Here is a 72,089-nt window from a genome sequence, read left to right as displayed (position 1 = left end):
AGTACAGCCACACTCAGCAGCACTGACACAGCACAGCCACACTCGGCCGCACTCACACAGTACAGCCACACTCGGACGCACTCACAGTACAGCCACACCCACACAGTACAGCCACACTCAGCCACACTCACACAGTACACCCACACTCGGCCGCACTCACACAGTACAGCCACATTCACACAGTGTACAGCCACACTCACCCTGCACTCACACAGTACAGCCACACTCAGCCACATTCACAGTGTACAGCCACACTCACCCTGCACTCACAGTACAGCCACACTCACCCTGCACTCACCCAGTACAGCCACACTCACCCTGCACTCACCCAGTACAGCCACACTCACCCCTGCACTCACTCAGTACAGCCACACTCACCCTGCACTCACATATTACAGCCACACTCACCCAGTATAGTTACTCACCCTGCACTCACACATTACAGCCACACTCACCCAGTAGTTACAACTCACCCTGCACTCACACAGTACAGCCACACTCACCCTTCACTCACACAGTACAGCCACACTCAGTTTACAGCCACACTCACCCTGCACTCACCCAGTATAGCTACACTCACCCTGCACTCACACAGTACAGCTGCACTGACACAGTACAGCCACACTCGGCCGCACTCACACCGTACAGCCACACTCACAGTACAGCCACTCGGCCGCACTCACACAGTACAGTCACACTCGGCCGCACTGACACAGCACGGCCACACTCGGCCGCACTGACACAGCACAGCCACACTCGGCCGCACTCACACAGTACAGCCACACTCGGCCGCACTCGCACAGTACAGCCACACTCGGCCGCACTCACACAGTACAGCCACACTCAGCCGCACTAACAGTACAGCCACACTCGGCCGCACTCACACAGTACAGTCACACTCGGCCGCACTGACACAGCACAGCCACACTCGGGCGCACTCACACAGTACAGCCACACTCGGCCGCACTCACACAGTACAGCCACACTTGGCCGTACTCGCACAGTACAGCCACACTCGGCCACACTCACACAGTACAGCCACACTCGGTCGCACTCACACAGTACCGCCGCACTCAGACAGTACAGTCATGCTCAGTATAGCCGCACTCAGGCAGTACAGCCACACTCAGTATAGCCACACTCAGATAGTACAGCCACGCTCAGTATAGCCGCACTCAGATAGTACAGTGTTGTGAATTCTGCTCTTGGGCTCCCTCCGGTGGTTATAAGTGGTAATGTTATGAGTTCTGCTCTTGGGCTCCCTCCGGTGGTTATAAGTGGTACTGCTGCCCCTTTGGATTTCAGCAGTCATCAGGTGCTTCCACTTATTACCAATTCTGACTGGGCTATTTAGTCTGGCCAGATCCTTTGGTTAGTGCCAGTTGTTCATTGTTCCTGGGTGGATTCACATCTCTTCCTGGATTCTCCTGCTTATCAGTTCAAATCATCAAAGATAAGTCCTGGCTTGGTTTTTGCAGTCCACATACTGTGGACTTTATTGTTCAGTGCATTTCTATGTTTTTCTTGTCCAGCTTTGTCAGTGTGGATTTATTCAGTCAAGCTGGAAGCTCTGGAGAAGTAGATTTTCCCTCCATGCCTTTAGTTAGGTGTGGAGATTTTTGTATTATCTGTGGTGGATTTTTCTAGTGTTTTTAATACTGACCGCATAGTACTCTGTCCTATTCTGTCTATTTAGCTACATTGGCCTCCTTTGCTAAATTCTGTTTTCAGTCTGCGTATGTTTTTTCCCTCTTCTCTCACAGTCAATACATGTGGGGGGCTGTCTATCCTTTGGGGATTTTCTCTGAGGCAAGATAGTTTCCCGTTTCTATCTATAGGGGTAATTAGTTCTCCGGCTGTGTCGAGGTGTCTAGGACTGGTAGGTACATCCCACGGCTACTGCTAGTTGCGGTGTTAAGTTCAGGGTCTGCGGTCAGTACAGGTACCACCTCCTCCAGAGCACGTCCGATGCTGCTCCTAAGCCACCAGATAATAACAGTACAGCTGCGCTCAGTATAGCCGCACTCAGACAGTACAGCCACGCTCAGTATAGCCGCACTCAGATAGTACAGCTGCGCTCAGTATAGCTGCACTGAGGCAGTACAGCTGCGCCTAGTATAGCCGCACTCAGGCAGTACAGCCGCACTCAGTATAGCCGCACTGAGGCAGTATAGCCGCACTCATACAGTACAGTCACGCTCAGTATAGCCGCATTCAGGCAGTACAGCCACGCTCAGCATAGCCACACTCATGCAGTACAGCCATTCTCAGTATAGCCGCATTTAGGCAGTACAGCCATGCTCAGTATAGCCGCACTCATGCAGTACAGCCATGCTCAGTATAGCCACATTCAGGCAGTACAGCCACGCTCAGTATAGCCGCACTCATGCAGTACAGCCACGCTCAGTATAGCCGCACTCATGCAGTACAGCCACGCTCAGTATAGCCGCACTCAGGCAGTTCAGCCGCCCTCAGTACAGCCGCTCTCAGGCAGTACAGCCGCACTCAGTACAGCCGCACTCAGGCAGTTCAGCCGCCCTCAGTACAGCCGCTCTCAGACAGTACAGCCGCACTCAGTACAGCCGCACTCAGGCAGTACAGCCGCACTCAGTACAGCCGCACTCAGGCTGTAGAGCCGCACTTAGGTAGTAGAGCCGGAGAGAGAGAGATTGGAGCAGTATATGACAGAATGGGGGCGCAGGATGGGAGCAGCACAATACAGAATGGTTGCGCCGGATGGGAGCAGCACATGACAGAATGGGGGCGCAGGATGGGTGCAGCATATGACTGGATGGGGGCGCAGGATGGGAGCAGTACATGACAGAATGGGGGCGCAGGATGTGAGCAGCACATGACAGGATGGGGGCGCAGGATGGGAGCAGCACATGACAGGATGGGGGCGCAAGATGGGAGCAGCACATGACAGAATGGGGGCGCAGGATGGGAGCAGCACATGACAGGATGGGGGCGCAAGATGGGAGCACATGACAGGATGGGGCGCAAGATGGGAGCACATGACAGGATGGCGACGCAGGATGGAGCAGCACATACCAGGATGGAGACCATATACCAATATAAAAGCTCGCCATACAGAGCTCCTGTGTATAATTTCACTGATGATCCCTGTATTACCTTTACACTATATACAGGGCTCCTGACACTATATACAGAGCTCCTGTGTATACTGTCACTGGTGATCATTGTATTACCTGTACACTATACACAGAGCTCCTGTGTATATCACTGATAATCACTGTATTACCTGTACACTATACACGGAGCTCATGTGTATAATGTTACTGGTGATCCATGTATTACCTGTACACTATATACATAGCACCTGTGTATAATGTCACTGGTGATCATTGTATTACCTGTACACTATATACAGAGGTCCTGTGTATAATGTCACTGGTGATCGCTGTATTACCTGTACACTGACACTATATAAAGAGCTACTGTGTATAATATCACTGGTGATCCCTGTATTACCTGTACACTGACACTATATACAGAGCTCCTGTGTATTATGTAACTGGTGTTCATTGTATTACCTGTCCACTATATGTAGAGCTATAAAATGCTAAATTTATTTTCATCTGAAAACAAAACCTTGGATCACTGAGAAACAGTCCAGTTCTTTTTCTCCTTGGCCCAGGTAAGAGGCTTCTGACGTTGTCTATTGGTCATGAGTGGCTTAACACAAGGAATGTGACACTTGTAGCCCATGTCTTGGATACGTGTGTGTGTGTGTGTGTGTGTGTGTGTGTGTGTGTGTGTGTGTGTGTGTGTGGTGGCTCTTGAAGCAATGACTCCAGCAGCAGTCCATTCTTTGTGAATCTCCCCCACATTTTAGAATGGCCTTTTCTTAACAATCCTTTCAAGGCTGCGGTTATCCCGGTTGCTTGTGCACCTTTTTCTACCACACTTTTTCCTTCCACTCAACTCTCCATTAATATGCTTGGATACAGCACTCTGTGAACAGCCAGCTTCTTCAGCAATGACCTTTTGTGGCTTACCCTCCTTGTGGGATGTGTCAGTGACTGCCTTCTTCCCCATGATTGTGGAGCTACTGAAACAGACTAAGGGACCTTTATAAACACTTAGGAAGCCTTTGTGGGTGTTTTTTCTTAATCTACTTTACTGAGATAATGACTTTTGGGTTTTCATTGGCTGTAAGCCATAATCATCAACATTAGCAGAGATAAACATGTGAAATAGATCACTCTGTAATGACTCTATATAACATATGAGTTGCACTTTTTGTGTTGAAGAACTGAAATCAATTTACTGTTTGATGATATTCTAATTTTGTGAGAAGCATCTGTACGTTTGCTCATGTGGATAGTGTGACCCCTGTGTAGGTTTATTTAGAGATCCTATCTAAAGTCACTACTGGCACAGTCCAGGAACACATGTCCCTGATGCGGGTTTCACCTGGATACTGGCTTTTTCTAATGACAGGGTCGCCCGCATTTTCCAGATATTTATGCACGCTGTCATGACTGACCGGCTGACCAATCAACACATAAGTAGTTCTGAGACGTATATTGTAAGGATTTGGATCTAAGATTAAGCTAAATATCATTATTATCAACAAAAAAAGCTGAATCAAACATTTTCACAAAATGTACTTGGGATTTTATTATCAGAATATACATAAATGTAATTTATGACAAAAAAATGAATGCGATACTGAAAAGATATGTTATGATGTAGGATATTGATCAGGGCATGTTTTATTAAGTAGATATTATAATATATTGCTAAAAAAAATAGAGGGAACACTTAAACAACACAATGTAACTCAAAGTCAATCACTTCTTTGAAATGAACCTGTCCAGTTATGATACAACACTGATTGTGAATCAGTTCCTCCTGCTGTTGTGCAAATGGGACAGACAACAGGTAGAAATGATCAGCAATTAGCAAGACTACCCTATAAAGGAGGATTCTGCATGGGGGTGACCACAGACCATTTCTCTGATCTCATCCTTCTTGGCTGTTGTTTTGGTCACTTTTGCATTTTGCCATTGCTCTCACCCCTAGTGGTACAGTACAATAGCATAAGGCAGTGTCTACAACCCACAGACGTTGCTCAGGTAGTGCAGCTCATCCAGGATGGCACATCAGTGCGAGCTGTGGCAAGAAAGGTAACTGTGTGTCAGCAGTGTCCAGAGCATGGAGCAGAAACCTGGAGACAGGCCAGTACACCAGGAGACGTGGAGGGGGCCATAGGAGGACAACAATCCAGCAGCAGGGCTGCCACATTCTCCTTTGTGCAAGGAAGAACAGGAGGAGCTGTGCCAGAGACCTGCAAAATGACCTCCAGCAGTCCACTAACATCCATGTGTCTGCTCAGACTGTCAGAAACAGACTCCATGAGGATGGTTTGAGGGCCCAATGTCCACGAGTGGGTGTTGGGCTTACAGCCCGACACTGTGCAGGGTGATTGACATTTGCCAGGGAACACCAATATTGGCAGATTCGACATTGACGCTCTGTGCTCTTCATGAATGAGAGCAGGTTCACACTGAGCACATGTTACAGATGTGAGTCTTGAGACACCGTGGAGAAAGTTTTGCTGCCTGCAACATCCTCCAGCATAACCGGTTTGGTAGTGGGCCAGTAATGGTGTGGGGAGGCATTTCTTTGGAGGGCCACACATCCCTTCATGTGCTAGCCAGAGGTAACCTGACTGCCATTAGGTACTGGGATGAGACCCTCAGAACCATTGTGAGACCATAGGCAGGTGCAGTGGGCCCTGGGTTCCTTCTGCTACATGACAATGCTAGGCCTCATGTGGCTGAAGTGTCAGCAGTTCCTGCATGATGAAGGCACTGATGCTATTGAATGACCCGCCTGTTCCCCAGACCTGAATCCACTCAAACACATCTGGGACTTTATGTCTCGTTCCATCCACCAGGTTGCACCACAGATTGTCCTGGAATTGACTGATACATTAATCCTGGTCTCGGAGGAGATCCCTGAGAACATCCGCCTCATCAGAAGAATGCCCAGGCATTGTAGGGAGGACATACAGGCATGTGGAGGCCACAGACACACCTGAACATTATTTCTTTGTCTAGAGGACTTTCCACTGAAGTTGGATCAGCCTGTAATTAGATTTCTCTCCTTGATTTTGAGTGTCATTCCAAATCCAGCTCTCCGTGGGATATTGCAATTTACATTGATCATTATGTTTTATTGTTATCAACTAGTGATGAGCGAACGTGCTCGCCACTACTCATTACTTGCCAGCGTATCACTGTACTCGGTGTATTCAGCGAGCACCAAGCATTTCCGGGATTACTCGGCGGTAACTCGGGTCTCCACCCTGCATTTTTGGTGCTCTTTAGAGACCCAATCAACATGCAGTGATTGTCTGCCAGGCCATGAAACACTGTAGCCATCTTTGTTCTGGTCTTGCAGTAATTGGCTGGCCGCACAGCATCATCAGGGGTATAAGAGACCGGAAGCCGCCCTGCTCGGCACATTCAGCTCCGGAATCAGACAGTGTAGGGAGAGTTGCCGCTGAGATAGGGTCAGATTTGGGGATTTCTTAGTCAGTGTGGGGTCTTCCATCCTAAACTACTCAAATCCAGCTAAACCAAGTCCTTCTAAGGACTAATTATGAAGTATATAGATTGCAGTGCTTGGTAGGCAGGGGAGTGTATGTCACGCTATACATATCAATGCAAGGCCTGCAGGCAATGTATGTGGGTATATAGATAACATTGCATACATCATGATGGTCCATTCCATTACTGTCTGCTGCTGCTACCTATAGCATATATTGATACCAGGGGTCTCAAACTGCATTCCTTGATGGCCTCAAACAATGTGTGTTTTCAATATTTCCTTAGCATTGCACAAGGTGCTGGAATCATTCTGCGCAGGTGATTAAATTACCACCTGTGCAATACAAGGAAATCTTGAAAACATGACCTGTTTGCAGCCCTCGAGGAATGCAGTTTGAGACATCTGGTATATACCTAGCCCCATGTATAACTGGTTAGGAATTTTTTTTTGCCCGGTTAATAGAGATTATTTTATTGTAAAGCAATCCAGAGCCCTTTTTTTTCTCCATTTGCTTTTCGACACTGCACAACACAGCCAGATCCTTTTCCTTACACAGCGTGAAAATCCAGCAATTTTAAAGGGGTCACAAAAATCACTTATGAGTATAACTTGTGGTACGGTAGAGTAGAATTTTTTTTGAGTGTCTTACACAATTTCTTGACACAATTTTTCTGAACCCCCCAAAAAAATACATACAGGCCATATATTTTAGTGTGGTATATCTGTGACAGGCCTCATACATCCGTGTGCTAAAAATTGGGGCATTTTAGGCCTAAATTCCATTTTTTTGCTGTCTGTTACTCTAGTTATATGCAGCACTGTTTTGCAGACCCCCCAAAAAATACAGGGCACATATTTGGCAGTGTGGTATTTCCGTGACAGGCCTCATATATCTGCGTGCTCCAAGTTTGGCCATTTTAGGGCGGTATTCCAGTGTTTTTCCTGTCTGTTTCCGGTCTTTAGTTATATACAGCACTATTTTGCATTTAAAAAAATAAAAAATACAGGCCACATATTTGGCAGTGTGATATCTCCTTGACAGGCCTCAAATCTGTGTGCTCCAAGTTTGGGCATTTTAGGCCGGTTTACCACTGTTTTTGCTGTCTGTTACTCTACGTACTGTATATACAGCAATATTTAGCAAACCTCAAAAAAAATACAGGCCACATATTTGGCAGTGTGGTATTTCTGTGACAGGCCTCATATCTGCATGCTCCAAGTTTGGGCATTTTAGGCTGGTATTCCAGTTTTTTTTCCGGTCTGTTACTATACTTTTATACAGCATTTAAAAAAATAAAAAATACAGGCCACATATTTGGCAGTGTGGTATCTCCCTGACAGGCCTCATATCTGCGTGCTCAAATTTTGGGTATTTTAGGGCAGTATTCCAGTGTTTTTCCTGTCTGTTACTCTACTTTTATACAGCACTATTTAGCAAACCTCAAAAAAAATACAGGCCACATATTTGGCAGTGTGGTATTTCCGTGACAGGCCTCATATATCTGCGTGCTCCAAGTTTCTGCATTTTAGGCTGGTATTCCATTTTTTTCCCTGTCTGTTATTCTACTTATAAACAGCACTATTTTGCATTTAAAAAAAATAAAAAATACAGGCCACATATTTGGCAGTGTGGTATTTCCGTGACAAGCCTCACATACTGTATCTGCATGCTCCAAGTTTGGGCATTTTAGGCCAGTATTCCAGTGTTTTTCCTGTCTGTTACTCTACTTATATACAACACTGTCACGATACTGTAACAATGTCATAATGTGAGATTAGTTTCAGAAGGAAGGCTTTCTACACACACTCACAATGCAGCTGCGACCCCCCTTGCTCTTCTTCTTCCCCCTCTGCATTCCTCCATCCACAGGAAAGCCTAGAGCAGAGACACTGTGTAACTTGAAGCTAGTGTGTGAGCAGGGTGTGGCTTTAAACTGACCGTGACCAATCCTGCAAAGCCACCTGTTGTCCCTCCCCTCTCACTCAGGAATTTCTTTGTCTCCAGACTCTAAAAGTGTAAATATCTCTGACCTCAGTGCATATAATTAACCAGCCCATTAGTGATGTCACAAGCTAAGAGGTATAGGTTCCTGCACTTAACCCCACTTTCATTCTTGCCTGGGACCTTTAATGCATGAAAACCCTTTGTCATGCATTGTGATGTCTGGATCCTCAACTAGCATGTTTAGCCCGCAATGACTTAAGCAAAATGTGAGTGTTATCTTTCTTTAATCCATGTTTATTTTATAATTGCTTTGTACATACATAATTTGTCTCATATTGTATCATCTTTATATACCTTTTATAAACACTGCCTGATCTTTTATGCAGTAAAATATATAAATTACTAGCTTCGTTCTCTTGCTCTAAAACGTACCCTAATCCTCTGAAGTGAATTGCGCGACTGATTTGGGTTGGCTTCGGACCCGTTTAATCGGAGCTGGTGGCAGCATACTTGTTCTGTGCATTTGGGAGTCGTTGTAGTGATGGCGGCGTTGATTAATATTGTTCCTGTCTGAGTGGGAGTAGTTATATCGCCCTCGCTGCAGCGTGCCCAATAGCCAGTACATAGCAGGCAGCCTTTCTGGTGACAAATTACCCTAGGTGCAGTACCTAATCTGACTTGAGGGTAAGGGGGGCGCCATAAAACTGAAAGTTCTCAAGCGGAACTGTAAAGCAGGATATACATAAATCCCTGCAGTTTGTGTTATATTGTAGCAGCAATGGGATAACTAAAATAAGCCCCCGCAGTAAATTGATAGGTCAATGTAATAATTATAAGGGATAACTCAGGAGACTCTTTGCATGGAACAAGACAACTACAGGACACAGTTTTATAAGTGGTAAAGTCTATATTATCACACGGTGATTCAAACAGGTGCAGAGAGAAACTCAAGTCCACAACACTTGGTGCAAATAATAAACGCAGCTTAGCAGTCTATAGGAAACTTCAGAGGAAAATGCAATCAAGCAGAAAGTCTATGAAGCACAGTTATTATTGAGGATACTTGACACGAATAAATCCTTGTCTTAGTCCAGGCACAGATAGATATGCTTATTAGGCAGTTCAAATCATATATTAGCTCAACCAGGGAGGCCTGGTTAATAGTCTCAGGTTATTGCAAAGCAGCAACAGCTTACATGTCCAGCAAATGCAGATGGAAGTAAACACGAACAGCAGATGAAGGAGGATTACTGGAAACTTGTGTATGCAGCAGGAACCCAGAGCAGAGTAGCAGGATCCCCACACAGGTTCACAGGAGCAGGTGTATAGCCAGGGAGTAATCAGAGGTCAGGAGCTGGATGCAAGGCAGAATACTCTAGCACAGACTGAAGGCTGGGGTGGAGTTTTATAGCAGGAAGACACAGTGCACATGAGACCAAAGACGCCATCTTGGAAAAGGGCAGTAATGCACAAAAGGTAAAAAATGTTCAGAGTCCTGACATTACTCCCTCCTCAGAAGCGGCATCAGGACGATCCTGGACCTGGTTTCTCAGGGAATCTCTGATGAAAATGAGAAATCTTCTGTTGGGCATTGATGTTTTCCACAGGTTTCCAAGAGTCTTCCTCAGGGGGATATCCCTGCCATCTTATCAGATATTGGAGCCGATTCAGGCAAATCCTGGAATCAATAATTTCCTCCACCACGAATTGTTCTTGCCCATCAATCAACACAGGCTGCGGAGGTGGCACAACACGTCCCTGGAAGGTATTAGGAGATATAGGCTTTAGTAAAGATACATGAAAAACTGGGTGTACCTTCATTGTCCTAGGCAGCTTCAGCCGGCAGGCCACAGAGCTCACAATACTGTTGATCTTGAAAGGGCCAATTAATTTCTGTCCAAGTTTTTGTGAAGGAACGTTTAACTTCAAATTCTTAGTTGCTAACCACACGGAATCTCCTACCTTGAACATGGTATCTATCAGCCGATCTCTTATAACGTTCTTGAGCTGTGGTCAGGGATTCCTTCAGAACCTCCAGATTCTGTCTCATCGCAGTCAGCTTTTCCTCCACTGCTGGAACCGGAGAATTAATTTTAGACCTAGGTAAAATACACAGATGATAACCCAGATTGGGAAAGAAAGGTGTAAATTTAGTGGAGGCGCTCTGAGAATTATTATATGAAAATTCGGCTAACGGCAACAACTCCAACCAATCATCCTGGAGATAGCTGACATAGCATCTTAGATATTGTTCCAGCATCTGGTTGGTACGCTCAGTCTGACCATTTGTCTGGGGATAGTAAGCAGAAGACAGACAGACATTAATATTGAGTGCAGAGCAAAACCCCTTCCAGAATCTTGAAGTGAACTGTACTCCACGGTCAGAGATGATCTCATCCGGAACCCCATGCAACCGAAAGACATTCTGTATAACCAAGTTCACTGTATTTTTAGCTGAGGGGAGGCTGGTGCACGGAACAAAATGAGCAGCTTTAGTCAAGCGATCAACTACTACCATGATTGTATTCATGCCCCCCGATGTAGGCAGCTCCACAATAAAGTCCATTGATATAGACCCCCAAGGGCGGGACGGAACAGGTAATGGCTGTAGAAGACCCGTAGGTGCCACATGAGGAGTCTTGTAACAGGCACATACCTCGCAAGAGAGAACATAGTCCTTGGTATCCTTCAGGCAAGTTGGCCACCAGAAGAATCGGCTCAGGAACTCTTGTGTCTTCTGTACCCCCGTGACCAGCCAACTTGGAGTCATGTACCAACTTGAGCATCTGCAGACGGATGACCTCAGGGACGTAGATACGTCGATCTCTGAACCACATGCCACCCTTAAAGACAAGATTAATATCCACAGTTGGGTTGACCAGAAATACATCACCTTCATAGGCCTCCCTGCACTCCTTCCACAAGTCCTGATCGTGGATAACTCCGATGAAATTGGCATCAGATAGAATGGTCTTGGACGGGGCTCCAGGTACGGAATCCGCAGCATGGATTCGGGATAAAGCATCAGCCTTCCCATTACGAGAACCTGGACGGTACGAGATAACAAAGTTAAATTGATTTAAAAATAAGTTCCAACGAGCCTGACGAGGAGAAAGACATCTAGCGGATCTAAGGAACTCTAGATTGCGATGGTCAGTTAGCACTATGATCTGTTGTGCAGCTCCTTGCAGATGATGCCTCCATTCTTTGAAAGTCGCAATAATAGCCAGCAATTCCTTGTCTCCCACGTCGTAATTCTTCTCTGCTGAGGTTAGTCTACGGGAAAAGAAATCACAAGGATGTAGCAAACCCTTCTCTCCAGTTCTTTGGGAGAGAATAGTCCCCAAAGCATTATCAGAAGCGTCCACCTCCACAATGAAAGGAAGTGTTGGATCTGGTGTATTAACAGCGGTGCTGATGTGAAACAGATCTTAAACCGATCAAAAGCTTCTTGAACCTGTGATGACCACTTAAAGGGCTTTTCCTTCTTTGTCAAGGAAGTAATGGGACGGACAATATCAAAAAAATTTCGAATGAAGCGTCTGTAGAAATTTGCAAAACCAATAAAACGTTGGACCTCCTTAACGTTCTTGGGTACCGGCCAGTCAAGGATAGCCTGAATCTTACCAGATTCCATGTTCAGCCCCTGGGGAGAGATGATATAACCTAAGAACTGTATCTCAGAACGATGGAACTTGCATTTCTCCGGCTTAATATACAGATGGTTCTCTTTCAGACGTCTTAAAACAGTTTTGACATGTTCTTCATGTTCATGTAGAGAGTCAGAAAAGATTAGTATATCGTCCAAATAGATCACTACAAACTGGTCCAACAAATCTCTGAAAATGTCATTAGCAAGGTGTTGAAATGTTGCAGGGGCATTACAAAGCCCGAAGGGCATCACCAGAGATTCAAAGTGGCCATACCGGCATCTGAATGCTGTCTTCCACTCATCCCCTGGACGAATACGCACCAAATTATAAGCCCCATGAAGATCCAGTTTAGAGAACACCTTAGCATGGCAGACTCTTTCCAGTAATTCGGGAATCAGAGGCAAAGGGTAACGGTTTCGTACGGTTACCTTATTGAGTTCTCGATAGTCAACACAGGGTCTCAGGGTCCCATCCTTCTTCTTTACAAAAAAGATAGGTGTCCCTGCTGGTGAGGAAGAAGAACGTATGAAGCCTTTGGCCAGATTTTCATCAATATACTCTTTTAAGGCTTGAAGCTCAGGTGCCGCCAAAGGGTATACGCTACCAAAAGGAATGGCTGCCCCGGGAAGCAGCTCAATGGGACAGTCATAATGCCTGTGTGGAGGAAGCTGATCTGCATTCTTCTTGTCACAGATGTCAGAGAACTCTTTATAAGCTGGAGGTAAAGAAAATACCTGTACATGTGGTTCCGTAGCTGTGGACTCAGGGACAGCTTCTGTTAACGCTGAGTTGCTCCTTGTTGGGAAGATAATCTCCTTGGTCTCCCAGTTGATAATTGGGTTCTGAGAACGCAACCAAGGAATGCCTAAAATCACAGGGAAATGAGGAGAAGAAATTAGCAATAAAGAAAGTTGCTCCTGATGATTAGGCTCCAACAAAATTTCAAGGGGTACGGTCTCCTGATCCACAGGCCCAGAGATTAAAGGTGATTCATCCACTGTTTCCATGGTAATTGGAGAGGCTCTTTGCTGAATTCTAATACCATGTTCCTTGGCAAATGCGATATCCATGTAATTGCTACCTGCACCAGAGTCAATCATAGCTGAACTGGAAATCCACTGTCCTGAACACAGGATCTTAATAGGGAGAGAGCAGTGAGAGTTCTTTTCCTTCAGCTCCTTGGGGGGTGAAGTCATAGAAAGTGAATGGAATACAGCATTTAAAGGCAGGCTACATTCAGAGATGTCAGATTCATCATCATAGTTGTCATACTCCCCTATTGCTGCTAGCACCTTGTTAGGCCGTCTAGGACACTTAGGACAATTGATCAAGAAGTGGTCAGACTGGCCGCAGTAGAAACATAGACTTTCACGAAGGCGATGCTCCCGGCGCTCATTGATCTCGCGCCTCTTAACGGAATCAATTTGCATGGGCACCTCCTCCACCTCCCGAGAGGTTTTACCTGCAGGCTCTTTGGAAGGAAGGGAAAAGTTAGAAACACGGTTATATGCAGCAAATTTCTCCTGCCTACGCTCAGTAAGGCGAATGTCTATGCGCACACAATGCTGTATAAATGTCTCTAGCTCTTGTGGTGACTCAGAGCGGGCTAATTCATCTTTTACAATACTAGACAGACCCCTTTTAAAAATAGGTAATTGTGCATAACTGTCCCAATTGGTATCTACCGCCAATCTCCTGAATTCAGTGGCATACTCAATAACAGAACGTTTAGCCTGGCGTAAAGACAACAAAGCAGATTCAGCGGTTGCACGGCGATTAGGGTCATCAAACATTAATGCCATAGCGGCCAAGAAATCATCCAAGTCATTTAACCATGGGTCACGAGACTCAATCATCGGATTCGCCCAGGCGAGCGCTCGTGAGGTCAGTAGAATTATTACACAAAATACTTTGGATCTATCAGTAGGAAAACGGTCAGCATGCACATCAAAATATAGCATACATTGATTCACAAAGCCACGAAATTTGTCGCGATCACCATTAAATCTGAATGGGGGCAACTTAGGTGGGCCAGCTGGCGGCGGTTGCCCAGAGGGTAAAGTCACTTGTGCAGCTATTTGTGTGCTTATGTCCTGAAAAGCCCGTCCATACTGGGACTCTATGCCAGCAAGTTTGTTTTCTTGGGCTGCCATGCGGTTGCTCAAGTCCTGCAAAGTTTGTACAAACACTTGTTGATTGTGTTCAAAGCTTCCAAACTTCTTTTGCAGACCTTCCACATCTTTCTGCAGTGATCTAATTATGGAAAACACCTGCTCTAATTTGCTTTCTGCAGTCATTGTTCCAGCAGTCTCCTTTTTTTTAGGCTAGAGTATCCTGTAATAATTATAGGGGATAACTCAGGAGACTCTTTGCGTGGAACAAGACAACTACAGGACACAGTTTTATAAGTGGTAAAGTCTATATTATCACACGGTGATTCAAACAGGTGCAGAGAGAAACTCAAGTCCACAACACTTGGTGCAAATAATAAATGCAGCTTAGCAGTCTATAGGAAACTTCAGAGGAAAATGCAATCAAGCAGAAAGTCTATGAAGCACAGTTATTCTTGAGGATACTTGACACAAATAAATCCTTGTCTTAGTCCAGGCACAGATAGATATGCTTATTAGGCAGTTCAAATCATATCTTAGCTCAACCAGGGAGGCCTGGTTAATAGTCTCAGGTTATTGCAAAGCAGCAACAGCTTACATGTCCAGCAAATGCAGATGGAAGTAAACACGAACAGCAGATGAAGGAGGATTACTGGAAACTTGTGTATGCAGCAGGAACTCAGAGCAAAGTAGCAGGATCACCACACAGGTTCACAGAAGAGGGTGTATAGCCAGGGAGTAATCAGAGGTCAGGAGCTGGATGCAAGGCAGAATACTCTAGCACAGACTGAAGGCTGGGGTGGAGTTTTATAGCAGGAAGACACAGTGCACATGAGACCAAAGATGCCATCTTGGAAAAGGGCAGTAATGCACAAAAGGTAAAAAATGTTCAGAGTCCTGACAGTCAATAGCCTTGTGTGTGTTTTCATCACATTGTAGCAGTGGAGGGATAACTAAGATAAGCCCCCCTGCACATGTGATAGCCGTGGGCTGGCCAAAGGTCACCCCGATCCATGACATATTGTTGACAGTCACGGTGTGAATCGTGACATTTTGGTGGCAGCACGGTGGGATCTGTGACATATTGTCGGCAGCACAGTGGGATCCATGACAAACACTATTTTGCATTTAAAATAATACAGGCCACATATTTGGTAGTGTAGTATTTCCGTGACAGGCCTCATATAACTGCGTACTCCAAGTTTGGGCATTTTAGGCTGTTATTCCAGTTTTTTCCAGTCTGTTACTCTACTTATATACAGCACTATTTTGCATTTAAAAAAATAAAAAATACAGGCCACATATTTGGCAGTGTGTTATTTTTGTGACAAGCCTCATATCTGTGTGCTCCAAGTTTGAGCATTTTAGGGTGGTATTCCAGTGTTTTTCCTGTCTGTTACTCTACTTATATACAGCGCCTTGCAAAAGTATTAAACATACAAAATGTAAATTTTTGGTGAAGAATCAACAACAAGTGGAACACAATTGTGAAGTTGAACGAAATTTATTGGTTATTTTAAATTTTTGTGGAAATTCAAAAACTGAATAGTGGGGGGTGCAATATTATTCTGCCCCTTTACTTTCAGTGCAGCAAACTCACTCCAAAAGTTCATTGTGGATCTCTGAATGATCCAATGTTGTCCTAAATGCTAAATGATGAAAAATATAATCCACCTGTGTGTAATCTGTAATCAACTCTCCGTATAAATGCACCTGCTCTGTGATAGTCTCAGGGTTCTGTTTGAAGCACATAGAGCATCATGAAGACCAAGGAACACAACAGGCAGGTCCGTGATACTGTTGTGGAGAAGTTTAAAGCCGGATTTGGATACAAAATGATTTCCAAAACTTTAAACATCTCAAGGAGCACTGTGCAAGCGATCATATTGAAATGGAAGGAGTATCATACCACTGCAAATCTACGAAGACCCGGCCGTCCCTCTAAACTTTCATCTCAAACAAGGAGAAGACTGATCAGAGATGGAGCCAAGAGGTCCATGATCACTCTGGATGAAATGCAGAGATCTACAGCTGAGGTGGGACAGTCTATCCATAGGACAACAATCAGTCGTACACTGCACAAATCTGGCCTTCATGGAAGAGTGGCAAGAAGAAAGCCATTTCTCCAAGATATCCATAAAAATTGCCGCTTAAAGTTTGCAACAAGCCACCTGGGAGACACACCAAACATGTGGAAGAAGGTGCTCTGGTCAGAAGAAACCAAAATCGAACTTTTTGGCAACATTGCCAAACGATATGTTTGGCGTAAAGGCAACACAGCTCATCACCCTGAAAACATCATCCCCACTGTCAAACATGGTAGTGGCAGCATCATGGTTTGGGCCTGCTTTTCTTTAGCAGGGACACGGAAGATGGTTAAAATTGATGGGAAGATAGATGTAGCCAAATACAAGACCATTCTTGAAGAAAACCTGTTGGAGTCTGCAAAAGACCTGAGACTGGGATGGAGATTTGTGTTCCAACAAGACAATGATCCCAAACATAAAGCAAAGAGTGTAGTTACTCACCAATAACGGTATTTCTCAGAGCCCATGACAGCACCACAGAGACAGGGGATCCGCCCTTCAGGGACAGGAAACCTACAGATAAAAGGGTGGTACCTCTCCCTCTCATCAGTTGGTTTACAGAGCATCGGAGGACCTCCAGGTTAATGACAACAAGAAAATTGTATGCACATCATATTTGTTTAACAGAATATACACCGTGTGTATGCAAAACACACACAACTCAAAAAATAGAAGGTGCTCACCACACACGTGACGGGAGGGAATAAGTTGGTGCTGTCATGGGTTCTGAGAAACACCGTTATCGGTGAGTAACAACGCTTTTCTCAGTCTCCCATGACAGCACCACGGAGAGAATTACAGAGATTGGAAGCTTAGGGAGGGACCACCGCCTAAAGGACCCTTCTCGCAAAGGTCAAGTCAGACACAGAGGCTAGATTTAATCTATAGTGTTAAAGAATGTTGAAGGTGATGACCAGGTAGCCGCCTTACAGATTTGTTCTAATGATACCTCTGACCTCTCAGCCCATGAGGTTACTATGGCCCTTGTGGAATGAGATTTTAAGCCATCTGGGACGGTATTCCCCGTGGATGAATATGCCAAGGCTATCGCATCCCTTATCCACCTCGCCAGGGTACCCTTGGATGCTTTGAATCCCTTCCTGGGTCCCTGGAAGCAGACAAACAGAGAGCCTTCCTTCCTACACTTCTGGGTAGATTCTAGGTATTGAACCAGACATCTTTTAACATCTAAGATGTGGAATTTCTTCTCTTTCCTATTTTTAGAATCTGGGCAAAAGGATGGAAGGGACACCTCTTGATATCTGTGGAATCTAGATGCCACCTTGGGTAAATAGGCCAGGTCAGGCTTAAGGATGACTCTATCATCTAAGATCTTTGTAAAGGGTGGGTTTACAGATAGGGCTTGAATTTCGCTTACTCTGTGTGCAGATGTTATAGCTGGATATAGGAGAATGGTCTTTAAGGATAAGATCTTAAGGGGAACTGTCTCTATGGGCTCAAATGGGGGACTTGATAGAGCGGATAAGACTAGATTTAGATCCCACGACGGTAGCTTTTGAGTGATTTAAGGTTTAGATCTTGTTGCAGCTTTAATAAACCGTGTTATCCATGGGTTGCCTGCAATGTCCTGATTGTAGAGTGCACCTAAAGCTGCCACCTGTACTTTTAAAGTACTGACTGCTAGGCCTTGTTCCAGACCTTTTTGTAGGAATTCGAGAATTTTAGTAATTGAAGCCCCATCCTGAACCTTTACTCTGGAGATACAGTAGATAGGAACTTTTTCCAGGTTTTCCCATAAGCCTTAGTAGTAACTGGTTTCCTACTTTTTAATAATTTCTACGTTATTAAAAAGTAGGAAACCAGTTACTACTAAGGCTTAAGTTCTCCGAAAAACCTCTTTCTCTCAGTAGCGCCCCTTCAAATTCCATGCTGTTAAATGGAGGTTCGCTGAATGAGGATGGAATACCGGTCCCTGATATAGAAGGGCCGGAAGATCCGGTAGGATCCAAGGGTCGAAGATCGATAGTATCCTTAGCCAGGAGAACCAGGTTCTTTTTGGCCAAAATGGGACTATTAGTATCACTTTCGCTTTGTCTTCTCTGACTTTCCGTATAACTGCCGGAATCAGGATAATCAGGGTAAAGGCATATGTTAAGTTGTGAGTTCACGGAATTAGAAAAGCATCTACTGCCTGAGGATTCCCCTTGGGGTTTTTGGGGCAGAATGCTCTTACTTTTTTGTTTTTGAAATCGGCTAATAAATCTATTTCCGGAGTCCCCCACATTTTTGTAATTTGGTTGAAAATGGACTGATTTAAAGTCCACTCGCCCTGTTTTAGTTGAGTACGGCTCAGATAATCTTCTTTCTGATTCTCGAATATGTAGTGCAGAGAGGGATAGTAGGTTTTCCTCTGCAAAGCTGAGGATCCCGGAGGAAGACTCCATCAGAATTCGAGACCTGGTTCCCCCCTGATGGTTTATATATGCCACAGTTACTTGGTTGCCTGAAAATATACGGACATGATGGCCGTGTATGTAAGGCAGAAAAAATGAAAGAGCTTGACCCACAGTCCAAAGCCTTTTCTGGTTTGAGGAGGCTGTTATTTCCTGACTTCACCAATTCCCCTGAGCAACCTTATTCCCCATGTAAGCTCCCAAGCCTGTGGGAATGCATCGGTTGTTATTATGTGGGACACTTTTGTCACCCAGGGGATCCCCCTGGATAGGTTGTTGTGTTCTCCCCACCACAGTAGGGAATTAGTAGAGGAGGAATTTAGAGTTATGTGGCCCTCTAGATGATCTCTTTTAGTATCGATTGCATTTCTAGTACATCCCAGTGAAGCTCTCGTGTGCAATTGTGCCCAGTGTACTGCTGGTAGACATGATGAAAGGGAGCCCAATAGTGACATCTCTATCCTTAGTGTCATGGAGGGATTGTGTCAGAGTCCTTGCTACCCTGCGCATAATGTTCTGTTTTTTTGCGAACTGGAAGGCAGCACTCCTGGTTGTGAGAGTCCAATATTAGTCGCAAAAATTCTTGGATTCAGCAGGGCTCCAACCTTGACTTTTTTAACCCCTTCTTTCATGACCCAGCCTATTTTGACCTTAATGACCTGGCCGTTTTTTGCAATTCTGACCAGTGTCCCTTTATGAGGTAATAACTCAGGAACGCTTCAACGGATCATAGCAGTTCTGAGATTGTTTTTTCATGACATATTGGGCTTCATGGTAGTGGTAAATTTATGTCGATAATTTTTGTGTTTATTTGTGAAAAAAATGGAAATTTGGCAAAAATTTTGAAAATTTTGCAATTTTCAAATTTTGAATTTTTATTCTGTTAAACGAGAGAGTTATGCGACACAAAATAGTTAATAAATAACATTTCCCACATGTCTACTTTACATCAGCACAATTTTGGAAACAATTTTTTTTGCTAGGAAGTTATCAGGGTTAAAATTTGACCAGCGAATTCTCATTTGTACAACGAAATTTACAAAACCATTTTTTTAGGGACCACCTCACATTTGAAGTCAGGTTGAGGGGTCTATATGGCTGAAAATACCCAAAAGTGACATCATTCTAAAAACTGCACCCCTTAAGGTGCTCAAAACCACATTCAAAACGTTTATTAACCCTTCAGGTGCTTCACAGCAGCAGAAGCAACATGGAAGGAAAAAATGAACATTTAACTTTTTAGTCACAAAAATGATCTTTTAGCAACAATTTTTTTATTTTCCCAAGGGTAAAAAGAGAAACTGGACACCAAATGTTATTGTACAATTTGTCCTGAGTACGCCGATACCCCATATGGGGGGGAACCACTGTTTGGGCGCACGACAGGGCTCGGAAGGGAAGGAGATTAACAAGATGCCATTTCTGGTTAAAACATTTCCTACATTCTGAACATAAAAAGGCTTCTCCCCTATGTGACGCCTCTGATGTTTATTAACAGTTGATTTCCAAGTAAAACATTTCCCACATTAAGAAAATGAAAAAGGCTTCTCCTCTCTGTGACTGCTCTGATGTTTAACAAGAAGCACTTTCCGGTTGAAACATTTCCCACATTCCGAACAGGAAACAGGCTTCTCCACTGTATGAGTTCTATGATGTCTAACAAGAAGCGCTTTCCATTTAAAACAATTCCCACATTCGGAGCAGGAAAAAGGCTTCTCCCCTGTGTGAGACCTCTGGTGACTAACCAAATATGATTTCTGGCTAAAACATTTCCCACATTCTAAACATGAAAAAGGCTTCTCTCCTGTGTGAGTTCTTTGGTGTGTAACAAGACTCCCTTTCTGGTTAAAACATTTCCCACATTCTGAACATGAAAAAGGCTTCTCTCCTGTGTGAGTTATTTGGTGTTTAACAAGATTCTCTTTGAGGGTAAAACATTTCCCACATTCTGAACAGGAAAAAGGCTTCTCCCCTGTGTGAGTTCTCTGGTGACTAACAAGATGCACTTTCCATTTAAAACATTTCCCACATTCTGAACATGAAAAAGGCTTCTCCCCTGTGTGAGTTCTATGGTGATTAACCAAATCTGATTTCCATATAAAACATTTCCCACATTCTGAACATGAAAAAGGCTTCTCTATTGTGTGAGATATTTGGTGTCTAACAAGATGCACTTTCTGGTTAAAACATTTCCCACATTCTAAGCATGAAAAAGGCTTCTCTCCTGTGTGAGATATTTGGTGTCTAACAAGATGCCCTTTGGAGGTAAAACATTTCCCACATTCTGAACATGAAAAAGGTTTCTCTCCTGTGTGAGTTATTTGGTGTGTAACAAGATGCCCTTTGGAAACAAAACATTTCCCACATTCTGAACATGAAAAAGGCTTCTCCCCTGTGTGAGTTCTATGGTGAATAACCAAATCTGATTTCCATATAAAACATTTCCCACATTCTGAACATGAAAAAGGCTTCTCTATTGAGTGAGATATTTGGTGTCTAACAAGATGCCCTTTCTGGTTAAAACATTTCCCACATTCTAAGCATGAAAAAGGCTTCTCTCCTGTGTGAGATATTTGGTGTCTAACAAGATGCCCTTTGGAGGTAAAACATTTCCCACATTCTGAACACGAAAAAGGCTTCTCTCCTGTGTGAGTTATTTGGTGTGTAGCGAGATGCCCTTTGGAAACAAAACATTTCCCACATTCTGAACATGAAAAAGGCTTCTCCCCTGTGTGAGTTCTGTGGTGAATAACCATATCTGATTTCTGGATAAAACATTTCCCACATTCTGAACAGGAAAAAGGCTTCTCCCCTGTGTGAGTTCTCTGGTGTGTAACAAAATGTGATTTGTTCTTAAAACATTTCCCACATTCTGAACATGAAAATGACTTCTTTGCTTTAGGAGCAGTTTGTTTTTTAATGCCTCTTTTGTGACTTTGATTTTCCTTAGTAGTAAGTAATGAATAAGAAGATGGGACCTGTTTCATAGGATCAGATGACAGATCTTTGCTGTGAATGGATGATGATATATCTGAAGTAATGGCATTCACTTCAGTTGTATCTTGTAGGTTCTCAAGATCATCAGATTTAAAAATTGAAGATGTCAGCTGTCCCTCTGATCTCCCGGTACAGTCATCTGCTAAGATAAAAAACATTTTTTTTTATACAATATCCTTGAGTTTTATATTTTTGAACATTTCTACTTAAACTGTCGATAAAAATGGCAAGCTATGAAAAAACTTTAAATTATTTACCAAGACAGTGACAGTTCACAGTCATAGAAAACCTTGTTGGATGAACCAGAAGTGTGTGGCGTTCAAATGTTCGTTCATTCTGCCTCCCAAATATCGAATAAAAAGAAACAATCAATGTTATGTAGGTGATAATAATACCAATTCTCATCTCACAAAAAAAAGTCCCCACTCAGGTCCATCATCTGTCAATAGAAAAACAGAGGTTCCCACACTATTAGTGGCTCAATGGCTGTTGAAAAGCAACAGATTTCTAAAAACCAATCCAGCAAAATCCACTCTCACTTCTGAGTCTTGCAGTGTGCTCAAACCACATTTAGGATCCCTGTATTTAGCAATATTATAGTGAGAAGAATCTACTTAATTTAAGGTGTGTGTCTCCTGGAGCACAATCTGGGCACTATGTGCTGGGTAATAAAATGGCAAGTGTGTAATTTTCACTCTCCAATAGTGATGAGCGGGTGCTCGTTTTTTGGGTCAAGCAGATTGGTATACTCGGGTACTCGATCCGAGCAATGAGCCCAATATAAGTCTATAGCAGACCCGAGTATTTTTACCGCGATCCCCCCCGGGGTCATTTTAAGGTCTAAAAACGTCTGAAAATGAGGGAAACACTGCTCAAATGACACAGGAACCTCATGGGGATCGCCCCTGGAAGCATTCCTGACTCCTATTTCACAGCTTTAAATCATTTTTTCCGAGATTCATGCCATTTTTCACGGTGCCACAAAAAACACACTAAAACAAAGCCAAATTGGATTTTGCTGGGAAATATGTTAAGGAACATCCTTTGCAGGTTAATGACTTGCCTGTAAGGCCAAATAATTAACCTCAGACAAAAAATTTCCTCCCCCACTTGGGCTTAGTTCAGATGCAGCGCTTTTGAAGCGCTTTTCAACTTGCAAATTGCTTTCAATGTCATTGTAACATTTAACAACCCTAGCTGGCCATTTGGTGTGTGACACATAAGCAGACCCATCTTGTTTCATTTATGAAGGAGCGACTCTTAAAGTCACAGAGCCTATTTTTACTGTTGCATCAGGTGGCATTAACCTTCTTCAAGGGCCATTATTAAATTGTGGGTCACCTAAACTGTTGTAGCCTACTCTGTGAGTGGATGGGCCGCCAAGAATTACTACGCACCACAATACCCCTTTCATAAGATGTCCAGGAGGGCCTTCTGAAAAAATGTTGCATTGAATGCAAGTCCTGCCCTGCTACCATTTCATATGCACCCCAATAAGCCTTTGAAGACACATACTTGATGGGCACATGAAAATCCACTTCACAATATGCATTTTGTACTCCGTACTCCTTTGTTTTACACATTGGCAGCAAGGCCAGCCCTGCTTCATAGTCATATGCACCCCATTAAGCCTTGGAACCCACATGATGGATGGGCCCAGGAAAATCCACTTCACAATGTTCATTTTCTACTCCCATACTCCTTTGTTTTACACATTGGCAGCAAGGCCAGCCCTGCTGCAGTCAGTCATATGCCCCCCTTACGCCTTGGAACCCACATACTGGATGGGCCCAGGAAAATCCACTTCACAATATGCATTTTGCACTCCCTTACTCCTTTGTTTACACAGTGACAGCAATGTCTGCCCTGCTGCATAGTCAGTCATATGCCCCCCTTACGCCTTGGAACCCACATACTGGATGGGCCCAGGAAAATCCACTTCACAATATGCATTTTGCACTCCCTTACTCCTTTGTTTACACAGTGACAGCAATGTCTGCCCTGCTGCATAGTCAATCATATGCCCAGTGGGTGGACTCCATATAGCGGAAATCCCAGCTTGGTTACCACCCCTTCACCTGCATCATCACAATACCTACTGATCCAATTAAAACATAAAATGTTAAAAACAAAATTGAGAATGAGTACATATATCAAAAGGATTATTCTATATGAAATCAGGGAACAAACAACACCTTATGTTTGCAAAACAGTCCTATTACAAATATACAGACATGTCCAGTCTCTCATTTAACCCCATGGGTCCCGTGGCATTAACCCTCATGATCCACCTCCCCTCTCTCCTTGAAAGTAGTTTGTTATGGTTCCCTTTTCGTTCAGGTAAAGTCACCCGCTCTAAACCTGCAAATCTTAAAACTGACGCGTCCCCCTCCATGGTGTAAACATATGTGCGATATTAATCGGGGAACGCCCCTTCCAGTACTGATCGAATTGAAATGCTCTCTAAACCTGACGAACAGTGGTCTAATGGTCTTCCCGATATAATAAAACCCACAAGGGCAGAACAACGCATATACCGTGTGCGTGGTCCTGCAAGAGATAAATTGTCTCACTTTATGGGTAACCGGACCTATTTTTATTAGTTTATCGATCAGATGGTGCCTGCAAAAATTACAGTGGCCGCACTTATAGTTACCCTGTGGTGTCCCCTCTTGGAGCCAGGTGGATCGATTTGAGGAAATACTGTTATGAACCAGAATATCTTTGAGATTTTTCCCTGGACGGCAAGCAAACAGGGGACCCCTACTGGTCAATTCTGTTAAGGCAGGATCCTTTTCTAGTAGATGCCAGTTCTTCCTGACAGCTGTTCTAATTGCCGGATCTAAAAGACCAAAGGTAAAGCTAAAAGTGAATCTTTTCTGCACTTTTTTTCTCTGTGCTTCCTGAGGGAGTTGAACTCCCGACTCACAGGTCCTAGTTAAAGCTTTATCCAGTATTGACCGGGGATAGCCCCTGGCTCTGAACCTGTCATATAACTCATGTGTCTGTTGCTTACTTTTCTCCTGATCACTATTCACCCGTTTCACCCTTAAAAACTGACTATAGGGGAGGGAATCCTTCATATATTGTGGATGTGCACTGCCATAATGTAGTAGAGAGTTGGTTGCTGTGATCTTATGAAAAACTCCTATGTGTAACACTCCCTCCTCCACACTAACTTTGACGTCTAGAAACTCCAAATTTAACCCCCCAAAAACTGAGGTAAATTTCATGTTCATGTTATTTATCCATCCCAGGTGCTCCACAAAATTGCTGAAGGAATTACTGTCCCCATCCCATATTATGAACACGTCGTCCACAAAACGAAGATATAATTTTATGTGTTTTAAAAAGGGGTTACTTTCCGTGTATACAAACCGGTTCTCAAAAACCGCCAGGAACAAATTTGCTAAAGTACATGTGACTGGTGTCCCCATAGCGGTACCTTCCATTTGGAGGTACCACCTGGAGTCAAACCGGAACGCATTGTGTGTAAGTACAAAAGAAAGACCATCACCAATAAAGTCCACTGTATAATCGTCTGTGGTTGTATACGACAGAATTTCTCTCACCACTTCAACTGCCAATTGTTGTGGTATGCGGTTATACAAGCTCTCTACATCTATTGATGTTAAATTAAAGCCCTCTTGCCAAGTAAACCCCCTGAGCACTGTTTAGTATCCCTTATATAGGATGGAATATCGGGAAGTAAAGGGTGGAGTAACCAATCTAAATAGCGTGATAAGGGTTGTGTTATTGAACCGACCCCTGACACTATGGGGCGGCCAGGCGGGTCTGTTAGAGACTTGTGGACTTTTGGGACGTGATACCACAAAGGTTTTTGGGGGTACTCAGGGAGAAGTTTTTCCGCTTGTTTTATAGATTCCCTTCTCTACCTGTATCCTAAGCAGCGAAGGTCATTTAACTGTTGGTACGTTTTTGTTTGTTGTAATTGCCTATTGGCTTCTGTCATATACATCTCCTTTGAAAGAAAAACTGTATTGCCCCCTTTATCCGCTATGCGGATTACCACGTCTGACCAACTTTTTATATCCATTAATGCCCTTTGTTCTGCTTGAGTCAAATTTGGAGCCGATTCACGGTAAATAAGGGCTTCTACCTCTTGTAGGACCTGTCTCTCAAAGACGTCTATCAGATTACCGGGGGTCACCGGGGGCACAAACGTCGATTGTACTCCCCCTGTGAACGGAGTACTTGTTTTAATTGCAGGTACACGCTCTATCACATCTGGATCAGTGAGACTAAGTAACAATTGCGCATCTTTATTAATATCATCGTCCTTATTCAGATCTACCATAAAGCCCAAAGGGCCCACCGTGCAGGGGATCTCTCCCGGGTGTACCTCTTTTTCTGTGCCTGATGCAGTTGCAAACCACTTATACAGATGAATTTTATTCGGACTCCCATGACAGCACTACGAGAGAGAGGATCCGCCCTTAAGGAACAGGAAACCTACAGATACAAAAAGGGCGGCACCTCTCCCATGCATCAGTTGGTTTCCTGTTCCTGAAGGGACTGGATACCTACAGAAGTTTTTCTACAAGGAATTCCAGGCCGGCCGGACCGATTTGGGTAGCGAGGGGGTCTCCTACCTCAGCCGGTGCGGAGTACCTGAGGTAGTCACGGTGACCCTGGCAGGGTGCACGGCGGTGGCTATTCAGCGAGGAGCGGTCGCCTGGGGGTGTCCTGTCTCCAGAGCCGACGCGTGGTGAGTATGATGGTTCCCCTCCCTCAAATGCTGTGGGCGCCTCTGTGGGGTCGGCGGCATCATGGTGGCGCCTCCCGGAGTCTCCTGGCAAGGTCTCGGCATCCCACGCTGTTCACAGCGCTGACAGGAAGCGCTGTGGACTCTGGGTGACGTCAGAGGGCGGAGCCGGCGGTGACTTCCGGGTCGCGGAGCTTCTGCGCATGCGCAGAGGCTCCAAGATGGGACCCAGCATATCTGCCGAAGGTAGCAACACGGTTTCATAGGTCGCAGGAAATAGTTTTACCATCCTTTGTTCCTAATCCATCTAATCCTAAAGAGCAAGAGCTTCATACGTTAGACGTTAGGAGATCTCTTCTACAGTATATTTCAGTTACCGATAGTTGGAAGAAGGATGAGGTACTGCTTCTTTCCTTTCAAGGTCCAAAGAAGGGATGTAGAGTGTCAAAATATTTACTGGCTAGATGGATTAGGGAAACTATTTCCATGGCTTATACAGCGGGTGGAGGGCCAGCTCCGCAGAATCTAAAGGCACATTCCACCCGGGCCATGGCGTCGTCCTGGGCAGAAAGATCTGGATTATCGGTGGAACAAATATGTAAGGCGGCCACTTGGTCATCCCCTTCCACGTTCTTTAAGCACTATCGGTTGGATTTGGGGTCCTCCTCTGATCTCACCTTCGGGTTAAGGGTGCTGCAGACTATAGTCCCTCCCTAAGGTAGCTTACATCTCTGTAAATCTCTCGTAGTGCTGTAATGGGAGTCCGAATAAAGCATTAAGCTACTTACGGGTAGCTGCATTTTTCGGAGGCCCATGACAGCACCCTTAGTTCCCTCCCTTTTCACGTGGGGGTTGCACTTCGTAATTTGTATATAGTGTGGTATGTAGATCTCACGTATGGTGTCTAGCTACAATTTAATAAAATATTTTTCAAAATGTATATAATGTATATTTGTATGCCACTAACCGCGGTAGTCCTCTCAAGGCTCTGAAATACAACTGATGCATGGGAGAGGTGCCGCCCTTTTTGTATCTGTAGGTTTCCTGTTCTTTAAGGGCGGATCCTCTCTCTCGTAGTGCTGTCATGGGCCTCTGAAAAATGCCGCTACCCGTAAGTAGTTTAATGCTTTCCTCACAGCCGTCATAATTGGTGATGTTTTGCTGCAATACCAACTGCAGGAGATCTTGGGAACATTTAAGCAAAATGGCTTCCCAAGCTTTCACAAATTGTGTGTTATCTCTAAATTGGGACAAATCCTTGTACACCCTTAGTCCCCGTGGAACTCTGCCACAGTCCACATAGGACTTCAGGGAATTGTTCGTCCAAAAGAGATTCACTTCTCTCTCCGCCAATTTGAACAGCTGATGTTCCAAAGTCTTTGTACTTAATGACAAAATTTCATCCTGTTGCTCAATCTCGGTATTTAATCTACTGACACTCTCTGTCCAGGCACGCCCCATGAGGAAGCAGGGCAAAAAGTGCGTGTCGGGGCACAGGGACGGGACTCCTTTACAAATTTTGTCAGGCTGCTGGGATCCAGGTAATAGTGTCATAATCCCTGTTTCCAGCTTTGGGCCGCAGTGTTTGATACAGTCAGAGTGATCCTTTGATGTTTCTGTTTACCCTATGGTTGTACTTGGACTGTAATGTGATGCATACACGTTGTTCACATTGCTTTATATCGCACTGCAGGGGTTTGCTCTGCACAGACTGGGAGGCGTGTATGATCTAAAGATGCCAATCTGGTAATAGGATTATAATATTGCACTTGCATCTTGATCTTCACTAATCACCTGCCTGCTATAATTTATACACTATTTATTTATTAAAGATTTGTCATTTGTTCTTAATGTTCACAACATTGTAGCACCTATTGTTTTAGCATGGTGACTTCTTTTTTGATCACTTTGGATCTGAAATTATGCTAATTACTAGACAGCAAAATGTAACTACTGTGAGTCCTAAAGTCCCTCTTTTCTTTCTGAACCCTTCTTACTACAGTATTTGTATCCATGTATTAATCATGTTTGTTGATCTAATAAAAATAAAATAAGATTTTTTTTCTATAAGGGCACCTTTCCACTTGCGAGAAACTCATCCGTATCTCGCATGTGGAAACCAAGCTCTGGTGCCGACACTTTGGATCGGAGCTGTGCGGCCGCATAGGAACACATGGAGCTGCACTCTCTGCTCCAAAGTGCCGGCTCCACAGCTTGGTTTCCACATGCGAGATACGGACGAGTTTCTCGCAAGTGGAAAGGTGCCCTAAAAACCATTCTTCTGGCTCCACTCCTTTATCCTTTGAGGTTTATCGTCCTCAGGATGTTTTGTTGATATCACTGTGAGTTGTGAGTGGGCACTAACTAATAGGATTACCACATTAACTAGGACCAAGTTGTGTATTAATATTATCGGAATACTGCTATCTTAACATTGGGGTCGCATAGAATGGACCAAGACCAGGGAACGCTCCAGGCTATCTAAAGCTACAGATGTGTGTAAAAAGGTGGCAGGACCTGGCACCGGCCACACTTCAATCACCAGCCAAGAGATCCTAATATAAAAATGCTTTACATAAAAAACTAAACTTTAGTGGATGAAAACAGCACTGAAAAATTATTGGGGTCAGAAAATCACGAAGACTAAGAATACAAGTTTATCCGACTTCTGATCTTGAAGATGAAAATGTAACTCAAAGGTGGATTAAGGCAGCGAATACATGCTCCTTAGAATTTATCCACGTAATTATTGAAAAAAATACTACGTCATTGGCCAAAACTGAGGAGGAGTTACAGGATCTCCACAATAAGGTACAATCAGAAAAGACAGCAGTATCTTTTCAAGAGACCACAACCAACTTGAAGAAAGACATGGAAAGATGACAAAAAACAATAAGTCCAACAAATATCAACGGGACAGTTCAGATTTTGCCACCGTTAAGATTTTCCGCTGGCAAATAAAGAAACGTTCCATTAAAAGGAACCTCTCCAGGACCTCATCCATTCAATCCATATCTTCTGTGAGTGAATGTGACGTCAAATCACTGAACCTGAAAAGGCTCCTCGAACGAGGCAATTGGGGAAAAGGAATCAGCATCTCACATCCTCAAATAAAGATCATTGCGAGGACCATGTAAGGGTAATTTATCACATCATGGATCGACAACCACACAGATGACCGTGCTGCAGAAAGGGCTAACGTTCTCCCCTTCATCTCGCCTAGATTCATTCACGATAATTAACCCCTTCCCGACCTGTGACACAGCGTATGCGTCATGAAAGTCGGTGCCAATCCGACCTGTGACGCATATGCTGTGTCACAGAATGATCGCGTCCCTGCAGATCGGGTGAAAGGGTTAACTCCCATTTTACCCGATCTGCAGAGACAGGGGGAGTGGTACTTCAGCCCAGGGGGGGTGGCTTCACCCCCCCGTGGCTACGATCGCTCTGATTGGCTGTTGAAAGTGAAACTGCCAATCAGAGCGATTTGTAATATTTCACCTAAAAAACTGGTGAAATATTACAATCCAGCCATGGCCGATGCTGAAATATCATTGGCCATGGCTGGAAAACCTGAAGTGACCCCCCCCCCCACCCCACCGATCGCCCCCCCAGTCCTCCGTTATGGGGTCTGGTCCCCTCCATCCTGTGCTCCGCTCCCCTGTCCTCCTGCCCGCTCCCTGTTATGATCCTAATGGTAGAGGATCTCAGGAGTTCCAGCTAAGTCTGCAAACACAAAAAAAACAGCTCATAGGGAAGTGGTAACTTGGCTGACCGTATACCTGATCCTAGCACAACAACTAGCAGCAGCCGGGGAACGTACCTACGTTGATTCTAGACGTCTCGCGCCAGCCGGAGAACTAACTAACCCTTTCAGAGAAAATAAGACCTCTCTTGCCTCAAGAGAAAAGACCCCAAAGTTATAATACAAGCCCCCAACAAATAATAACGGTGAGGTAAGAAGAAATGACAAACGTAAGAATGAACTAGATTTAGCAAAGAGAGGCCCACTGACTAATAGCAGAAAATAGGAAGATGACTTATGCGGTCAGCAAAAAACCCTACAAAATATCCACGCTGAATATCCAAGAACCCCCGCACCGACTAACGGTGTGGGGGGAGAATAACAGCCCCCTAGAGCTTCCAGCAAAATCAGGAATCACATTTTAAACAATGCTGGAACAAAATAAGAGTAATTCAAATACACAAAAATAAGAAAGCAGGACTTAGCTTATCTTGCAAAATCAGGAGACCAGGAGACAGGAGAAAACAGACATGGTCTGATAACAACGATTCCAGGCACTATACAGAGTATCCAGGAAGTTTATATAGGCACACCCAAGGCCAAACGAACCAGGTGAGTGCCAACCTGGGGAAAGACAATCCAAGTGCCATACCGCTAATGACCACAAGAGGGAGCCAAGAAATATAGTTCACAACAGTACCCCCCCTTTAAGGAGGGGTCACCGAACCCTCACCAAGACCACCAGGGCAATCAGGATGAGCAGCGTGAAAGGCACGAACCAAATCGGCCGCATGAACATCAGAGGCGACCACCCAGGAATTATCCTCCTGACCATAGCCCTTCCATTTGACCAGATACTGAAGCCTCCGTCTAGAGAGACGAGAATCCAAGATCTTCTCCACCACATACTCCAACTCGCCCTCAACCAACACCGGAGCAGGAGGCTCAACAGCAGGAACCATAGGCACCACGTACCGCCGTAACAAAGACCTATGGAACACATTGTGAATGGCAAACGACATCGGAAGATCCAAACGAAACGACACCGGATTAAGGACTTCCAAAATTTTATAAGGACCAATAAAGCGAGGCTTAAACTTAGGAGAGGAAACCTTCAGAGGGACATACCGAGAAGACAACCAAACCAAATCCCCAACATGAAGTCGGGGACCCACACCGCGGCGGCGGTTGGCAAAATGCTGAGCCTTCTCCTGTGACAACTTCAAGTTGTCCACCACAAGATTCCAAATCCGCTGCAACCTATCCACCACGGAATCCACCCCAGGACAGTCAGAAGGTTCCACATGACCCGAGGAAAACCGCGGATGAAAACCAGAGTTGCAGAAAAATGGCGAAACCAAAGTAGCGGAACTTGCCTGATTATTGAGGGCAAACTCAGCCAATGGCAAGAAGGTAACCCAATCATCCTGATCCGCAGAAACAAAACATCTCAAATAAGCCTCCAGCGTCTGATTAGTTCGCTCCGTTTGGCCATTAGTCTGAGGATGAAAGGCAGATGAAAATGACAAATCAATGCCCATCCTAGCACAAAAGGATCGCCAGAATCTCGACACAAACTGGGTTCCTCTGTCAGACACGATATTCTCAGGAATGCCGTGCAAACTAACCACATTCTGAAAGAACAAAGGAACCAAATCGGAAGAGGAAGGCAATTTAGGCAAGGGCACCAAATGGACCATCTTGGAAAAACGATCACAGACCACCCAGATGACAGACATTCCTTGAGACACCGGAAGATCTGAAATGAAATCCATGGAAATGTGCGTCCAAGGCCTCTTCGGGACGGGAAAGGGCAAAAGTAACCCGCTGGCACGAGAACAGCAAGGCTTAGCCCGAGCACAAATCCCACAGGACTGCACAAAAGAACGCACATCCCGCGACAGGGAAGGCCACCAAAAGGACCTAGCCACCAAATCTCTGGTACCAAAAATCCCAGGATGCCCTGCCAACACCGAGGAATGAACCTCGGAAATAACTCTACTGGTCCATTTATCAGGAACAAATAGTCTATCAGGTGGGCAAGGGTCAGGTCTACCAGCCTGAAATCTCTGCAACACACGTCGCAAATCAGGAGAAATGGCCGACAAGATTACTCCCTCTTTAAGAATACCCGCTGGCTCTGAGACTCCAGGAGAGTCAGGCACAAAACTCCTAGAAAGAGCATCAGCCTTCACATTCTTTGAACCAGGCAGGTACGAGACCACAAAGTCAAAACGGGAGAAAAACAATGACCAACGAGCCTGTCTAGGATTCAGGCGCTTAGCAGACTCGAGGTACATCAGATTTTTGTGAACAGTCAAGACCACCACACGATGCTTAGCACCCTCAAGCCAATGACGTCACTCCTCAAATGCCCACTTCATAGCCAACAACTCCCGATTACCAACATCATAGTTCCACTCAGCAGGCGAAAATTTCCTAGAAAAAAAAGCACATGGTCTCATCACAGAGCAACCAGAGCCTTTCTGCGACAAAACAGCCCCTGCACCGATCTCAGAAGCGTCTACTTCAACCTGAAAGGGAAGTGAGACATCAGGCTGGCACAAAACAGGCGCCGAAGTAAACCGGCGCTTCAACTCCCGGAAAGCCTCCACGGCCGCAGGAGCCCAATTAGCAACATCAGAACCTTTCTTGGTCATATCCGTCAAAGGTTTAACAACGCTAGAAAAATTAGCAATAAAACGACGGTAGAAATTAGCAAAACCCAAGAACTTCTGAAGACTCTTAACGGACGTGGGTTGAGTCCAATCATGAATAGCTCGGACCTTGACTGGGTCCATCTCCACAGTAGAAGGGGCGAAAATAAAACCAAAAAAGGAAACCTTCTGCACTCCAAAGAGACACTTTGAGCCCTTCACAAACAAAGCATTATCACGTAAAACCTGAAACACCATCCTGACCTGCTTTACATGAGAATCCCAATCATCAGAGAAAACCAGAATATCATCCAGATAAACAATCATAAATTTATCCAGATACTTCCGGAAAATGTCATGCATAAAGGACTGAAACACTGAAGGGGCATTAGAAAGCCCAAAAGGCATCACCAAGTACTCAAAATGACCTTCGGGCGTATTGAACGCAGTTTTCCATTCATCTCCCTGCTTAATGCGCACAAGGTTGTACGCACCACGAAGATCTATCTTGGTGAACCACTTGGCACCCTTAATCCGGGCAAACAAGTCCGACAATAGTGGCAAAGGATACTGAAATTTGACAGTGATTTTATTCAAAAGCTGATAATCTATACACGGTCTCAAAGACCCGTCTTTCTTGGCCACAAAAAAAAATCCTGCACCAAGAGGGGAAGAGGATGGACGAATATGTCCCTTCTCCAAAGACTCCTTTATATAAGCACGCATCGCGGCATGCTCAGGTACAGACAGATTAAATAGTCGTCCCTTAGGAAATTTACTACCAGGAATCAAATCTATAGCGCAGTCACAGTCCCTATGAGGAGGAAGGGCACTGGACCTGGACTCGCTGAATACATCCTGATAGTCCGACAAATACTCAGGGACTTCAGAAGGAGTAGAAGAAGCAATAGACACCGACGAGGAATCGCAATGAATTCCCTGACAACCCCAACTTGACACGGACATAGCCTTCCAATCCAAAACTGGATTATGGGTCTGTAACCATGGCAGACCCAGAACGACCAAATCCTGCATTTTATGCAAAACAAGAAAACGAATCACCTCCCGATGTTCAGGAGACATGCACATGGTCACTTGTGTCCAATACTGCGGTTTATTCTCCGCCAATGGCGTAGCATCAATTCCTCTAAGAGGAATAGGATTTTCTAAAGGCTCTAGGACAAAACCACAGTGCTTGGCAAACGATAAATCCATAAGACTCAGGGCAGCACCTGAATCCACAAATGCCATAACAGGGTAGGAAGACAATGAGCAAATCAAAGTCACAGACAAAATGAACTTAGGCTGCAAATTACCAATGGCGACAGGACTAACAACCTTTGATGGACGTTTAGAGCATGCCGAGATAACGTGTAGAATCACCACAGTAAAAACACAACCCATTCTGATGCCTATGATTTTGCCGTTTGGTTCTAGTCAGGACTCTATCACATTGCATTGAGTCAGGTGTCCGTTCAGACAACACCGCCAGAGGATTAGCAGATTTGCGCTCCCGCAAACGCCGATCAACCTGGATGGCCAGAGCCATAGAATCATTCAGACTTGTAGGAATGGGAAAACCCACCATCACATTCTTAATGGCTTCAGAAAGGCCATTTCTGAAATTTGCGGCCCGAGCACACTCATTCCATTGAGTAAGCACGGACAATTTCCGAAATTTTTGGCAGTACACCTCAGCTTCATCCTGGCCCTGAGAGATAGCCAGCAATGCTTTTTCTGCCTGCATTTCAAGATTGGGCTCCTCATAAAGCAATCCGAGCACCAGAAAAAACGCATCAATATTTGCCAATGCCGGATCTCCTGGCGCCAATGAGAAAGCCCAATCCTGAGGGTCGCCACGCAAGAAGGAGATAACAATTTTAACTTGCTGAGCTGAGTCTCCAGACGAACGAGGTCTCAAAGATAGAAACAATTTACAATTATTCCTAAAATTCCCAAATTTAAATCGATCTCCAGAGAACAGCTCAGGAATAGGTATTTTAGGCTCTGACATAGGACTGCTAATAACAAAATCCTGAATGCCCTGCACACGTGCAGCAAGCTGATCCACACTAGTAATCAGAGTCTGAACATTCATGTCTGCAGCAGAGCTTCAAGCCACTCAGAGAAAAAGGGGAGGAAAGAAAGAAAAAAACAAAACAAACTCAGACTTCTTTTCTTATAATCCCGCTTCAGCAATGCACTTTTTGGCCTGGAATACTGTTATGATCCTAATGGTAGAGGATCTCAGGAGTTCCAGCTAAGTCTGCAAACACAAAAAAACAGCTCATAGGGAAGTGGTAACTTGGCTGACCGCATACCTGATCCTAGCACACAACTAGAAGCAGCCGGGGAACGTACCTACGTTGATTCTAGACGTCTCGCGCCAGCCGGAGAACTAACTAACCGTTTCAGAGAAAATGAGACCTCTCTTGCCTCAAGAGAAAAGACCCCAAAGTTATAATACAAGCCCCCAACAAATAATAACGGTGAGGTAAGAAGAAATGACAAACGTAAGAATGAACTAGATTTAGCAAAGAGAGGCCCACTGACTAATAGCAGAAAATAGGAAGATGACTTATGCGGTCAGCAAAAAACCCTACAAAATATCCACGCTGAGTATCCAAGAACCCCCACACCGACTAACGGTGTGGGGGGAGAATAACAGCCCCCTAGAGCTTCCAGCAAAATCAGGAATCACATTTTAAACAATGCTGGAACAAAATAAGAGTAATTCAAATACACAAAAATAAGAAAGCAGGACTTAGCTTATCTTGCAAAATCAGGAGACCAGGAGACAGGAGAAAACAGACATGGTCTGAAAACAACGATTCCAGGCACTATACAGAGTATCCAGGAAGTTTATATAGGCACACCCAAGGCCAAACGAACCAGGTGAGTGCCAACCTGGGGAAAGACAATCCAAGTGCCATACCGCTAATGACCACAAGAGGGAGCCAAGAAATATAGTTCACAACAGCTCCCCCCCTGCTCCTATGTCACCCCCCGGTGCTCCGGCGCCCCCCCCGTGCCCCGATCACCCCCCCCTTATACTTACCGAGGCTCCCGGTGTCGGTCCGTCTCCTCGCTGGGCGCCGCCATCTTCCAAAATGCCGGCAGATTCATTACAAGTACATTTTGATCGCTGTGATAGAACCTATCACAGCGATCAAAATAAAAAAAATAATAAATAAACCCCCCCCTTTATCACCCCCATAGGTAGGGACAATAATAAAATAAAGAAAATATTTTTTTTTTCTTTTTCCACTAGGGTTAGGGTTAGAACTAGGGTTAGGGTTAGAACTAGGGTTAGGGTTAGAACTAGGGTTAGGGTTACGGGTAGGGTTAGGGGTAGGATTAGGGTTACAGGTAGGGTTAGGGTTAGGGGTAGGGTTAGGGTTATGGCATGTGCGGATTTGGCTGCGGATCCGCCGCGGATTGGCCGCTGCAAATTCGTAGCAGTTTTCCATCAGGTTTACAGTACCGTGTACACCTATGGAAAACCAAATCCGCTGTGCCCATGGTGCGGAAAATTCCGTGCAGAAACGCTGCGTTGTATTTTCCGCAGCATGTCAATTCTTTGTGCGGATTCCGCAGCGTTTTACACCTGTTCCTCAATAGGAATCCGCAGGTGAAATCCGCACAAAAAAACACTGGAAATCTGCTGTAAATCCGCAGGTAAAACGCAGTGCCTTTTACCTGCAGATTTTTCAAAAATCGTGTGGAAAAATCTCACACGAATCCGCAACGTGGGCACATACCCTTAGGGTTAGGGTTGGAATTAGAGTTAGGGTTGGAAATAGGGTTAAGATTAGGCTTGTGGTTAGGGTTACGGATAGTATTAGGGGTGTGTTGGGGTTACAGTTGTGGTTAGGGTTGGGATTAGGGTTAGTGTCATGGTTCCCAATGGCAGGAGAACATCAGAAAACATAAACTACGGACTAACTCTTGGGTGATGGAATCTCGAGCTGACCGTGAGCTAAACCTACCACACAACTAATAGTGGCCGGGGGGCGTACCTACGTTTTATCCCTAGACGCCTCGCGCCAGCCGGAGGACTAACTAACCCTAATAGAGGAAAAACAGACCTGGCTTACCTCTAGAGAAATTCCCCCAAAAAGGAGACAGAAGCCCCCCACATATATTGACGGTGAATTCAGAGGAAAAGACAAACGTAGTATGAAGGTAGGTTCAGCAAAGCGAGGTCCGCTTACTAGATAGTAGGAAAATACAAAAGGGAACTTCACGGTCAGCTGAAAACCCTTTTTAAAATACCATCCTGAAATTACTTTAGGACTCATGTGTCAACTCATGACACCGGAGTGGTAATTTCAGCCCACAAGAGCTTCCAGCTACAGAAAATAGCATAACTGTGAACTGGAACAAAAAATGCAAAACAAACTTAGGACTAAGAGTCCAACTTAGCTGATCAGAAGACTAGGAGCAGGAACATGCAACAGAAAGGCTCTGGTTACATTGATGGCCGGCACTAGAATGACTGAGCAGCAAGGCTAAATAGGATACTCCCATATCCTGATGGAAACAGGTGAACAGAGAAAGTGAAGCACACAAGTCCAGTACCACCAGTGACCACCGGGGGAGCCCAAAAACCAAATTCACAACAGTACCCCCCCCTCAAGGAGGGGGCACCGAACCCTCACAAGAACCACCAGGGCGATCAGGATGAGCCCTATGAAAGGCACGGACCAAATCAGAGGCATGAACATCAGAGGCTGTCACCCAAGAATTATCCTCCTGACCGTAGCCCTTCCACTTGACCAGATACTGAAGTTTCCGTCTGGAAACACGGGAGTCCAAGATCTTCTCCACAACGTACTCCAATTCACCCTCAACCAACACCGGAGCGGGAGGCTCAACGGAAGGCACAACCGGTACCTCATACCTGCGCAACAATGACCGATGGAAGACATTATGGATAGAAAAAGATGCTGGGAGGTCCAATCGAAAGGACACGGGGTTAAGAATCTCCAAAATCTTATACGGGCCGATGAACCGAGGCTTAAACTTAGGAGAAGAAACCCTCATAGGGACAAAACGAGAAGACAACCACACCAAGTCCCCAACACGAAGACGAGGACCAACACGACGACGGCGGTTAGCAAAATGCTGAGTCTTCTCCTGGGACAACTCCAAATTGTCCACCTGTCCCCAAATCCGATGCAACCAATCCACCACAGTATCCACTCCAGGACAATCCGAAGACTCCACCTGACCGGAAGAAAAATGAGGATGAAACCCCGAATTGCAAAAGAAAGGAGAAACCAAAGTGGCAGAACTAGCCCGATTATTGAGGGCAAACTCCGCCAACGGCAAAAAGGCAACCCAGTCATCCTGATCCGCAGACACAAAACACCTCAAATAAGTCTCCAAGGTCTGATTAGTTCGCTCAGTCTGGCCATTAGTCTGAGGATGGAACACAGACGAAAAAGACAAATCAATGCCCATCCTAGCACAGAACGCCCGCCAAAATCTAGACACGAACTGGGTCCCCCTGTCAGAAACGATATTCTCCGGAATACCATGCAAGCGAACCACATTTTGAAAAAACAGAGGAACCAACTCGGATGAGGAAGGCAACTTAGGCAAGGGCACCAAATGAACCATCTTTGAAAAACGGTCACACACCACCCAGATGACAGACATTTTCTGAGAAACAGGGAGATCAGAAATAAAATCCATAGAGATGTGAGTCCAAGGCCTCTTCGGAATAGGCAAGGATAACAACAATCCGCTAGCCCGAGAACAACAAGGTTTGGCCCGAGCACAAACATCACAAGACTGCACAAAAACTCGTACATCTCGAGACAGGGAAGGCCACCAGAAGGACCTAGCCACCAAATCCCTGGTACCAAAGATTCCAGGATGACCTGCCAACGCAGAAGAATGAACCTCCGAGATGACTCTACTGGTCCAATCATCAGGAACAAACAGTCTACCAGGCGGGCAACGATCAGGTCTATCCGCCTGAAACTCCTGCAAAGCCCGTCGCAGGTCTGGGGAAACAGCAGATAATATCACCCCATCCTTAAGGATACCTGTAGGTTCAGAATCACCAGGGGAATCAGGCTCAAAACTCCTAGAAAGGGCATCCGCCTTCACATTTTTAGAACCTGGTAAGTATGAGACCACAAAATTAAACCGAGAGAAAAACAACGACCAGCGCGCCTGTCTAGGATTCAGGTGCCTGGCAGACTCAAGATAAATCAAATTCTTGTGATCGGTCAATACCACCACCTGATGTCTAGCCCCCTCAAGCCAATGACGCCACTCCTCAAAAGCCCACTTCATAGCCAAAAGCTCCCGATTACTAATATCATAATTTCGCTCGGCGGGCAAAAATTTTCGAGAAAAGAACGCACAAGGTCTCATCACGGAGCAGTCGGAACTTTTCTGCGACAAAACCGCCCCAGCTCCAATCTCGGAAGTATCGACCTCAACCTGAAAAGGAAGAGTAACATCAGGCTGACGCAACACAGGGGCGGAAGAAAAGCGGCGCTTAAGCTCCCGAAAGGCCTCCACAGCAGCAGGGGACCAATCAGCAACATCAGCACCCTTTTTGGTCAAATCAGTCAAAGGTTTAGCAACATCAGAAAAACCAGTTATAAATCGACGATAAAAATTAGCAAAGCCCAAAAATTTCTGAAGGCTCTTAAGAGAAGAAGGTTGCGTCCAATCACAAATAGCCCGAACCTTGACAGGATCCATTTCAATGGAAGAGGGGGAAAAAATGTACCCCAAAAAAGAAATCTTTTGAACCCCAAAAATACACTTAGAACCCTTCACACACAAGGAATTAGCCCGCAAAACCTGAAAAACCCTCCTGACCTGTTGGACATGAGAGTCCCAGTCATCCGAAAAAATCAAAATATCATCCAGATACACAATCATAAATTTATCCAAATATTCACGGAAAATGTCATGCATAAAGGACTGAAAGACTGAAGGGGCATTCGAAAGACCAAAAGGCATTACTAAATACTCAAAATGGCCCTCGGGCGTATTAAATGCTGTTTTCCACTCATCCCCATGCTTAATTCGCACCAAATTATACGCCCCACGGAGATCAATCTTAGAGAACCACTTAGCCCCCTTTATTCGAGCAAACAAATCAGTCAGCAGTGGCAGAGGATACTGATATTTGACTGTAATTTTATTCAAGAGTCGATAATCAATACACGGCCTCAAAGAGCCATCTTCTTTAGATACAAAGAAAAAACCGGCTCCTAAGGGAGATGAAGAAGGACGAATATGTCCCTTTTCCAGGGACTCCTTAATATATTCTCGCATAGCAGCATGTTCAGGTACAGATAGATTAAATAAATGACCCTTTGGAAATTTACTGCCCGGAATCAGATCTATGGTACAATCGCAATCTCTGTGAGGAGGTAGTGAACCAAGCTTAGGCTCCTCAAAAACATCACGATAATCAGATAAAAATTCCGGAATCTCAGAGGGAATAGATGACGAAATGGAAACCAAAGGTATGTCCCCATGAGCCCCCTGACATCCCCAGCTTAACACAGACATTGCTTTCCAGTCAAGGACTGGGTAATGAGATTGTAACCATGGCAATCCGAGCACCAAAACATCATGTAGATTGTACAACACAAGGAAGCGAATCATCTCCTGATGGTCTGGATTCATACGCATAGTCACTTGTGTCCAGTATTGTGGTTTATTACTAGCCAATGGCGTAGAGTCAATACCCTTCAGAGGTATAGGAACTTCCAGAGGCTCTAGATTAAACCCACAGCGCCTGGCAAAGGACCAATCCATAAGACTCAAAGCGGCGCCAGAGTCAACATAGGCATCCGCGGTAATTGACGATAATGAACAAATCAAGGTCACAGACAGAATAAACTTAGACTGTAAAGTGCCAATTGAAATAGACTTATCAACCTTTTCAGTACGTTTAGAGCATGCTGATATAACATGAGTTGAATCATTGAATCACCACAATAGAAGCACAACCCATTTTTTCGCCTAAAATTCTGCCGTTCGCTTCTGGACAGAATTCTATCACATTGCATATTCTCTGGCGCCTTCTCAGAAGACACCGCCAAATGGTACACAGGTTTGCGCTCCCGCAAACGCCGATCAATCTGAATAGCCATTGTCATGGACTCATTCAGACCTGTAGGCGCAGGGAACCCCACCATAACATCTTTAATGGCATCAGAGAGACCCTCTCTGAAATTCGCCGCCAGGGCGCACTCATTCCACTGAGTAAGCACAGACCATTTACGAAATTTTTGGCAGTATATTTCAGCTTCATCTTGCCCTTGAGATAGGGCCATCAAGGCCTTTTCAGCCTGAATCTCTAAATTAGGTTCCTCATAAAGCAACCCCAAAGCCAGAAAAAACGCATCCACATTGAGCAACGCAGGGTCCCCTGGTGCCAATGCAAATGCCCAATCTTGAGGGTCACCCCGCAGCAAGGAAATTACAATCCTAACCTGCTGTGCGGGATCTCCAGCAGAGCGAGATCTCAGGTAAAGAAACAATTTACAATTATATTTGAAATTCAGGAAACGAGATCTATCCCCGGAGAAAAACTCTGGTATAGGAATTCTAGGTTCAGATATAGGAGCATGAATAACAAAATCCTGTAAATTTTGAACCTTCGTAGTAAGATTATTCAAACCTGTAGCCAAACTCTGAGGATCCATTTTAATCAGGTGAGATCAGAGCCATTCAAGGATTAGAAGGAGAGAGAGAGACAAAGGCTGCAATTAGAGCAGAAATGCAACTGAGTCAACTATAGAGCAAGCTCAAAGGAAAAAAAAAAAAATAAATCTGCAGACTTCTTTTTCTCTCCTTTCTTCTGCCAACGGTTTTAACACTTGGCCGGCCATACTGTCATGGTTCCCAATGGCAGGAGAACATCAGAAAACATAAACTACGGACTAACTCTTGGGTGATGGAATCTCGAGCTGACCGTGAGCTAAACCTACCACACAACTAATAGTGGCCGGGGGGCGTACCTACGTTTTATCCCTAGACGCCTCGCGCCAGCCGGAGGACTAACTAACCCTAATAGAGGAAAAACAGACCTGGCTTACCTCTAGAGAAATTCCCCCAAAAAGGAGACAGAAGCCCCCCACATATATTGACGGTGAATTCAGAGGAAAAGACACACGTAGTATGAAGGTAGGTTCAGCAAAGCGAGGTCCGCTTACTAGATAGTAGGAAAATACAAAAGGGAACTTCACGGTCAGCTGAAAACCCTTTTTAAAATACCATCCTGAAATTACTTTAGGACTCATGTGTCAACTCATGACACCGGAGTGGTAATTTCAGCCCACAAGAGCTTCCAGCTACAGAAAATAGCATAACTGTGAACTGGAAAAAATGCAAAACAAACTTAGGACTAAGAGTCCAACTTAGCTGATCAGAAGACTAGGAGCAGGAACATGCAACAGAAAGGCTCTGGTTACATTGATGGCCGGCACTAGAATGACTGAGCAGCAAGGCTAAATAGGATACTCCCATATCCTGATGGAAACAGGTGAACAGAGAAAGTGAAGCACACAAGTCCAGTACCACCAGTGACCACCGGGGGAGCCCAAAAACCAAATTCACAACAGGTTAGGGTTGGGATGAGGGTTAGGATTAGGGTTGGAATTAGGGTTACGGGTGTGTTGGGGTTAGGGTTGTGGTTAGGGGTGTGTTGGGGTTAGGGTTGGGATTAGGGTTATGTGTTGTGAATTGGATTTTTTGGCTCCCTCTTGTGGTCACTGGCGACATGACACTTTGAGCTTCTTTCTCCAGCTTGGTACCCACCTGGCTCGTTAGTCCAGGGGTGTTGCTATTTAAGCTTCCTGGATTTTCAGTCTGGTGCCTGGCATCGTTGTAATCAGTTCCTTTCTGTTTGCTCCTGTCTGCTGGTCCTGGTTCTTGCAAAATAAGCTAAGTCCTGCTTCCTTATTTTTTGGTTACTTGCATTGCTCTTATTTTTGTCCAGCTTGTACTAAATGTGATTCCTGATATTGCTGGAAGCTCTAGGGGGCTGATATTCTTCCCCCGTGCTGTTAGTCGGTTCGGGGGTTCTTGAATATCCAGCGTGGAAATTTTGATAGGGTTTTTGCTGACCGTTTAAGTCATCTTCCTATATTCTGCTATTAGTCAGTGGGCCTCTCTTTGCTGAAACCTAGTTCATTCTTACGTTTGTCTTTTCTTCTTACCTCACCGTTATTATTTGTTGGGGGCTTGTATCCAACTTTTGGGGTCTTTTCTCTGGAGGCAAGAAAGGTCTATCTTTTCCCTTCTAGGGTTAGTTAGTTCTCCGGCTGGCGCGAGACGTCTAGAACCAACGTAGGTACGTTCCCCGGCTGCTGCTATTTGTGGTGCTAGGATCAGGTATACGGTCAGCCTAGTTACCACTGCCCTATGAGCTGGTCTTTTGTGTTTGCAGACTTGGTAATAAGTTCTGAGACCCTCTGCCATTGGGGTCATAACAGTATGCCAGGCCTAAGGTGAATGTTTTATGCATTGCAGAAGTGGGATAATAAGAAAGGAAATTCTGAGTTTTGTTTTTTTTCCTCTTTCTTCCTCCCCTTTACCTCAGAGTGGCTTGAGCTTGCTGCAGACATGAATGTCCAGACCTTGATTACTAGTGTGGATCAGCTTGCTGCTCGTGTGCAGGGTATTCAAGATTTTGTTACCAGTAGTCCTATGTCAGAACCTAAAATACCTATTCCTGAACTGTTTTCTGGAGACCGATTTAAGTTTAGGAATTTCAGGAATAATTGTAAATTGTTTCTATCTCTGAGACCCCATTCGTCTGGAGACTCAGCTCAGCAAGTTAAAATTGTTATCTCTTTTTTGCGGGGCGACCCTCAGGATTGGGCTTTCTCGTTAGCGCCAGGAGATGCGGCATTGGCAAATATTGATGCGTTTTTTCTGGCGCTCGGGTTGCTTTACGAGGAACCCAATCTTGAATTTCAGGCAGAAAAAGCCTTGCTGGCTATCTCTCAGGGCCAGGATGAAGCTGAAGTGTATTGCCAAAAATTTCGGAAATGGTCCGTGCTTACTCAGTGGAATGAGTGTGCTCTGGCCGCAAATTTCAGAAATGGCCTTTCTGAAGCCATTAAGAATGTGATGGTGGGTTTCTCCATTCCTACAAGTCTAAATGATTCCATGGCGCTGGCTATTCAAATTGACCGGCGTTTGCGGGAGCGCAAAGCCGCTAATCCTTTGGTGGTGTTGTCTGAACAAACACCTGATTTAATGCAATGTGGTAGAATTCAGACTAGAAATGAACGGAAAAATCATAGACGTCTGAATGGGTTGTGTTTTTACTGTGGTGATTCTACACGTTATATCAGCATGCTCTAAACGCCTAACAAGGGTTGTTAGTCCTGTCGCCATTGGTAATCTGCAACCTAAATTTATTTTGTCTGTGACTTTAATTTGCTCATTGTCTTCCTACCCTGTTATGGCGTTTGTGGATTCAGGTGCTGCCCTGAGTCTTATGGATCTGTCATTTGCCAAGCGCTGTGGTTTTGTACTTGAGCCATTGGTAAATCCTATCCCTCTTAGAGGTATTGATGCTACGCCATTGCCGGAAAATAAGCCGCAGTTTTGGACACAGGTAACCATGTGCATGACTCCTGAACATCGGGAGGTGATTCGTTTTCTTGTTCTTGTTCTGCATAAAATGCATGATTTGGTCGTTTTGGGTCTGCCATGGTTGCAGACCCATAATCCAATTTTGGATTGGAAGGCAATGTCAGTGTCAAGTTGGGGCTGTCAGGGAATTCATGGTGATTCCCCGCCGGTGTCTATTGCTTCCTCTACTCCTTCGGAAGTTCCTGAGTATTTGTCTGATTATCAGGATGTATTCAGCGAGTCCAGGTCCAGTGCTCTGCCTCCTCATAGGGATTGTGACTGCGCTATAGATTTGATTCCAGGTAGTAAATTTCCTAAGGGAAAATTATTTAATCTGTCTGTACCTGAGCATACCGCAATGCGTTCGTATATCAAGGAGTCTTTGGAGAAGGGGCATATCCGTCCATCCTCTTCCCCTCTTGGTGCGGGATTCTTTTTTGTGGCCAAGAAGGACGGATCTTTGAGACCTTGTATAGACTATCGGCTCCTGAATAAAATCACTGTTAAATTTCAGTATCCTTTGCCTCTGTTGTCAGACTTGTTTGCCCGGATTAAGGGTGCCAAGTGGTTCACCAAGATAGATCTTCGTGGTGCGTACAACCTTGTGCGCATTAAGCAAGGAGATGAATGGAAAACTGCATTTAATACGCCCGAAGGTCATTTTGAGTACTTGGTGATGCCTTTTGGGCTCTCTAATGCTCCTTCAGTTTTTCAGTCCTTTATGCATGACATCTTCTGGAAGTATCTGGATAAATTTATGATTGTTTATCTGGATGATATTCTGTTTTTTTCTGATGATTGGGACTCCCATGTTAAGCAGGTCAGGACGGTGTTTCAGGTTTTGCGTGAGAATGCTTTGTTCGTTAAGGGCTCAAAGTGTCTCTTTGGAGTACAGAAGGTTCCCTTTTTGGGTTTTATTTTTTCCCCTTCTGCGGTGGAGATGGACCCAGTCAAGGTCCGAGCTATTCATGATTGGACTCAACCCACGTCAGTTAAGAGTCTTCAGAAGTTCTTGGGTTTTGCTAACTTCTACTGTCGTTTTATCGCTAACTTTTCTAGCGTTGTTAAACCTTTGACGGATATGACCAAGAAAGGTTCTGATATTGCTAACTGGGCTCCTGCAGCCGTGGAAGCTTTCCAAGAGCTGAAGCGCCGGTTTACTTCGGCGCCTGTTTTTGTGCCAGCCTGATGTCTCACTTCCCTTTCAGGTTGAAGTGGATGCTTCTGAGATCGGGGCAGGGGCCGTTTTGTCGCAGAGAGGCCCTGGTTGCTCTGTAATGAGACCATGTGCTTTTTTTTCTAGGAAGTTTTCGCCTGCTGAGCGGAACTATGATGTTGGCAATCGGGAGTTGTTGGCCATGAAGTGGGCATTTGAGGAGTGGCGTCATTGGCTCGAGGGTGCTAAGCATCATGTGGTGGTCTTGACTGATCACAAGAATCTGATGTATCTCGAGTCTGCTAAACGCCTGAATCCTAGACAGGCCCGTTGGTCATTGTTTTTCTCCCGTTTTGACTTTGTGGTCTCGTACCTACCAGGTTCAAAGAATGTGAAGGCTGATGCTCTTTCAAGGAGCTTTGTGCCTGACTCTCCTGGAGTCTCAGAGCCAGCTGGTATTCTTAAAGAGGGAGTTATCTTGTCAGCCATTTCTCCGGATTTGCGACGTGTGTTGCAGAGATTTCAGGCTGGTAGACCTGACTCTTGTCCACCTGACAGACTGTTTGTTCCTGATAAGTGGACCAGCAGAGTCATTTCCGAGGTTCATTCCTCGGTGTTGGCAGGGCATCCGGGAATTTTTGGCACCAGAGATTTGGTGGCTAGGTCCTTTTGGTGGCCTTCTTTGTCACGGGATGTGCGGTCATTTGTGCAGTCCTGTGGGACTTGTGCTCGGGCTAAGCCTTGCTGTTCTCGTGCCAGCGGGTTGCTCTTGCCCTTGCCTGTCCTGAAGAGGCCTTGGACACACATTTCCATGGATTTCATTTCAGATCTTCCGGTGTCTCAGGGCATGTCTGTCATCTGGGTGGTATGTGATCGCTTTTCCAAGATGGTCCATTTGGTGTCTTTGCCTAAGCTGCCTTCCTCTTCCGATCTGGTTCCTTTATTCTTTCAGAATGTGGTTCGCTTGCATGGCATTCCTGAGAATATCGTGTCTGACAGAGGATCCCAGTTTGTTTCCAGGTTCTGGCGATCCTTTTGTGCTAAGATGGGCATTGATTTGTCGTTTTCGTCTGCCTTTCATCCTCAGACTAATGGCCAAACGGAGCGAACAAATCAGACTCTAGAGGCTTATTTGAGGTGTTTTGTTTCTGCAGATCAGGATGATTGGGTGACCTTCTTGCCATTAGCTGAGTTTGCCCTTAATAATCGGGCTAGTTCCGCTACTTTGGTTTTGCCATTTTTCTGCAACTCTGGTTTTCATCCTCGTTTTTCCTCGGGACATGTTGAGCCCTCTGACTGTCCTGGGGTAGATTCTGTGGTGGATAGGTTGCAGCGGATCTGGAATCATGTGGTGGACAACCTAAAGTTGTCACAGGAGAAGGCTCAGCGTTTTGCCAACCGCCGCCGCGGTGTGGGTCCCCGACTTCGTGTTGGGGATTTGGTGTGGCTGTCTTCTCGGTTTGTTCCTATGAAGGTCTCCTCTCCTAAATTTAAGCCTCGCTTCATCGGTCCTTATAAGATTTTGGAAATCCTTAATCCAGTGTCCTTTCGCTTGGATCTTCCGGTGTCGTTTGCCATTCACAACGTGTTCCATAGGTCTTTGTTGCGGCGCTACGTTGTGCCTGTGGTTTCTTCTGTTGAGCCTCCTGCTCCGGTGTTGGTTGAGGGCGAGTTGGAGTACGTGGTGGAGAAGATCTTGGATTCTCGTCTCTCCAGACGGAGGCTTCAGTATCTGGTCAAGTGGAAGGGCTATGGTCAGGAGGATAATTCCTGGGTGGTCGCCTCTGATGTTCATGCGGCCGATTTAGTTCGTGCCTTTCACGCTGCTCATCCTGATCGTCCTGGTGGTCTTGGTGAGGGTTCGGTGACCCCTCCTTAAGGGGGGGGTACTGTTGTGAATTGGATTTTTTGGCTCCCTCTTGTGGTCACTGGCGACATGACACTTTGAGCTTCTTTCTCCAGCTTGGTACCCACCTGGCTCGTTAGTCCAGGGGTGTTGCTATTTAAGCTTCCTGGATTTTCAGTCTGGTGCCTGGCATCGTTGTAATCAGTTCCTTTCTGTTTGCTCCTGTCTGCTGGTCCTGGTTCTTGCAAAATAAGCTAAGTCCTGCTTCCTTATTTTTTGGTTACTTGCATTGCTCTTATTTTTGTCCAGCTTGTACTAAATGTGATTCCTGATATTGCTGGAAGCTCTAGGGGGATGATATTCTCCCCCTGTGCCGTTAGTCGGTTCGGGGGTTCTTGAATATCCAGCGTGGAAATTTTGATAGGGTTTTTGCTGACCGTTTAAGTCATCTTCCTATATTCTGCTATTAGTCAGTGGGCCTCTCTTTGCTGAAACCTAGTTCATTCTTACGTTTGTCTTTTCTTCTTACCTCACCGATATTATTTGTTGGGGGCTTGTATCCAACTTTTGGGGTCTTTTCTCTGGAGGCAAGAAAGGTCTATCTTTTCCCTTCTAGGGTTAGTTAGTTCTCCGGCTGGCGCGAGACGTCTAGAACCAACGTAGGTACGTTCCCCGGCTGCTGCTATTTGTGGTGCTAGGATCAGGTATACGGTCAGCCTAGTTACCACTGCCCTATGAGCTGGTCTTTTGTGTTTGCAGACTTGGTAATAAGTTCTGAGACCCTCTGCCATTGGGGTCATAACAGTTATGGCTACAGTTGGGATTAGGATTAGGGGTGTGTTGGGGTTAGTGTTGAAGTTAGAATTGAGGGGTTTCCACTGTTTAGGCACATCAGGGGTCTCCAAACGCAACATGGCGCCACCATTGATTCCAGCCAATCTTGCATTCAAAAAGTCAAATGGTGCTCCCTCCCTTCCAAGCCCCGACGTGCGCCCAAACAGTGGTTTACCCCCACATTTGGGGTACCAGCGTACTCAGGACAAACTGGGCAACAACTGTTGGGGTCCAATTTCTCCTGTTACCCTTGCAAAAATAAAAAATTACTTGCTAAGACATAATTTTTGAGGAAAGAACAATTATTTTTTTATTTTCACGGCTCTGCGTTATAAACTTCTGTGAAGCACTTGGGGGTTGAAAGTGCTCACCACACATCTAGATAAGTTCCTTCGGGGGTCTAGTTTCTAAAATGGGGTCACTTGTGGGGTGTTTCTACTGTTTAGGCACATCAGGGGCTCTGCAAATGCAACGTGACGCCCGCAGACCATTCCATCAAAGTCTGCATTTCAAATGTCACTACTTCCCTTCCGAGCCCTGACGTGCGCCCAAACAGTGGTTTACCCCCACGTATGGGGTATCACTGTACTCACAACAAACTGGGCAACAAACATTGAGGCCCAATTTCTCCTGTTACCCTTGTGAAAATAAAAAATTGCTTGCTAAAACATCTTTTTTGAGGAAAGAAAAATGATTTTTTATTTTCACGGCTCTGCATTGTAAACTTCTATGAAGCACTTGGGGGTTGAACGTGCTCACCACACATCTAGATAAGTTCCTTAGGAGGTCTAGTTTCCAAAATGGGGTCACTTGTGGGGTGTTTCTACTGTTTAGGCACATCAGGGGCTCTGCAAATGCAACGTGACGCCCGCAGACCATTCCATCAAAGTCTGCATTCCAAAACGTCACTACTTCCCTTCCGAGCCCCGGCATGTGCCCAAACAGTGGTTTACCCCCACATATGGGGTATCAGCGTACTCAGGAGAAACTGGACAACAACTTTTGGGGTCCAATTTCTCCTGTTATCCTTGCAAAAATAAAAAATTCTGGGCTAAAAAAATATTTTTGAAGAAAGGAAACACATTTATAATTTTCACGGCTCTGCGTTATAAACTTCTGTGAAGCACTTGGGGGTTCAAAGTGCTCACCACACATCTAGATAAGTTCCCTTGGGGGTCTAGTTTCCAAAATGGAGTCACTTGTGGGGAGTTCCTACTGTTTAGGCACATCAGGGGCTCTGCAAACGCAACCTTATGCCCGCAGAGCATTCCATCAAAGTCTGCATTTCAAAACGTCACTACTTCCCTTCCGAACCCCGACGTGTGCCAAAACAGTGGTTTACCCCCACATATGGGGTATCAGCGTACTCAGGAGAAACTGGACAACAACTTTTGGGGTCCAATTTCTCCTGTTACCCTTGGGAAAATAAAAAATTGTGGGCTAAAAAATCATTTGTGAGAAAAGAAAAATTATTTTTTATTTTCACGGCTCTGCGTTATAAACTTCTGCGAAGCACTTGGGGGTTCAAAGTGCTCACGACACATCTAGATTAGTTCCTTGGGAGGTCTAGTTTCCAAAATGGGGTCACTTGTGCGGGAGCTCCAATGTTTAGGCACACAGGGGCTCTCCAAACGCGACATGGTGTCCGCTAATGATTGGAGCTAATTTTCCATTCAAAAAGCCAAATGGCGTGCCTTCCCTTCCGAGCCCTGCCGTGCGCCCAAACAGTGGTTTACCCCCACATATGGGGTATCATCGTACTCAGGACAAACTGGACAACAACATTTGGGGTCCAATTTCTCCTATTACCCTTGGGAAAATAAAAAATTCTGGGCTAAAAATCATTTTTTGAGGAAAGAAAAATTATTTTTTATTTTCACGGCTCTGTGTTATAAACTTCTGTGAAGCACCTGGGGGTTATAAGTGCTCACTATGCATCTAGATAAGTTCCTTGGGGGGTCTAGTTTCCAAAATGGGGTCACTTGTAGGGGAGCTACAATGTTTAGGCACACAGGGGCTCTCCAAACGCGACATGGTGTTCGCTAACGATTGGAGCTAATTTTCCATTCAAAAAGTCAAATGGCACGCCTCCCCTTCCGAGCCTTGCCGTGCACCCAAACAGTGGTTTACCCCCACATATGAGGTATCAGTGTACTCAGCAGAAATTGCCCAACAAATTTTAGGATCCATTTTATCCTGTTGCCCATGTGAAAATGAAAAAATTGAGGCTAAAAAATTTGTGTGTGAAAAAAAAGTACTTTTTCATTTTTACGGATCAATTTGTGAAGCACCTGAGAGTTTAAAGTGCTCACTATGCTTCTAGATAAGTTCCTTGGGGGGTCTAGTTTCCAAAATGGGGTCACTTGTGGGGGAGCTCCAATGTTTAGGCACACAGGGGCTCTCCAAACGGGACATGGTGTCTGCTAGCGATGGAGATAATTTTTCATTCAAAAAGTCAAATGGCGCTCCTTCCCTTCCGAGCCTTACCATGTGCCCAAACAGTGGTTTACCCCCACATGTGAGGTATCGGTGTACTCAGGAGAAATTGTCCAACAAATTTTAGGATCCATTTTATCCTGTTGCCCATGTGAAAATGAAAAAATTTAGGCTAAAATAATTTTTTTGTGAAAAAAAAGTACTTTTTCATTTTTACGGATCAATTTGTGAAGCACCTGGGGGTTTAAAGTGCTCACTATGCTTCTAGATAAGTTCCTTGGGGGGTCTTGTTTCCAAAATGGGGTCACTTGTGGGGGAGATCCAATGTTTAGGCACACAGGGGCTCTCCAAACGCGACATGGTGTCCGCTAAAGATTGGAGCCAATTTTTCATTGAAAAAGTCAAATGGCGCTCCTTCCCTTCCGAGCACTGCCGTGCGCCCAAACAGTGGTTTACCCCCACATATGAGGTATCAGCGTACTCAGGATAAATTGGACAACAATGTTCGTGGTCCAGTTTCTCCTTTTACCCTTGGGAAAATAAAAAAAATTTCGCTAAAAGATCATTTTTGTGACTAAAAAGTTAAATGTTCATTTTTTACTTCCATGTTGCTTCTGCTGCTGTGAAACACCCGAAGGGTTAATAAACTTCTTGAATGTGGTTTTGAGCACCTTGAGGGGTGCAGTTTTTAGAATGGTGTCACTTTTGGGTATTTTCAGCCATATAGAACCCTCAAACTGACTTCAAATGTGAGGTGGTCCCTAAAAAAAATGGTTTTGTAAATTTTGTTGTAAAAATGAGAAATCACTGGTCAAATTTTAACCCTTATAACTTCCTAGCAAAAAAAAAATTTGTTTCCAAAATTGTGCTGATGTAAAGTAGACATGTGGGAAATGTTATTTATTAACTATTTTGTGTCACATAACTCTCTGGTTTAACAGAAAAATTCAAAACGTGAAAATTGCAAAATTTTCAACATTTTTGCCAAATTTCCGTTTTTTTCACAAATAAACTCAGAAATTATCGACCTAAATTTACCACTAACATGAAGCCCAATATGTCACGAAAAAACAATCTCAGAATTGCTAGGATCCGTTGAAGCGTTCCTGAGTTATTACCTCATAAAGGGACACTGGTCAGAATTTCAAAAAACGGCAAGGTCATTAAGGCCAAAATAGGCTGGGTCATGAAGGGGTTAAGGATTTACATCTGTTATACAGAAAATTGATTTAAAAGAAACTGCATTATAAATCTGATCAATTGGGTCTTTTTCCTACAAGGGAGGAACAGGAGGCCCTTGCTAACATTTCAATCTTTATTGGATTAACAAGTCTCTGAGGTGAGTCATTTCCCCACTCATCTAATTAATAAATCCAAAAAATGTCCCCATTTGTGTTTGGTCTCAGCAGTTGATGTTTTTACCAAAATGGTCTCTGAGGATAAAGCATCCCTACCATCTAGACCACATGAGACATCTAATCTAACACCAGAAGACAGAAAGGCTTTGGTGGATATGGAAAAATGGCATCAGCGACCTGTAATAAGCCAATACAGATGAATATGTAATTAGAGCACCACATAAAGCCCCGCCCACAGCCCCACCCCAGAGCACCACATAAAGCCCCGCCCCAGAGCACCACATAAAGCCCCGCCCCAGAGCAGGAGAATCTCATTAACTGAAAACTACAAACAAAGATTAAACAACCAGAAGATGGATTTCATCACCAGGACTATCAGGAAGCTACAGACTCACATAAGTGAGGCAGATCAATCCCACCACAGTCATACTATCATACAGAATGAAGAGGTAAAAAAAGACATAGAATAGAAAAAACATGTCACATCCCCATCAACGTATGTATGAGGGGAGAACTTTAAAACTAAACCAGAGTTGCATTCATTTATGGAGGACCATTGGAGCTACTATGAATCCTGACCAGAAGATTAGAGAAAATAACATCGCTCCCCATTTCAGGAGAGATTGTGCAGTAATCTGAATTTCTTAGGATCAAAAACAATGTAATTTATGAGATGGAGTGAATCCATGAAACCAGGGCTGGAGCCAACACATCTCCTGCAGGTGGGAATAAATGTATATTACAGCCATCAGCCACGCACAGCTCAGAGATATATCATGGCACTGGTGTGATGGGTGATTTTCTATCTTGTCAGCACATTCTACGTACGCTGTCATTTGGCTTTATAGTTTACAGATCTGGGCAGGTAACAGCGTCTCCTAAACCCAGAGGGTAGGTGGATCCTCCAGGTTGTAAGTTCTATAGAAAAGGGCTCTCAATGCCCAAAGTCATTAGAACAGTTTTGGGTGGAGGAGAATGTTGTGGTTTAGAGGCAAAATGGTGATCATGGTAATATGGCCGGACTACACCACCGATGAATCTGTGACCTCTCTGCATTTAGTGGTCACTACTCACCTGGGTAGCCATATGTAGGAATCTCCTCTTTACACCGCTCCTCATCTCTCACATATGTCTCTATAGTATTAATATGGGTCAGATCTTCACCCTGAAACAAATATTATAACTGTCACCGACAGATGGAGAAGTCACATCTATGATCAGCTCTAATCCTGCCATCTCCACAGTTCTCATTACACAAGTATAAAACATATAATACTGGTGGATAAAACAAGACTAAGCACAAGACCTTCACCGGCGTCTACACATCATAGGGGAGATCTCCTGACACCTTCTCTCCATCTACCTGATGATCCTGAGGAGCATTGGGATCTTCTTGGTTACAGTCCTGTGGAAGAAGAGGACGGGGACATCTCTCTGGTGTTGTCCTCTTACTGGATAGATCTGGAGGAAACACATACAGGGAGTGAATTCATTCTTTACATACAGATAATTATAGGCCGTGTGTATTTAGTCCTGTCTATTACCTGGAGATGTGAGGGGCTGGGGAACCTCCATTATGACGTTCTTGTACAGATCTCTGTGTCCTTCTAAATACTCCCATTCTTCCATGGAGAAATAGACAGCGACATCCTGGCACCTTACAGGAACCTGACACATACAATGATACCGTCATCCCCCGATCCCTTCATAGTGTTACTGTATAATGTCCCAGCATTCCCAGCAGTGTCACCTCTCCAGTCAGCAGCTCAATCATCTTGTAGATGAGTTCTAGGATCTTCTGGTCATTGATGTCCTCATGGATCAGGGGGTGAGGTGGAGGCCCCGTGATTGGGCTCAGGGGTCTTCTCCATCCCTCAGACACAGGGTCCTGACAGCGATCACTAGAGGTCTTCTTCACCACTGTGTAATCCTGGTAATGGAGAGACAAATTAATAAATCTCACTACAAACATTTCCAGAGTCCTCACCTCTCCAGTTCTGTCCGTTATTCCCATAGATATTGCCCCTGACGAAGAAACCTTGCGATGGGGACACGCGTCGGGAATGTCCACGGGCTCCCCTATTCCCTGGCCTCTTAGACATTTTGTGACGTACTGGGTCTGTATTATTTGCTTACAATGTTACTATAGCATAAGTATTGGATATTTTTCCCTGCCGGACTACCGGGCATTGATCTTTATATGGTCTATCCAGTATGCCTGTTTTTTCAAATGTACTATTGAATGGCCACTTACTTATTTGTGTGTAGGTGTATTCTGCTGTACAGGGGTAATGGCTCAATATGATAGGGCTGTGTACCACTTAGAGACTTTCATTGTATAGATTGTTCTTTGTCTACAGCATGTTATTTGCATGGTGATTCACTATATATCAACCTTAGTGTTGTTAGCACTATGCTGAACCCTGCATAGTAACTCTTTGTACCTATTACAGTATACACTCTGTGCATTGGCTTAGGGAGGGGTAGCTCTAAGCTTTATTACAAGCTATTTTGGGTTTCCATCTGTCATGTTGTTTGACTTTTAATTGTTTTTATTGTATGTTGGTCTTGTATTCAATAAAAGCATTTTGTATTTATTCTGGTGATCCCCAGTGTATGGTCTACAGCCTTTTTCTCTATATAATTCCCATAGATAAGAATGATGTAATGTGACGTCATCAGAATCTCTCACCTCTCCAGTAAGCCGGAAGAGGATCTCTAGGGTGAGGTGTAATATCCTCTCCGCCATCTTGTCTCTGTCCATATCCATCTTTGATGGGTAAATCAGGACAATTTTCTTTTGTAGAAGATCTTCACTGAGAGGATCCGATATTGTAGAGACCTGAATGAGAAGATGAGCCGATGTAACATCATAAGAATCCTGTAATAATACAATTACTGGAGATAATAAGGGAAACATATGAGGAGATTTATTATTTTACAGTATTTAGTTTCCTTCTTTCCATCTACTAATAAATCCTATATATTTAGGCCACAGACAACAAGCAGTTTCCTCCTCGGAGTCGGCAGCTGAATACGTTTCTCATAGACTCATCTTCCATAACGCTAATTCTCGTCTCATTTACCGACCCTGGAATCGGCATTAGCAATACTGCAGGAGACATTCATTACACGCGACATGAGAAATAACTGCTTCATGATGAGGACGACATCTTCATCTTCTACTACGGCTCTAGAAACATATTAGGCCAGAGTCGGTCACTGACTCCATCACCGCCGGCCGTCTATATGAAGGTTTCCCGTCTTCCCCGCACTGTAATCTTCTATCACGTTAGATCTCAGCTCTGATTCACACACACAAGTTTGAGGCTTTTAGAAAAGCTTTTTTGTTTCCACAATCAACGCGAACAGAACTGATCTGATCCCAAAGTCTCCATGTACAGAGATTTATGGGGTTTATTTCTGGCCTTAGGTTTTCCTATATTACTGGAAAAACACCAGAAAAAAACAGATATTGAAATGTTTCTAAAGAAAATTGGCTCCAACAATTCTTGTAAAAAGAAAAAAAAACATGGAAAAAGCAGAAGACAATTTATAATATTTAACATGTTAAACATTTATTAAAATAAATTAATCTTTTTGTGCCCCAGAACATAGATGTGCACCGCAGGGACGGCACAGATGAGGCTTCAACAAAAACCCTGGTGGTTTATCCACTTGCTGCTGTGAAAAGCAAACATGACATCTAAAGGCCCCGTCTCACATAGCGAGATCGCTAGCGAGATCGCTGCTGAGTCACAAGTTTTGTGACGCAACAGCGACCTCAGTAGCGATCTCGCTATGTGTGACACGTACCAGCGACCAGGCCCCTGCTGTGAGATCGCTGGTCGTGTCGGAATGGCCTGGACCTTTTTTTGGTCGTTGAGGTCCCGCTGACATCGCTGGATCGGTGTGTGTGACACCGATCCAGCGATGTCTTCGCTGGTAACCAGGGTAAACATCGGGTTACTAAGCGCAGGGCCGCGCTTAGTAACCCGATGTTTACCCTGGTTACCAGCGTAAATGTAAAAAAAAAAAAACCAGTACATACTCACCATCTGATGTCCGTCAGGTCCCTTGCCGTCTGCTTCCTGCTCTGACTGTCTGCCGGCCGTACAGTGAGAGCACAGCACAGCAGTGACGTCACCGCTGCGCTCTGCTCTCACTGTACGGCGGCACTCAGAGCAGGAAGCAGATGGCAAGGGACCTGACGGACATCAGATGGTGAGTATGTACGTTTTTTTTTTTTTACATTTACGCTGGTAACCAGTGTAAACATTGGGTTACTAAGCGCGGCCCTGTGCTTAGTAACCCGATGTTTACCCTGGTTACCCGGGTGCTGCAGGGGGACTTCGGCATCGTTGAAGACAGTTTCAACGATGCCGAAGTCGTTCCCCTGATCGTTGGTCGCTGGAGAGAGCGGTCTGTGTGACAGCTCCCCAGCGACCACACAACGACTTACCAACGATCACGGCCAGGTCGTATCGCTGGTCGTGATCGTTGGTAAATCGCTATGTGAGACGGGGCCTTAAAAAGGTGACAGATTTGGCTGAATGCCCCCCGCCCCCAAGTACTCGATAGTATGGGGCGGCCTAGTTATTACGATACTTACATGCCTAATAATGGGGTCTGGGCTGCAATGTATGAAGGTCTATTAGGCTACTTTCACACTTGCGTCGTACGACGCACAATGAATTGCGTCGTTGCGACGTACCGACGCAAGCAGTGAAAGCACCGCACAACGGGGGCAGCGGATGCAGTTTTTCAACGCATCCGCTGCCCCATTCTGAGCTCCGGGGAGGAGGGTGCAGAGTTCCGGCCGCGCATGCGCGGTCGGAAATGATGCACACGACGCACCAAAGAACGTTACATGCAACGTTTTTTGGTGCCAACGGTCTGACGCAACCGTCGCACAACGGTTGCGACGTGTCGCAATGCGTCGCTAATGTTATTCTATGGACAAAAAACGCATCCTGCAAGCAATTTTGCAGGATGCGTATTTTAGCCACAACGACGCATTGCGACGTGCAGTGCACGACGCAAGTGTGAAAGTAGCCTTAGGCCGGGCCAGAGGCAGCGTCCAATAAGTTACCTTTTAACGCCCCCATGCACATTAAAGTTTCATGAAATCACTGATTTCGGCGACTATATAATGTATTTGGGGCCTCCCAACTGATGATGTCAGGGCAGAGAAGGATCTGACATCCTGAATTTCAGAGGATAATCCGTTTGTTCTTCCTGTAGATAATCCTCCGCTAGAGGAGTCTGGAGGCGACTCTCTCATACAGACCCCAGGAAAGCTGGAATATTTGTGTGTATGGGGGAGTCGGGAGAGATGGCCGTCTGCCAAATGACCGTTCAGCCAACTCTTATCTCATGTGTATGGGGCCGTTAGTATTACACTGACAGCAGTGATGATACACGGCACTACAGTAGTACAGGGCATCACCGGAGCCATCAGAGGCTTGTATGTTGTGTGGTCGCACTGATCAGAGGGGGTTAACAAAGGGTTAAAGTGAAAAACATCATAGTTTCAGCAACAAGAAGAAATATCCGTCACTATATGGAAAGCAGAGTCACTGCACAATGTTAGTTACGTCTCGTCCATAACTACTTTATTATACTCTATTATCCTGTACACAGTGGAGGAGATAGAAATCACAGGTCCGACAGCAACAGCTGGAATTGGGCCCTCCAACGTAAAGAAAAAAAATCTAACAAAATTCTCACGCGACCCCCCCAAATGACCTATCCATTACAAACGCCTGCCCACTCTCCCCAGTCCCACAAGCTCGCTGTCTCGGGGTAATCCTTGACACTGATCTCTCCTTCAAACCGCATATCCAAGCCCTTTCCACTTCCTGCCGCCTTCAACTCAAAAATATTTCACGGATCCGTACATTCCTAAACCAAGAATCTGCAAAAACCCTAGTCCATGCCCTCATCATCTCCCGCCTCGACTACTGTAACCTCCGGCTCTGTGGCCTCCCCTCGAACACTCTGACACCCCTCCAATCTATTCTAAACTCAGCTGCCCAACTAATCCACCTGTCCCCCCGCTACTCCCCAACCTCTGCCCTCTGTCAGTCCCTTCACTGGCTCCCCATTACCCAGAGACTCCAGTACAAAACCCTAACCATGACGTACAAAGCCATCCACAACCTGTCTCCTCCATACATCTGTAACCTCATCTCCTGGTACTTACCTACACGCAACCTCCGATCCTCACAAGATCTCCTTCTCTACTCCCCTCTTATCTCCTCTTCCCACAATCGCATACAAGATTTCTCTCGCGTATCACCCCTACTCTGGAACCCTCTACCACAACACATCAGACTCTCACCTACCATCGAAATCTTCAAAAAGAACCTGAAGACCTACCTCTTCCGAGAAGCCTATAACCTGCAGTAACCACCGATCAACCAAACGCTGCATGACCAGCTCTATCCTCGCCTACTGTATTCTCACCCATCCCTTGTAGATTGTGAGCCCTCGCGGGCAGGGTCCTCTCTCCTCCTGTACCAGTTGTGACTTGTATTGTTCAAGATTATTGTACCTGTTTTTATTATGTATACCCCTCCTCACATGTAAAGCACCATGGAATAAATTGCACTATAATAATAAATAATAATAATAATATCTACATATATATATATACTAGATTGTGGCCCGATTCTAGAATATGCATATCCCCGTAGTATATGGACAATGATGATTCCAGAATTCGCGACAGACTGTGCCCGTCGCTGATTGGTCGAGGCCGCCAGGCCAGGATTTCCAGGACAGACAGACAGAAAGACAGACAGACAGACAGAAAGACAGACAGACGGAAAAACCCTTAGACAATTATATATATAGATATATATATATATATATATATATATATATATATATACGGTATACACTCACCGGCCACTTTATTAGGTACACCTGTCCAACTTCTTGTTAACACTTAATTTCTAATCAGCCAATCACATGGCGGCAACTCAGTGCATTTAGGCATGTAGACATGGTCAAGACAATCTCCTGCAGTTCAAACCGAGCATCAGTATGGGGAAGAAAGGTGATTTGAGTGCCTTTGAACGTGGCATGGTTGTTGGTGCCAGAAGGGCTGGTCTGAGTATTTCAGAAACTGCTGATCTACTGGGATTTTCACGCACAACCATCTCTAGGGTTTACAGAGAATGGTCCGAAAAAGAAAAAAAATCCAGTGAGCGGCAGTTCTGTGGGCGGAAATGCCTTGTTGATGCCAGAGGTCAGAGGAGAATGGGCAGACTGGTTCGAGCTGATAGAAAGGCAACAGTGACTCAAATCGCCACCCGTTACAACCAAGGTAGGCCTAAGAGCATCTCTGAACGCACAGTGCGTTGAACTTTGAGGCAGATGGGCTACAGCAGCAGAAGACCACACCGGGTACCACTCCTTTCAGCTAAGAACAGGAAACTGAGGCTACAATTTGCACAAGCTCATCGAAATTGGACAGTAGAAGATTGGAAAAACGTTGCTTGGTCTGATGAGTCTCGATTTCTGCTGCGACATTCGGATGGTAGGGTCAGAATTTGGCGTAAACAACATGAAAGCATGGATCCATCCTGCCTTGTATCAACGGTTCAGACTGGTGATGGTGATGTGCAGCCGACAAATCTGCGGCAACTGTGTGATGCCATCATGTCAATATGGACCAAAATCTCTGAGGAATGCTTCCAGCACCTTGTTGAATCTATGCCACGAAGAATTGAGGCAGTTCTGAAGGCAAAAGGGGGTCCAACCCATTACTAGCATGGTGTACCTAATAAAGTGGCCGGTGAGTATATATATATATATATATATATATATATATATATATATATATATATATATATATATACTAGATTGTGGCCCGATTCTAACACATCGGGTATTCTAGAATATGCATGTCCCCGTAGTATATGGACAATGATGATTCCAGAATTCGCGGCAGACTGTGCTCGTCACTGATTGGTCGAGGCAACCTTTATGACATCATCGTCGCCATGGCAACCATTATGACATCTACGTCGATACTGTGCCCTTCGCTGATTGGTCGAGGCCTGGCGGCCTCGACCAATCAGAGACGTGGGATTTCCATTATGACATCATCATCGCCATGCTGTGCCTGTCTCTGATTGGTCGAGGCCTGGCGGCCTCGACCAATCAGAGATGTGGGATTTCCAGGACAGACAGACAGACAGACAGAGACAGACAGACAGACGGAAAAACCCTTAGACAATTATATATATAGATATATGAAGCTGAGTGTATGTATGTATGTATGTACAATATATGTGTCAAGCTACGCCCATTCCACATAGCAACCAATCACTAAGCATCTTTCATTTCATTTCACCAGAGCTGTATAAAAGAAGCTGAGCTGTGATTGGTTGCTATGAGCAGCAGTTCTCCCACTCCACAACACCTCACCACACACTGACCGGGTGGGAGAAATCTCGCATCCCTGGTAACATCAGCTCCAGCCATTGTCTGCCCCCCAGAAAGGAGCAGAGAGCACATGACAGAAATGAATCCCCCTCCTCTATTACTGCCGCGCTCTATTGTTACCGGCGTAGAAAATCACATCATCAGCGGCCGCACACAGAGCCGCACTGCCAGGTTACATAACAGCACATCCCCAGGAACTCCCTGCTCAGCGCCACCCAGCTCGAGACTATGGGATGGAGGATGTGTGATGGGTATATGGGCACGGGACTATGGGATGGAGGATGTGTGATGGGTATATGGGCACTGGACTATGGGATGATGTGTGATGGGTATATGGGCACTGGACTATGGGATGGAGGATATGTATGATGGGTATATGGGCACTGGACTATGGGATGGAGGATGTGTGATGGGTATATGGGCATGGGACTATGGGATGGAGGATATGTATGATGGGTATATGGGCACTGGACTATGGGATGGAGGATGTGTGATGGGTATATGGGCACGGACTATGGGATGGAGGATGTGTGATGGGTATATGGCCACTGGACTATGGGATGGAGGATGTGCGATGGGTATATGGGCACTGGACTATGGGATGGAGGATGTGTATGATGGGTATATGGGCACTGGACTATGGGATGGAGGATATGTATGATGGGTATATGGGCACGACTATGGGATGGAGGATGTGTGATGGGTATATGGGCACTGGACTATTGGATGGAGGATGTGTGATGGGTATATGGGCACTGGACTATGGAATGGAGGATGTGTGATGGGTATATGGGCACTGGACTATTGGAGGATGTGTGATGGGTATATGGGCACTGGACTATTGGATGGAGGATGTGTGATGGGTATATGGGCACTGGACTACGGGATGGAGGATGTGTGATGGGTATATGGGTATGGGACTATGGGATTGAGGATGTGTGATGGGTATACGGGCACTGGACTATGGGATGGAGGATGTGTGATGGGTATATGGGCACGGACTATGGGATGGAGGATGTGTGATGGGTATATGGCCACTGGACTATGGGATGGAGGATGTGCGATGGGTATATGGGCACTGGACTATGGGATGGAGGATGTGTATGATGGGTATATGGGCACTGGACTATGGGATGGAGGATATGTATGATGGGTATATGGGCACGACTATGGGATGGAGGATGTGTGATGGGTATATGGGCACTGGACTATTGGATGGAGGATGTGTGATGGGTATATGGGCACTGGACTATGGGATGGAGGATGTGTGATGGGTATATGGGCACTGGACTATTGGAGGATGTGTGATGGGTATATGGGCACTGGACTATTGGATGGAGGATGTATGATGGGTATATGGGCACTGGACTACGGGATGGAGGATGTGTGATGGGTATATGGGTATGGGACTATGGGATTGAGGATGTGTGATGGGTATACGGGCACTGGACTATGGGATGGAGGATGTGTGATGGGTATATAGACACGGGACTATAGGATGGAGGATGTGTGATGGGTATATGGGCACTGGACTGTGGGATGGAGGATGTATGATGGGTATATGGGCACAGGACTATGGGATGGAGGATATGAGATGGGTATATAGGCTCGGGACTATGGGATGGAGGATGTGTGATGAATATATGGGTACGGGACTATGGGATGGAGGATATGAGATGGGTATATGGGCACTGGACTATGGGATTGAGGATGTGTATGATGGGTATATGGGGACTAGACCATGGGATGGAGGATATGTATGATGGGTATATGGGCACTGGACTATGGGATTGAGCATGTGTATGATGGGTATATGGGCACTGGACTATGGGATGGAGGATGTGTATGATGGGTACATGGGCACTGGACTATGGGATTGAGGATGTGTGATGGGTATATGGGCATGGGACTATGGGATGGAGGATGTGTGATGGGTATATGGGCACTGGACTATGGGATGATGTGTGATGGGTATATGGGCACTGGACTATGGGATGGAGGATATGTATGATGGGTATATGGGCACTGGACTATGGGATGGAGGATGTGTGATGGGTATATGGGCATGGGACTATGGGATGGAGGATGTGTGATGGGTATATGGGCATGGGACTATGGGATGGAGGATGTGTGATGGGTATATGGGCACGGACTATGGGATGGAGGATGTGTGATGGGTATATGGGCACGACTATGGGATGGAGGATGTGTGATGGGTATATGGGCACTGGACTATTGGATGGAGGATGTGTGATGGGTATATGGGCACTGGACTATGGGATGGAGGATGTGTGATGGGTATATGGCCACTGGACTACGGGATGGAGGAAGTGTGATGGGTATATGGGTATGGGACTATGGGATTGAGGATGTGTGATGGGTATACGGGCACTGGACTATGGGATGGAGGATGTGTGATGGGTATATAGACACGGGACTATAGGATGGAGGATGTGTGATGGGTATATGGGCACTGGACTGTGGGATGGAGGATGTATGATGGGTATATGGGCACGGGACTATGGGATGGAGGATATGAGATGGGTATATAGGCTCGGGACTATGGGATGGAGGATGTGTGATGAATATATGGGCACGGGACTATGGGATGGAGGATATGAGATGGGTATATGGGCACAGGACTATGGGATGGAGGATGTGTGATGAATATATGGGCACGGGACTATGGGATGGAGGATATGAGATGGGTATATGGGCACTGGACTATGGGATGGAGGATGCGTGATGAATATATGGGCACGGGACTATGGGATGGAGGATATGAGATGGGTATATAGGCTCGGGACTATGGGATGGAGGATGTGTGATGAATATATGGGCACGGGACTATGGGATGGAGGATATGAGATGGGTATATGGGCACAGGACTATGGGATGGAGGATGTGTGATGAATATATGGGCACGGGACTATGGGATGGAGGATATGAGATGGGTATATGGGCACTGGACTATGGGATGGAGGATGCGTGATGAATATATGGGCACTGGACTATGGGATGGAGGATGCATGATGGGTATATGGGCACTGGACTATGGGATGGAGGATCTGTATGATGGGTACATGGGCACTGGACTATGGGATTGAGGATGTGTATGATGGGTATATGGGCACTGGATTATGGGATGGAGGATGTGTGATGGGTATATGGGCACTGGAGTATGGGATGGAGGATGGATGATGAGTATATGGGCACTGGACTATGGGATGGAGAATGTGTATGATGGGTATATGGGCACGAGACTATGGGATGGAGGATTTGTGATGGGTATATGGGCACTGGACTATGGGATGGAGGATGTGTGATGGGTATATGGGCACTGGACTATGGGATTGAGGATGTGTGATGGGTATATGGGCACAGGACTATGGGATGGAGGATGAGCGATGGGTATATGGGCACTGGACTATGGGATGGAGGATGCATGATGGGTATAGGCACTGGACTATAGGATGGAGGATGTTTGGGTATATGGGTACTAGACTATGGGATGGAGGATATGTGTGATGGTTATATGGGCACTGGACTACGGGATGGAGGATGTATGATGGGTAAATGGGCACTGGACTATGAGATGCAGGATGTGTGATCTCCCGTTTTGACTACTGCAACATGATTTTCTGTGACCTCCCTGCTAACACCCTTGCACTTGTCCAGTCCATCCTTAACTCTGCTGCCCGACTAATTCATCTTTCTCCTCGCTACTCCTCCGCTTCTCCCCTCTGCAGATCTCTTCACTGTCGACCATTCCATCAGCGTATCCAGTTCAAATTACTAATACTGACCTACAAGGCCATCTATAACCATATGTCTCTGAACTAATCTCTGGATATCTTCCCTCAAGTAATCTCCGGTCCTCCCAATACCTCCTTCTCTCCTCCACACTTATTCGCTCCTCACCCATCGGCCTCCAAGATTTCTCCCGAATATCCCCTATTCTGTGCCCCAACATCAACCACATCCGGATCCTTCAGACAGAACCTGAAAACCCACCTCTTCAGGAATGCTTACAGCCTGCACTGACCCCGCTGCCTCTTCACCAACACCGGAGCTCCTGCAACCCACAACCTACTGTCTCCTTCCCCACCATCCTGTAGAATGTAAGCCCGCAAGGGCAGGGTCCTCTCCCCTCTGTATCAGTCTGTGATTGTTAGTTTGCTTATTGTAAGTGATGTTCGTAATTTGTATGTAACCCCTTCTCATGTACAGCACCATAGAATCAATGGTGCCATATAAATAATAATAATAATACTAGTTGGCCAGTGCGAAATTTTCGCACATTGGTTGTCGGGAGCGTAGGCAATTTCAGGAAAATCAAGCTGGTCAAATGTAAATGCACACAGAGAGGTATGTGTCTTATATATATATATATATATATATACACTCACTGGCCACTTTATTAGGTACACCTGTCCAACTTCTTGTTAACACTTAATTTCTAATCAGCCAATCACATGGCGGCAACTCAGTGCATTTAGGCATGTAGACATGGTCAAGACAATCTCCTGCAGTTCAAACCGAGCATCAGTATGGGGAAGAAAGGTGATTTGAGTGCCTTTGAACGTGGCATGGTTGTTGGTGCCAGAAGGGCTGGTCTGAGTATTTCAGAAACTGCTGATCTACTGGGATTTTCACGCACAACCATCTCTAGGGTTTACAGAGAATGGTCCGAAAAAGAAAAAAAATCCAGTGAGCGGCAGTTCTGTGGGCGGAAATGCCTTGTTGATGCCAGAGGTCAGAGGAGAATGGGCAGACTGGTTCGAGCTGATAGAAAGGCAACAGTGACTCAAATCGCCACCCGTTACAACCAAGGTAGGCCTAAGAGCATCTCTGAACGCACAGTGCGTCGAACTTTGAGGCAGATGGGCTACAGCAGCAGAAGACCACACCGGGTACCACTCCTTTCAGCTAAGAACAGGAAACTGAGGCTACAATTTGCACAAGCTCATCGAAATTGGACAGTAGAAGATTGGAAAAACGTTGCTTGGTCTGATGAGTCTCGATTTCTGCTGCGACATTCGGATGGTAGGGTCAGAATTTGGCGTAAACAACATGAAAGCATGGATCCATCCTGCCTTGTATCAACGATTCAGGGATGTGCAGCCAACAAATCTGCGGCAACTGTGTGATGCCATCATGTCAATATGGACCAAAATCTCTGAGGAATGCTTCCAGCACCTTGTTGAATCTATGCCACGAAGAATTGAGGCAGTTCTGAAGGCAAAAGGGGGTCCAACCCGTTACTAGCATGGTGTACCTAATAAAGTGGCCAGTGAGTGTATATATATATATATATATATATATATATATATATATATATATATATATATATATATATATATATATCACAAAAGCAGGCAGCACTCCATGTTCTTACGGCTCTAACTGAGCCTTTCTCAAGGCTTGAGAAAGGCTCAGTTAGAGCCGAAACGTTGCGTGGAGATGTGGGCTCAATAAAGACCTGCAATTTGCCTTAAGAACATGGAGTGCTGCCTGCTTTTGTGATATATATGGACTGAGAGCAACCAAGGGACGGGTTGTTTGGGCTTTGCACCCGAAGATAAGTAAAGGATTTGTGCTGTTCCAATTTTTTTCTATTATATATATATATATATATATATATATATATATATATATATATATGTTTTCACGATTATTTGAGCCGATGGATCCATTATATGTCCATTTTGCAACCCAGGCGACAAAATCTCGCCATATGGATGTCACACGGATGCTTACATGCAAGAAAATCACATCCTCGCACTGCATATGGATAACATACGGATAACTCTTCAGGTAACATTTCTGCAATTCTCCTCCATGTAAAACGGACCAATTTTTTATACGTTGTGTGTGACTCCAGCCTAAAGGAGATCCCCAAACATTAAACATAATGATATTTTACTAACTGATCAGAAGGATTGTCAGGACCTTGCAAAAGAACAGGGGCAGCAGCATTTTTTCCCCTCCACAGCAGCACTGCCATCTATCTGCAGTGTAGGGAAGTGCAGCAGAGCCCTATGTATGTGAACGGAGCAGCTCCCTGTACAGCAGTACCACTTTGACAGTAAAAATGATGAAGAATTGTCCCCATAACTGACCCCATTTACACCATTTTATAATAATTGGCAATATCCCTTTTAAAAAAAAGTAATATCTGCAGATTATTTTACCTTTTTTTTTCCCCTACGGTTGGATTTTTTTTTTTTTTTACATGGTTGTTTCCACCAATCTCTCCCATCAGGAAACAATGTACAGTCTGAGTTATGTCAACACTGCAGTTTTTTACTTGGAACCAGAGGTGACTCCAGGTCACCAATAAGCTGCAACCTTAGAAGGAAGATAGACTTTTCAATGACTGCCCAATAATACGGAAAATCTGATGGTTCAGAACCTGACCGGTCCCTTTTAGGCTGCATTCATTTATATTTTCAGTTTCAAAGCTGAAGTCTTAACCAGGTAAAATTTTACTTTTATTCTACTTCCTCATATGTAGCAAATATTTCATATGTACCTGCCTGAAATCGTCTGGGCAAGGAATTCGGCAAGCTGGAAAGCCCCCAAGGCAAACGTTAGGATATGTTTCTGGTATTGTGCTTTGGGGTAGCATGGTGCCACCTGCAGGTCATTTTTCCTTGCTGCAGGTTTATGAAAATTAATGTTTAAAATGTATTTTGTGATCACATCGTGGCTGTGTGGTTAGTTTGGCTATTTTGCTGCTGAAGGGGGCAATTTTACCTTTCAAATGGTGTATCATTTGTGTGTGGGTGCAGTATGCACGGAGATACAAAGTAATCACCGAAAAAGAGTGTTTTAACCATTAGTAGTGGAAAAAGCAGGAGCTACTTTTATTAGCTCATCTCAGCAACGTTTTGGTCCTAGTAGATGTGAACCTTTTTCAAGCTTGAAAAAGCTTGGAGCATTATATGGGGCTCCTGATTCAATATGGATATTCAAAAACACTTAACCTACTGATGTCTTAATTAATTTTACTTTTATTGGTATCTATTTTTATTTTTGACATTTACCGGTAGCTGCTGCATTTTCCACCCTAGGCTTATACTCGAGTCATTAAGTTTACCCAGTTTTTTGTGGCAAAATTAGGGGGGTCGACTTATACTCGGGTCGGCTTATACTCGAGCATATATGGTACATCAGATAGCAGGCACAACACTTTATGAATGCTCCTTCTGCATTGTGCAGTCAGGAACTTTCCGGTTACATGTGGCGGTATATAACTTTTGTTATAATCCACAATAGTGCAGCAAACCTGAGCTAATGACCTCCTCCTGCTCTTTGTCTCCATTATGCTCCCTGCCTGGAATCCGAATTCTTACTGCCATTATATCTTTACTTACTTCAGAACGTACTATCTGATGTCTCCCTCCTGGCACACAACACACTATCAATTCAGAAGGACTGCAATCATATAGACCAAAGGTCTGTACTTCTCACTTTCTATCTGACTCATCACAAGGAAATTGTTCTCCTGTGTGCCCATGTAGCTCAGTATGAGGTCTCCACACAGTATGACGGCCCCCACAGCACCTCACACAGTATTATGGCTAGAGATGAGCGAATATTACATTGTTCGGTTCACGATCGTCGAATTTGCAATATTCGCTGACTTACCGTATATACTCGAGTATAAGCCGACCTCCCTAATTTTGCCACAAAAAAACTGGGAAAACTTAATGACTCGAGTATAAGCCTTGGGTGGGAAATGCAGCAGCTACCGGTAAATTTCAAAAGTAAAAATAGATACCAATAAAAGTAAAATTAATTAAGACATCAGTAGGTTAAGTGTTTTTGAATATCCATATTGAATCGGGAGCCCCATATAATGCTCCATACAAAATACGCCCCATATAATGCTGCATAGTTTATGATGGGCCCCATAGGATGCTCCATGTTAAAATATGACCTTAAATTGCCCTATGAACCGGCATATGACATACTGCCGGCCAATCACAGCAGGGGTTGCCGGCGCATGCGCACCGCGATTACCCCACTCCCGGCCAGAGAAGCAGAGCGTCATCGTCATCACATCGTCATGTGATGACGATGACGCTCTGCTTCTCTGGCCGGGAGTGTGGTAATCGCGGTGCGCATGCGCCGGCAACCCCTGCTGTGATTGGCCGGCAGTATGTCACATGCCGGTTCATAGGGCAATTTAAGGTCCTCTCTGGGCTAATCTATTATTCCCTTGAGAAAGCGGGGCTTCCTACCCGCGAAACGTGCGTCGGGACACACACACCTGGCCCAGGACTTCCAAATTCTGATTGTCCGGTAAGCATTTCACCCCCATGGGTTATTTATTGTTTAGAAATATGCGGTGATTCTTTGGGGTAGAAATACTTATACACTGCCTAGATGCGGCTCTGATATTGCATTGTGCATTGCATGCCATGCTTAGAAAACTGCTATGTGCTGAGCATCTAGTGGCTGGACATTCATTTTGGAGTCCTGTGTTTCCTCTCTTGGGGTCTCCCCCTGCTACCTATATGTATTTGGTTGTCTTTTACTCTGTTAAATACTTATTAATAAAATTTTGTCATATTTTTATAAAATCTGATTGCTCTTTTTTCTCCTGAGTAACAATAGTTTTCATTGAGCGGGTTCTTTTTTCTTTTTCTGTTGCTTTTGTCATATTTTTTCACTGACATGTGTGGCATTGATATTATGTCATTGAGGTTTTGTTATCTATCTATCTATCTATCTATCTATTACATAGATAGACAGATAACCAGCAAATACTATTACCAGCTTTTCTTCTATGCAGGTTGATATTAATAGCCTAGGAAGGAGCCATGGTTATTGGCCCCCAAAGGCTAAAAACATCAGCTATCAGCTGCCCCAGAAAAGGCACATTTCTAAGGCTGGTTTCACATTTGCGGTTGTGTCCGCAGCGTTTCTTCCGCAAATATCCACATGCATTTTGTATTCCTATATTTAACATTAGGGACACATGCGTCTGCGATTGGATGCATTTTGCCGCGTTTGACGACGCATGCGTCGTTTCGTCGTCTGTGGTTTGGCGCGGTAAATGCTACATGTAATTTTAGAGGCGTCAATTTGCCGCCTAGAAACGTATGCGGTCTATTGCGGAATGAATGCGCCAAAAAAACGCATTGCTGTCTATGTGAACGCATGCGTTCACAAGCAGATACGTTTGCTTGCGTTCGTGAATGCATTCGTTGCACCAGAGAAAAACATGTCTAGACACTGATTAGCCACCCCCCACATACAAGGTGATAAAGGGAGGGAGTGGACGTTTGCAGGTCACTACTCAGCAGACACTGAAGCAGACGAGACGCAGGCTACATCCTTGGAAGAAAACAAGACACTGAACAATGTGAGTATATCATAGCCAATGCCAATATTTTCTATTTTCTGCACCTACATGTCCTAATTTCTGCCATTTCTTTCTTTCTGCATGCATCAGAATGTCGTCTTCTTCTGATGAGGAGCAACATCCTGGGCCTTCGGAAGTAGAACATGTCAGTGAAGTGAGTACTCACCTCCACAGATTGGTAAGTATTCACTGTCACATCAACACGTATGACAAATTTTTTTTTGTTCTTTTTAGAGCACTTCTTCCACTGCGGCAGAGGCTGAGCAGGAGGAGCGGGGTCACAGTCGGGTGGCACGGCGGCAGCATGTACATATACGTGACTGACTGTTTATTGCATCCTCACTTTACAATTCTTGAATCTTCATTTCTTTACTTTTCTCTTTCTTTCCCTTTTGCTTCTGCACTCCTTTATTTTTTACTTTCAATATTCATGCCATTTCTCTGCTTCTGTTTTCTTTCTTCCTTCTGTTAATGTCTCCAACATTCATGTCCTTTTCTTTTTAGGTTCCAGAACGGGATGAGGACCTCATTGACAATGACCACCTCATCTCCCTGGTCCATGAGCGAGTCCCGTTGTGGGACACCCAGGTTCCCTCACACTCGGACAACGTGACGATCCGGCGGCTATGGAATGAGGTGGCCAAAGCGATGTGGGATGGCTGGGACAACGCCCCGAGTCGGGTCCGAACTGAATTTGGTAAGTATTGCAATGCAGTGTGATGCAGCAGAGACCTTGGCCATGCTCACACAACTGTGTGTGATGAGAGAAAGTCTCAGGAGTTTCTCTCATCACACACAGTTGTGTGAGCACGGCCAAAAGACCATTGTCTAACCATTGTGTTTTGTTTTTTCAACAGTGGCCAGAGTCAAAACACGTTGGCGTTCGATGAAGGACCGCTTCAACAAAGACCTGCGTCAAGAGAGCCGGCTTCCTAGTGGTTCAGGAGCAAGGATCCGAAAATACAAATGTCACCGCATCCTTGCATTTTTGAGACCGATCCTTGCCCAGAGAACGTAAGTATATTTTTGGTGAAAAAAAAAGATGTTTTGTATTGCATTAGGCTGCCGTCACAATACCATTTTTCGGTCACTATTTTAAATCAGCATTTGGAATCCAAACCCAGGAGTGGGTGATAAATGCAGAAGTGGTGCATCTGTTTTTATTATAGTTTTCTTCACTTTGTTCCACTCCTGTTTTTGGCATACCAATAGTGATGTAAAATACTGAGCAAATACTGACAGTGTGATGGCAGCCTACAAAACAGATCTATAGTCATCAAGTCAGGTGTCAGAAATAATGAATTCATGATGCACAAATAAATGCCTCATGAATTCATTATTTCTGACACATGTCCTGGTGAGTATAGATATGCCTTGTATGACCTTCATCGTTCCTTCATATGTTACATCAGTATTTGGAATCCAAGCCCAGGAGTGGGTGATTAATGCAGAAGTGGTGCATCTGTTTTTATTATACTTTTCCTCGTACTCTTGTACTCCCGGCTTTGGCTTACAAAGTCTGATGTAAAACTATGTCCAAATACTGCTAGTGTGACCTCAGCCTTAATCTGTATGTTTATATTCCACAGGAGTTTGCATTTTGTAAATGTTTGGTATTAATTTTTTTTCTTATTTTTTCACAGCACATGGAGCACCGTTGGCCCAGGTTCTGGAGCGGTCCTTCATCAGACAGCCACGGACCTGTCCCAGCCATCCTCCAGTGCTGCAGCAAGTGGGCCTGCCAAACTAACTGGAGACCAGGAAGCTGGTCCATCAGGTGATCCCCTTCCCCAGTCCTCTGCCTCTGCCCATTTTTTATGGGCTCCTCCCGGCAGCAGCAGAGGGCCGCGGACAGGTCACTAATGCCCGACTTTTTGCACTTGAGCTCGGTTTTCCACGAGGGACTCAAGGCGATGGGTGACCGACTGGATACTGCCATTAGCCATATGAGTACACATATCCAGGAGGTTACCACAGCCCTTGCCCAAGTGAAAGCCGACCTCCAGAGGCCAGCACATCATTTTTTAATCAAATTGAACAGGGCATATCGGAACACCTTAGTCCCGATCTACAGATTA

General features: G+C 45.0%; 1 protein-coding gene across 1 annotated transcript; it reads right to left on the bottom strand.

Annotated features, from left to right (window-relative positions):
• Nucleotides 1–19,636: 19,636 nt before the first annotated feature.
• Nucleotides 19,637–55,016, bottom strand: LOC143766821 (uncharacterized). Its single transcript, XM_077254793.1, has 6 exons — nucleotides 54,871–55,016; nucleotides 53,929–54,108; nucleotides 53,723–53,846; nucleotides 53,542–53,639; nucleotides 53,253–53,343; nucleotides 19,637–21,931 (listed from the first exon to the last, which is right to left on the bottom strand). Exons 1-6 carry the CDS (start codon nucleotides 54,946–54,948, stop codon nucleotides 20,319–20,321), a joined length of 2,184 nt encoding a protein of 727 aa, XP_077110908.1. The 5' UTR covers nucleotides 54,949–55,016; the 3' UTR covers nucleotides 19,637–20,318.
• Between the last annotated feature and the right edge of the window lie 17,073 nt (nucleotides 55,017–72,089).

Source organism: Ranitomeya variabilis, chromosome 4 (assembly GCF_051348905.1).
Source record: "Ranitomeya variabilis isolate aRanVar5 chromosome 4, aRanVar5.hap1, whole genome shotgun sequence".
Classification (NCBI taxonomy): Eukaryota; Metazoa; Chordata; class Amphibia; order Anura; family Dendrobatidae; genus Ranitomeya; species Ranitomeya variabilis.
The sequence above is the reverse complement of the archived record's forward strand: the minus strand, read 5'-3'. Positions and strand labels throughout refer to the sequence as shown.

Excerpts from the sequence above, each read along its gene's own strand:
- LOC143766821 (XM_077254793.1), bottom strand. The coding sequence starts at position 54,948 with ATGGATATGGACAGAGACAAGATGGCGGAGAGGATATTACACCTCACC. Across the intron at positions 54,109-54,870 it reads TCTTCCGGCTTACTGGAGAG|GATTACACAGTGGTGAAGAA; the intron begins GTGAGAGATTCT and ends CTCCATTACCAG. Across the intron at positions 53,344-53,541 it reads ATGCTCCTCAGGATCATCAG|GGTGAAGATCTGACCCATAT; the intron begins GTAGATGGAGAG and ends TATTTGTTTCAG.